The 72,089-nt window shown below is 27.9% G+C and overlaps 2 protein-coding genes across 2 annotated transcripts; both read right to left on the reverse strand.

Moving 5' to 3' along the window:
* Window positions 1-9,673: 9,673 nt before the first annotated feature.
* Window positions 9,674-42,932, reverse strand: LOC100205954 (NADH dehydrogenase [ubiquinone] flavoprotein 1, mitochondrial). The gene is made up of 17 exons (XM_065796399.1): window positions 42,704-42,932; window positions 31,928-31,989; window positions 30,517-30,540; window positions 28,692-28,760; window positions 28,509-28,605; window positions 26,740-26,975; window positions 26,537-26,656; window positions 24,117-24,242; window positions 20,485-20,550; window positions 20,056-20,158; window positions 19,771-19,834; window positions 19,343-19,433; window positions 18,178-18,240; window positions 17,314-17,368; window positions 15,170-15,210; window positions 15,010-15,078; window positions 9,674-9,831 (listed from the first exon to the last, which is right to left on the reverse strand). The coding sequence occupies exons 1-17, from the start codon at window positions 42,738-42,740 to the stop codon at window positions 9,742-9,744; spliced, it is 1,413 nt and encodes a 470-aa protein (XP_065652471.1). The 5' UTR covers window positions 42,741-42,932; the 3' UTR covers window positions 9,674-9,741.
* Window positions 42,933-60,744: 17,812 nt separating this feature from the next.
* LOC136079085 (uncharacterized) lies at window positions 60,745-65,615 on the reverse strand. The gene is made up of 2 exons (XM_065794807.1): window positions 65,537-65,615; window positions 60,745-65,434 (listed from the first exon to the last, which is right to left on the reverse strand). The coding sequence occupies exon 2, from the start codon at window positions 62,311-62,313 to the stop codon at window positions 61,669-61,671; it is 645 nt and encodes a 214-aa protein (XP_065650879.1). The 5' UTR covers window positions 62,314-65,434; window positions 65,537-65,615; the 3' UTR covers window positions 60,745-61,668.
* Window positions 65,616-72,089: the final 6,474 nt, after the last annotated feature.

The raw sequence follows: 72,089 nt of genomic DNA on the forward strand, positions 1-72,089 counted from the left end.
TAAAATCCATACTGCAGGCTATGCGAAAGAAGCACTCTATACAAAAATAAAGTTATGTTTAAATTTAATATCCGGAAGATCTGCCGCAAATCTATAAATCTTCTGCAGGTCATTCCAGTTGGAGCTGGTCAAGCTGCAGATAATAACTGCGTCAGTGATTTCAAAAATAATTGTGAATTCTGCAAGTCAATTGAGTATAGAAGAGGGTTTTGGTTTTGTCCAGAGAATCTTATTTGTCTTCTTGCTCTGGATCTGAGTCTGGTTTATACTTCTTCATCTCCACTTGGATATGGTATGTAGGCATGGTATGTAGACATGGTATTAGTAATGATTGTAGGAGTGGTAAAGCTTGTTATCCTTTCTCATGACATCATTCTTATAATCTAGTAATTCAACTTTGAAAGCCTGAATATAAAAAAATCTTTAAAAATCATTAAAAAAATAAATTGAAATATCAATTTTTTTTTCTGCACCCTTAATGTTCAAAAAAATACTGAAAGTATTTTTTGTAAATGCAATGCACTTTAGTGAAGCTGCACCGAGCAGTGAACGCGTTATGCATAATAAGTTAAAAAGTTTATCAGAGTGAGATAAAGGTACAAAAAGACAGATGTCCAATGGAAAACAAAGAGCCTCAAAGTAGAAAAATACTAAAAATTGATCTAAGTAAAATGTAGTAAAAATAATCAACAACAATAAACAATAGTTGAGAAAAGTTTAAATCATTAATTGTTGAAATTGTTAATTTTTTAAATCATTAAATGTAATGTGTAGACAGTATCAGTGATGGAGTATAATTATTCGTTTTATAAGTGGTTACCATGTGGTCTGTATTATTTTGAAAAAATAATACAGACCACATGGTAACCACTTATAAAACGACTTTGAAAAAGGAATGTTTATATATTCCAAACTTAAAGACAAACCAAAGCAATTTAAATATTTATGTGGTCTATCTATCAAGCAATTTGAACTCCTATAAAATTGTGTAGCACCATACTGTCACTTAATTGAGTATCCAGATTGTAAAGGTACAGGAATCAGATTCCTTGATAAGAAAACCAAGTTGTTTTCATTTTTAACATTGTGCAGATATGCACTTCATCTTGGTGTTATTGGATTTATGGTGGGTGTTGCTAAAAGCACAAAATGTATCGTGTTTTTACTGGGTGGGTTGTATTTATAGACGCAATATTTTCAGAGATTAATTTAAAGGTTAAAGCACTTATACTTCAGCACTTAAAATCACTTATTATCACTTACAAGCATTCCCTGATGATGCCTTCTGTTTTTAAAAAAACTTTTCATGATAAAACCGATATTGCTGTGGATGCTACTGAATTTAAATTTCAACAACCAATTATGACCTAAACACTTTAATGTTTTTAAGTTATAACTGTACAACAGGGAAAGTTTTAATTTGAATCTTGCTTTTTGGAGACATATATCCTGGTTCTATCACAGATAATAAATTAATAGAACAATCTCATATTTTAGAACTAGTTGAGATGAAAGAACATGAAATTATGGCAGATAGATGGTTTTCATTTCAAGATTTATGCGCTTCAAAAGGAACATATCTGTTCATCTCAGAAATTAAGTTCCCACAAGCTGACTAAGCTGGTAATTTTGATATAGCTTCTACCCGTATTTATGTAGAGAGATTCATAGGACGCATGCGTGATTGGTCAATTCTTAATGCTGTATGACCGTTACAAAGAATGGACTTATTTTCTTTAACATAGAAAATGTTGTGTCAAGTTGTAAACCTCACAATGCGCCCTATTGGACCAAAAGAAGAATCTTGTAATAAATTATATTTTGTGAATATATATAAGCATATACTTATTTTTTTTAATGATAAAATATTTTTAAATATTTAAACCAGTTTTAATGGAGAAATTGGTGTTTCAACAAGTTCTCTAATGTGCGATCTAAGTGGTTTTAAATCTTTAAAATTTGGAAAATTTCCCATAATATTATTTCCAAGAGAAGTGACCAAAGAATGTTCTTGATGGTGCCATTTTTTCTTATTGGATTTTAATGCAAAATGCTATCTGATATTTCCTTAATAACTGACATTAGTAGATAATTAATTTGAATAATAAAGTAATTTGAGTTCGCTGTTTCTAGCTGATAAGATTGTAAAATGCAGTAATTAGATTTTGTACATAATAGTTCAAGCTTAGTCTGTACATAATATTGAGGTTGGCTTTTGACAATTAGAAAAAATATATGTGCAGAAGTTTGTATATTGTTGTACTTAAAAGACAATTAAAACCATTGTACTGCTCTGAGTTGTCTCTTTGATTTTACTTTACCTGTTACTCAGTTACTGCAATTAAAAACTATTGATGTTTTAGACAGTTTGGACCTTATTACAGCTCTTAAAAATAAATTTGTTTCCATCAGAAATGATATAGACATTTTTCTAAAAAAGTTGATGCTACGAAGCATCATGTTGGCTTTCAAGTAAAGTTGACATTTTGGTTTTGAATCCAAGAACCTGATGTCACTTCACAATACTTCAAAAGAGCTGTTACTATCTCTCTAACACATCTACATCAACAAGATTTAAACCAGAAACTGTAGCTGCATATAAACGGTTAGCATTTATTTCATTTATTATGATTTCTTTAAAATGTTCTGTAATTTTTATATAGATGATTTCCCTAATATCTGTGCGTTGAATGGGGAATTAGTTCTTTGGGAAAAATATTGGGAAAAGATTCTCTGGGACCATTCCTAACATTATATCCTTAACTCTTAAATCAAAATTATTTCCTGGATTTCGAAAATATTAAGATAGCTTTAAGGACACTAGCAACACTTCCTGTTACTTCATGTCAGTGTGAATGGAATTTTTCTGCTATGTACCGGTTAAAAGACTATACAGGATTAACAATTTCAGAAAATTGACTAAACGGTTTGACATTAATATACTTCCATTTAGAAATTGTTCCTTGTATTGGTAATGTTATTAACAGATTTTCTATAAAAAATCAACTACTTGATTAGGTGTGAAAATCCCCTGGAAAGGCCAAGATATCAATGGTGTCCATAACAGGACAGGTTATATATAACCCCATACTTTTGTTTGGGATTAGCTGGTATGATATACCAGCTAATCCCAAAATATCTTATTATATAATATGATTAGTGGTCATAGTTCAGGCAAATACTGACCTTCTCTTTCTGATATTGACAATCTCTTTCTATCATTTTCTAATTTAGTGACAAAATAAAAAAAAACATAAAGAATTTTAAATAAATTTTCTCTCAATCAACCTAATAATATTCTTATGTCTTTATGCCATTTAAACCAGTTTTTACTGTAATTGTTTTCAAAAACCATTACCTTTCTTTTCATTTGATCAAAACTTATGTTCTTTCTTGTTGCTAAGGTTTAACTTGGTTTAACATTTTTTGAAAGTCTTGTAATATAAAAATGTATATAACCATTTGTATGACTATGTATATAAATCTATTTGTATATGTGTCTTTCTCTTTCTGTTCTTGATTTTTCTTTTTCTGATTGTCCATGTCTGAATCAAAATGTTCCTAAACATGCTGATGAGCCCTGATATTGGGCGAAACAATCATTTGTTGTTTTATATATTTATAATTGTAATGAGTTAAGCCAAAATGGTAAAGAATCTACAGCTCTTATATATGTATATATATATATATATATATATATATATATATATATATATATATATATATATATATATAAAGTTTCTAAATAAGATATGAGCTGCAAAAGAAAATCCCTTTAAACTGCAAAAGAAAGAAAATCCTCAAGCCCAAGGAAAGGAAGATTTTCAAGGATACATAAGAGAAGGGCTATCGAAGTGATTATTCTCCCCCCCCCCCTTCCAAATAGATTTTTTTTTGTTGCTGAGATATTGAGCGCATTGTTTAAAAAAGTAAGTTTGGGAGGCTGTTTCAAAGTAGCATGAAATTTGGATAAAATTATGTAGTACAAATTCTATTTTTTGGGCTTGCCTTCTTAAAAAAATCATCACACTTGTAAATGGTTCAAATCCGCCCTTGCCCCCCCCCCCTCCTTTTTTTATCTGCCTTGTGGGCGTAGTTGCGTCATTTACATGGCGTAAGGTGCTTTTTTTTTTGACGGGGTAAATTAAAAAACCTGCGTCCGCCCCTGAATGCTACAAATCAAAATGAAGGAGGTATTGCCGCAATGCAATTTCGAGGTAAAAGTAAAACTATAAAACTTGATATTATTTTAAAAACAACATAATTTGAAGTTTACATAAATTAAATATTTGCATACACTTTCGTTCACATTTTCTTGTAATAAAAGTGCTACGACTTTCTCTCGCCATTAAATCGGGTGTAATGGCTGTTGTGAGTTTTGTGTAAACACGCACGAATCAGCATTAATAAGTTGATCAATATATAATATGATGAAATTTAGTTTAACTTCTTTATCAACTTCCATCTTCTTTTCTGTTTCCAGCTCTTCCAACAATCAGTCCCGATTGTCCATAAAGAACTTATCTCTCTTTCTATCAGACATGATCTAACGACGATTATTCAGCCAACTTTGGCAACCTACTGCCCCTATCCGATGCCCTCTAGAAACATTGTATTTAACTGGAAACCCTTTGAAATCTGTTCAACTCATTCTATGTTGTAAGCTTGGAAAATACAATCCGTAATACTATTTTTCTTCGTGATAAAAGACACCAGAGAAAAGAAAAAATACGTATAACACACTTTTTTTTCTCAAATTTCAAAAGCTTTTGTGTATAACATTGATATTAGGGTCTATGAAGAATTTATTTTCGACATATAATATACTGTTTTTTTTTTCATTTTTTGGGGGTAATTTAAATGAACAAAACAAATTTGACCCTTTTACAGCACAGTTTTCCAAATGAAAACGTTTTCTAATTTATTTAGATGACGCACGGTGCCTCAGAGAAACCTTAAAAAGTGGCCAAAAATATATTTAATTAAAAGTAATTTTTTAACTTAAAAATTTTAAAATCTATCTCTTAAAATATAAGGGTTATTGGTTTGATAAAAAATTTATTTTAAAAGTTAAGCACTTTGTACTTATTTAACTCTTTTTTCGGCTATAAAAACACTTTTTAAATTAGAAGCGAGTTTTGCGGACATTTTGACGAATTTTTAACATAAATAATTAGACCAATTAAAAGCCTTAAAATAAATGCAAAATTATTTAGTATTATTATTTTAGTTATTATTATAGTTAGCAACTATACATATTAAAATATTACTGAACAGTAGACCTCAAAAAGTTAATGTGTATTTTATAAATTTTTAGTTTATTTTGTATTTTAAAGGTGAAAAATCTTCTCTTAGTCTTCTGCAAGTTTCATTACAATTTTTTTTTTATATTGTAACATATATTTTTATCGACAACCACAACCAAGTCCCTGTGGTAGCCTTGTGGTGCGACGGATTTTTATATATTTTTTAAATCCATGAGCAAATAGCCAGCACTTTATATTATAAACCACGAATTTTTAATGTTGTTTTACACATGCGTAATTAGATATCGTAAAAGTGCGTGGTGGATATTTATATAAACTGGAGACATGTAAATATTATTTGTTTTTGAAATATATAATAATGTTTGTTGTAAAAAAAAAACAAAAAAAACAAAGTAAACAAAAGTGTTCGTTGTCTATAAATTTTTATGTGCAAGATGTAACTTCTGTTATATAACACCATGGCCTACTGTAATTATAAATTCTTTATACCATACAAATTATTATACCATATTTGAAGATCTGAATTAATTGTTTATATGAAATACCTTTCGTGTTGTGGTTTGTTCTCCTCTAAAGCTAAATGCCACAAAATATTTTTTTTTTCCTGAAAACTAATGTCTTGTTCATTTTGAAAATTGTGTTCTCGAAGCGTTTGGCGAAGTACGAAAAGCCCTTCTAATATCAATTTTTATTTTAAGACCTCCTTATTTTGGTATTTTAAAATGATTTTCTAACCTCTAATGCCTTTAATTGATATTTGGCACGGTAATTTTTTTAACTGAGTTTTATTAAAGTTTAGCGTACTAAATATTGAAGTTATAGTAAACTTAATCAAATAATTTTTTTTTTAATTACAATTGTTTCTCCTAACTAATTGTTTCTAATTTATTTTCTCCTTCCTAATTGTTTCTCCTAGCTAATTGTTTCTAATTTATTTTCTCCTTCCTAATTGTTTCTCCTAACTAATTGTTTCTAATATATTTTCTCCTTCCTAATTGTTTCTCTTAACTAATTGTTTCTAATTTACTTTCTCCTTCCTAATTGTTTCTCCTAACTAGCCTTATTTTGATTTTTCTTTATAAAAAGGCGGATTCTCAAAGAAAGACATTTCTAGATCTTCCTTTTTTTCGAAATTTTTTGGATTCGAAATCCTCATAAAAACCTTTGCAAAACTGAACACCTTTTATTTTAAACACATGTAAATCCGTCAAACAACTACTGTTAAATTCCCTGTCTGAAATAAGAAAACATTTCCTAATTTTTCTGAAAACAACCTTCGCAAAAACTTAATTTTTGCAGTCATTTATTTTTGTTTTTAACTAAATATAAAGTTTTCTTAAAATTCAACATAATAAATAGTGAGTTGATTAAAAGTTTTACAAAAAAAAACATTTTTTTAAAAATTATATATATTTTTTTAATTATAATTTTTCTCATTTAATTAGTCATGCTTTTGGAATTTTTACGTTAAAATCAAGGCGGACCTCCAAGACATCATTAAATTTTTTTTTTGCAGATTCGCAATCCCCATAAAATTCTTCATTAAACTAACTTTCTCCCCGTTTTTAAAATTTAAGAAAAAAAAAATCACACATCCTATCTAAATATCATACAGCTAGTTGCATGCCTGTTTGAGTGGTCAAATTTAATTTTTAACCTCAAAAAGGAATTCCCTGACCCAGAAAAACCCTAAAAACATGTATGTTGTTGTTTTTTTTATAGATAAGTTTTGGTCGTTTTCTGACCTCTTTGAGACACTTTGCGACACAAAAATTAAAAACTACCTACAAAATGATGTAGTTGTCTCGCTTTCAACACGAGTCGTCTTGCTCTCAACACAACGAGAAAATAAAAAAGCATTTTTTATTTAAAGAAACTAAATTCTCTTTACTACATTAAACTCTACTTTTTAAATACGTAAAAACTCTTTGCATTCATAAGTACAAATAACTCTTCTCTTCCATAAATTATATTTTTACATAAATTATCTTCCATAAATTATATGAGCATGTTCATATAAATTTAACACAATACAGCACATGGGCTGAAAAGTCCCGGGCCTAACACATAGATAGCGCGAGTTTTATTGCAGTCACCACTTTTTCAGTTAATACTAACCTTCAAAAGACAGCTGTTAAAATTTCATTATATTCCATTCATTAGCAAACTAATGAATGAGAGTTATTTTGCTAATTGTAACTTTACTTTTTTTATTTTCAGAACAATGGATCAAAAACAATTTCGTGTTTTAATTTTACACTGCTTCTTGATGGGAAAAAACACCGTTCAAACGAAGCAATGGCTCGAAAAGTGTTATGGTGACTCCGCTCCATCAAAAACAACAATAAAACGTTGGTTTGCTGACTTCAAACATGGTCGTAGAGACACCGATGATGCAGAACGCAGTGGACATCCAAATGAGGCGGTAACACCAGAAAACATCAAAAAAATCCACAAAATTGTTTTGAATGATCGAAAAGTGAAGTTGCGTGAGTTAGCTGACATCGTAAATATATCAAAAGAACGTGTTGGCTTTATATTGCATGAGCATTTGACTATGAGAAAGCTCTGTTCAAAGTAGGTGCCGCGTTTGCTCACTGTTGACCAAAAACAAGAACGTGTTGATGATTCTGAGCAGTGTTTGGCTATGTTCAAACGCAACAAACCGGAATTTTTGCGTCGATATATGACAATGGATGAAACATGGATCCATCACTTCACTCCGTAATCAAAACTATCGTCATCTGAGTGGACAGCAACTGGTGAACCTCGTTCAAAGCGCCCGAAAGTACAACAATCGGCTGGAAAGGTTATGGCTTCGGTATTTTGGGATGTGCGTGGTGTAATATTCATCGATTATCTAATATTTAATTAATATTCATCGATTATCTTGAAAAAGGAAATACCATCAACAGTGAATATTATATAACGTTATTGGAGCGTTTGAAGGCCAAAATTGCAAAAAAACGACCGCATATGGCAAAGAAAAAATTTTTGTTTCATCAAGACAACGCACCGTGTCACAAGTCAATCAAAACAATGGCAAAACTACATGAATGGAACTTCGAATTTCTCCCACATCCACCGTATTCGCCAGATTTGGCTCCCAGCGACTACTGGCTGTTAGCAGTCCTGAAAAAAATGCTGTTAGCAGTCCTGAAAAAAATGCTGTTAGCAGTCCTGAAAAAAATGCTCGGCGGTAAGATATTTCGCACGAATGAAGAGGTTATCGCTGAAACTGAGGCCTATTTTGAAGCAAAAGATAAATCGCTCTACAAAAGTGGCATTGAAATGTTAGAGCGGCGCTGGAATGATCGCGTTGCTTTTGATGGAGATTACGTTGATGAATGAAGCTAATTTTGAAAAAAAAAAAAAAACCGTGTTTTTTTTTTTAGGCCCGGGACTTTTCAGGCCATGTGTTATTTTAATATATGATGTCTATGGAATAATATATGCCGTTAAAAAGTTAAAATATTCTAAAGTTGCCTTACTGGCCTCATATTTCTTTTTAATATGACCAACTCTTTTCATTTTGAACAATACTTATACAATAAGATAAAATGTTACCACTTTCGTGGTAAAATTAATATATTGAGCCTAAAAATTACAGTTAGAAAAAAAAAAAAAAATAGATATATATTAGTTTTAGAGTGCTGAGGGTCTATAGATTACATTTATGAAAAGAAAATACTCCAATGTATATCTAATAATTTTCTTATGTCTTTCAAATGTGTGAAATTGGTATTACCGGTAACTTATGAAAGTAAGCGGATCAATGAATTACCTGAAGTAATTCATCCACCTGCTCAATCAGCAGGCTGAAGAAAGTGAATGTAGTAGCACAAGGTTTTTTACATGGAAGTTTTAATAAAATTGCTAAGCGACGCAAATATACGACTGATTTAATACAAAAAAAGAGAGTTGAGGTAAATCTGATTCCAAATTAGCTAAAATGCGTAGTAATGTAGTATCGTCAGCCCAAAAGAGCCAAGGTTTGAATAAGAATTAGTTAGCTTGATTGCGAAGAAAAACAGTATTATTATTTCAGAAAAGCCATGCCAAAGCTAACAAAGCATTATATGGATGTAAACTTTGTTGAGGTGAGAAAAATGTAAAGGATAATATAGAAACAAAAAAGGCATAAAAATGATTTAAAAATGTTATATGATGGTTAAATTGCAGCAAGTAGACTAAAAGAGTCTAAAAAGGGTTCAACAGAAAAGAACTTCATTAAAAGTAAAACATTTAAATTGGTAACAACAACTGGTGTAAGAAAAAAAATATTGCTCTGTACGAGCGGCAACTTTAAAGTTAATTTAAAGTCACAAATTTATTAAATTCTAAAATTCTACTAAAAAAATAGCAATAGAGACAAAAAAAATAAAATAATAAAAAAAACAAATAAAAATTTGTATTAAAACATATTGTAAATTAATAACATCTATATATAGTTACATTGGGCGATAAATAGAATTCACATGGACATGTTTGCTTGTTTATTAAAATTGCTTTGATATTGAGCAAACCTTTCTTCTAACAATGGACGAAAATGACGTATCAAACCCTTAAAGAAAAAAGTTATTTATTCAAAAATAAAGAAATTAAAAGTACAAAAAAAGACAACCTGGTTAAAATGTCAGGTTACTTTTTAAAATAGCGTTAATAAAACATAACAATATATTTAATAAAACAAAATTTTTTGCAAGAAGCATTTAAAAGCCTTGATGTCTTCAAAATTTGAAATTTTTTAATTCTATTTAATTTTGTAAATTACCCTACTGAAAAAATAAGATTACCTGCTAGCTAATCTTATTTTTTCAGTAGGGTAATTTACGAGTAATATGGGCATCTAGGTAATATGAGCATACCAAAAGATTTCTAAGGCGTGAGTAGTGAAGTTCAAGTTGTTTTGTATTTTTTTAGCGGCTCTCGTCTAATTAAAACGCTATTTAATTTTTTGTGTTGTTAAAATATTATTGCACATAAAAGAATCTGCGGCGCGAAATTTTGATGTTGAAAAATAGATATTTATTTTTTCATAAAGAAAAATATATTAACTAGAAATCCGTTCCGTTTTTGTTAGGGCAACAATGCATAGAAACATTTATTTTTGACTTCATTTAAGATATCATTTTTGTGTAATATGAGCATGCTCAAATTACCCAGTGTTTTTTATAGCGTTGTTACCGACTTCGACTGAATCGACTAAAAGTCGACTAGTTAAAAGTCGAAATTAGTCAACTTTGAAAAATCGAAGTCGATAAAACCTTTGATTTTATCGACTACGAACTTCCTACTAATCGACTAAAAATCAATTTAGTTGAGTAAAAATCTTTAAATAATTATATCTTTTCATTCGATTTACCTTTTCAATTTTTAATTTTTGTTTGTTCATTTAATAACAATAATGTGTACTATTATAACTATGACCTAGTTTTTTGATTACTCTTTTAAAGTTTTATCTTAAGGTTATTCATAGCATGTTAACATTATTTATACCTAATTAAACTTTCGATTATGTATTTCATTAATTTTTTTCTTTTGTTTATTCGATGCTTGTGATTTTCATAAATACTTTCATACGTACACTTTTCATACGCTTTAAGCTGGCCGAGGGGCCGAGCTAGGATTAAAAGTTGTGAAGCAACCTCTAAATGTCATCTATACAATCACATAGTAAATATGATTGTAATTACTTTTTGATATATAGCAAGTCAATAGTGTGTGTGTGTGTGTGCGTGTGTGTGTGTGTGTGTGTGTATATATATATATATATATATATATATTTTTGAGCCTACACTTCGAGATTATTTCATTCCTTGTGTTAAGTAGGTTTTCTCCTTTATACAGCAAAATTTGAAACTTCTCGATCAAACAGAGGTTGCAAACTTTTGATGCTGAGCTGTATGGTTGTATGGTTTTGATGCTGAGTTGTATGGTTTGCATTGTTTAACAATCTTCCATTTGACAAAAGGTGTAAAGTTTGTTCCTTTTAATTTTTCTTTGCATTCCAGATTGTTTGAATAAATGGTGGCCTGATAAACAATGTTATTAGAAAGACAATGGTTGTTTATTAGACATTTAGATTTGTCAATGCAATTGCTTATCTTTTCATTATTTTTTCCTCCTTATGTAAAGTGTTTTTATTGTGAGAGTTGATAATGGATTTTATGTTTGGCATGCAGGAATAACTAATTTTGATTGTGTTTCTATTAAATATTTTACGAAGTCTGTGGTTAACTGGAAAGTAGAAGTCGACGAGGTTCCAAAAACATTTAGCTATTTTTGTTACAACATTTGCACTGAAAGGAGGATTATACCAAATTATCTAGCATTTATAATTGCCGTTTTTTGATTTTATACTTGGATGGTATGCAAGTTCGCAATTGTACTCAGATTTTTTAAGAGCTTCTTGATAAGGAGGAATACTATCTTTAAAATCGATTCACTTGACGATGCTACTGATAATCTTAATTCAATAGTCTTAGGAATACTTTTTATTACACTCGGTGGATGATTAGAACTAGTATGTATATAATTCAGTATAACATCTGGTTTGCGGTATGGCTGAAAAGAGCCATCGTTAAGGTTTAGCGTTAAATCGAAAACTATTTTCAAATTATTTTCAAAAAAAAAATGTTTATTTATCCTCTCCATTTCCTGACCACTTTTGTTCCTAAATATAGTTAATCCATCATCGTGATATATACCGAAACTACTTTTATCATAAAACTGCGAGATTTGATGAAAAATATAAATCCCAACTAATTCACAAATCTCCGCGCTATCAAAGACCTACATAGTAGTAAGTGACCAGGGCCCCGGCTAAAAACAGAGGTTTTTGCAAACCAGGCCCCGGCTAAACAAACACAATTTGCAGGGGTTACTAGCCGGGGCTGGATTTTTGTTGTTGTTGTTGCTGTTTTTTTTTAATTTTGTTCAAGTTAAAATTTGTTATGAAAGTTTAAGGAAATATAAGAAAAAGTCACAAAAATAATATATACAAATATAATATAATTCATAAATATTTACAATGACAAATAAGAAAGAACAAAGTAGATCAGATGGATATATGGTGTCTTTAAAAGATAGGAAAAGAAGCAATGACCTTAGAGAGAGTATGAGAGTAGTAATTATATTTATAGTGTGTATCAGAGAAGATGATAATGATCCCAATGATTAAGATGCTGATGATGATCATTGTCATCATCATCATCATAATCATCTTAAACATCATCATCAACTGTATGCTTGATGATGATGATGATGATGATAATGATGATGATAATGATGATGATAATGATGATGATATTATGATGATGATATTATGATGATGATGAGTATGATGATGATGTAGAAATGATGATGTAGAGATGATGATGATGATGATGATGGTGATGATGATGAGATGATATATATACCTTTATATAAAATATATCATGAATTTTAAATAACAATAATATATTTATAAGGAATATCAATAGTAATGCAGCCCCGGTCACAAACCCGGCCCCGGCTATGTTTTATCAAACCCGGCCGCGGCCCTGGTCAAATATCAACCCCGGTTGCTTACTACTACATAGTGACATCGAATAATCCTTTCTTTTTCTTAATCCAAGCAGTTCCACTTCTAAATAATAATGATTTTCTTGCATGGTGTATGAAACTCTTTTGTTCACTATTTATTGTTAGATGTTGTTCTACAAAAGCTATTTCATTTTTTAGTAGGTTTCATTAATCGATGGATAAAAATTATTTATATCAAAGACTAAGAACTTACACAATTGCTTTTCTTTTATGGTTTGAAACCAATGTATAGCATATATATATATATATATATATATATATATATATATATATATATATATATATATATATATATATATATATATATAAAAAGCCCCAAAATTTTCGCCCCCCCTGCCCCAAACGTGAGAGCAACAAGTTGATGAAGTATTTTTTGTACTATTCTTAACTAGACTTAATCATCGATAAATTTTAGATTTCATTTTGAAATATTTTAGCGTTCAAAAATTATGACCATATAAAGTTGAAACCCCCCTCAATTTGAGGGGGTTGCAAATTTTATACGGTAATAATTTTTAAACGCTAATAGATAATACTATGAAACTTAAAATTTATTGATGAATATAAATCATTGGGTTCTGGTAACAGATTGTCCCTAAATCATTGGGTTCTGGTAACAGATTGTCCCGTTAACAGTGCAGCCCCTCTCTCTCATATTGTTTTGCTCCATAATTATTTAAACAATATGATATTAAAAGATAGAAAATGAATATGAATTACTTTATTATTTTTAATAAAATTTAAAAATAAATTATTTCCATATTTCGACAAAATCGACTTTAAGTCGATTTCAAAAATGTTTTACGCGAAAAATTTTTTTTTTTGAAACAATACTACTTCGTTTAAAATTTTTTTATTGAAACAATACTACTTTGTTTTACGCCAAAAAAAAAAAATTCTTTTTTTTTTTGCATAAAACAAAGTAGTAGTTTCAATAAAAAGAATTTGATCTTTTTATGAAAAGTTTTGTAAATAATAAACCATTATATTCCACAAATTAGTTCTAATTGTCAAGTTGGTATTTTTTTACATAATGTTAATTGTTTGAGCTAATTTAAAGTGCTCATAGTGTCAAGTGGTCTGAATAAAAAAGTAGAGAAAGTGCTCATATAGGACTTTCGCTACATTTTTTTTTTCATTTTATTTGGGCATCATAATTTTTTTTTAAATTGTGGTGCCCAAATATTTGAGTAGCGATCCCTAAAAATTATTTATTTGCAAAATTTTTTGGATCCAATTTGCATAATTATTTTTAAAAATTTTTCAATTTTTGGTTAAGGTGCTCATAATACTCTACCTAGTGCTCAAAATATCTACCTTAACTAGTAAAAGTGACAAATCATGGTAAAAAAACACGTTTAAAAATTAGGATAAAATAATAGCAAAATTGGTACAAAATCTTTTGCTGAGATTTGAGTTAAAAACTTTCATCAGGGTTTCATCAGGTTTCATCAACCCTAACATAAAAACTGTTCTTATCATGGTACAATCTTTTTCCCCTGAGATTTGAGTTAAAAACTTTTCTAAATCTATATATATTAAGATTAATAAGTAAATCAAAATCATCATACAACTGCAAAATACAACCTTGCGTTTATTCAAAATTTATTTACTAAAGGTAAAAAATACGAAAAAAAAAATTGTGACATGCTGTTGTACCAATTAAAAAATTCTGTCACGCTTTCAATAATTAAGTGAGGAGTGTTTAAATTATTTTAAACAAAATTTTATTAAAACAAATAAAAATGTAAATTATTAAAATGTAAATTATTTTATTAAAAGAAATTTTAAATTTAAATGTATTTAAATACGTACTTTTTTTTAGTCATAGATGTTTTTCGAACTTATCGCAAACTTAAAATTTTTTTTATTGCTTTCGAATTTATCGCAAACTTATAAATTTTTTTATTGCTTTCGAATTTATCGCAAACTTAAAAATTTTTTTTTGCTTTTATTCTAGATATTTTAGAATTAAAATTACAAACCAAAAAGTTACAACTGCACAAGTACAACCAGTGTTAAAAAATAAAACTTCTAAATTCAACCTGCCTCATTTTACCTCAACTATCGTAATTTAACAATAACCAATAATAAATATCTTATTGGTATATTATATTAAGGTAAGAAATAACTGTTACTATATATTTAAAATTACCTGCACAGGCCATGCTGCACCATCTCCCAAAGCACAAATAGTATGCCCTTCTATCTGCTTACTAATTTCCTGTAAACATTTTATAACAAAATGAAGCACATTAGAAAAATTAAGTGCATTTGAAAAGCAACAAATATAAGAATAGGTCTTCATAACATACCCATAGCATATCGATTTCTGCAGATTTGGCTTTACCATCAACTATATAATAAAAAATTATATATAAATCACAACTCATAGCTAAAACTTCAGCAAACTAGATATGGCACAATTAGAATTTCCGAAATAAAGGAAAAGTCTAATACCAGTATTAGCATGAAACATCTTAATTGCATTTTTTTAAAATGAATTAAGTTAATTATTTTAACTTACTTCATTTAAAAAATTTTTTTTTAAATTAAACTCAATATTTTTTTCAATTAAAATTGAATATTCAATTTTCCAAAGAATTAATAAAAATATTAATGCAACCCTAATATTTCAAAACTCATCCAGCTTTGAAGATAAGTGGAAAAATTACCAGCAACAGAAAGCACTCTTTTGCTGGATTTTGACGTAAGTTGAATTTTTTTTTGAGTCGCGCCAATCTTATTTAAATTCAAAGTTTGAACTTTACTTGCTTGCTTAACTATCTTTGTTATGGATTGCAACTATGTCATTGCACATTGCATTATGGATTGCAACTATGTAATTGCACATTCCACATTACTAATAGCATCTTCAGCAACTTTATTATCTGATGAATTGACATGAAAAATATTCAAAAACTCTTATACTAATGCAAAATTCTGTTCAATTATATTTTTGGCATGTCGTTGCTGACTTTGATGGATATTAGAAGCCATCATGATTTTTTGACATTTGAATTTGACTTGTGTAAATATCTCATTAAGAACATTTGTTAAGTAGCTTTTTTAAACAAAAAGATGTGAACATCTTTTTAGCTGTAAAAACATCACCAGAACAGCCAGAACAATATATGTTGAAAATTATTTTCCACATAAATTCTTTTTGTAAAAATTTACGTTTACACATCTTTTAATGTTAATACTGATTCATTCATCAACTAATATGTTGAATTTTTTACAACATTTTTTTAAAACAGAAATTTTGACAAACAGCTCTAACTTTTTGATATCATAAAGTTTTGTAACTTTTCAGGAAACTTCTCTTTTGTTTTGCTTCGCTAGCCAAACCATATTATTTTGCTTTGCTAGCCAAACCATATTATTTTGTAAAATACTTCCAGACTGCAGAGATTTTAGCATGTTGATTTTTTGGTACTTGATTGTTACAGCTTATATTTTACTGAAATAAAATAAAAATTAGATTTGATATAAGTATTTCTAATTTTCATTTACCGACTACCAAATAAAAAGTGCTTATTTATATTAGGAGCATCATCATCTTATATGAATAAGATCATCCAGGTCATATTTTAAAAATTTCGAAAATTGTTTGGGTAGAATATCTGGAAAAAATCCAGAATATATTTTCCCTTTAACTAGCTGAGTTGTTTCCAATTTTTTTCCAAAAAACGCTTAGGATATCCAGAAAAACTTGATGTTGAGAAAAATATCCAGAGTTCCGGAAATATTCGGAAAGATAATTCCTGAGCAAGAGATAAACTTTTTTTCTTCAAATCGCCAAAAGTAATGCAACGCTTTTTGTTACAAATGTGTAGAATTTGCTTAATTTTCTTAAACATTTATAACAAAAATCTAGAAAAAACTAGAGCAATTAATATCAAAAACTGTAAAAAAAAGAAACAAATTTTTATATTTTTTGAATATTATTAGTGGATAAATTTAATTTCATAATGGTTTTTAGTATAGATATTAAAAACTGAAGAAACTCTAGACATAACTACTTGCTATTAACTATAATTGACAAAAAGAACTCATGATTTGTATGAATCTCTATTAACATGATTTGCAGAATGAGAATTATTTTTGCAAAATTGTAAATATATCAGTGATTGAATAATATATCACTAAAATAAAATAACATCATTTGACAAAACACAAATGAAATAGACAAAAATAAAAATGCATTTAAAATAAATAATAAAAAAGTAAGAAACATTTAAATAACAATATCATATAAATTATATAAATAATAAATAATTATAGATATTATAAATTACTATGTAATAAATAATCAAATACTTAAAGTAGAAATTCATTAATTAAACTTAGGTAAATCCAAATTTTTGTTTTTGAAAATCAGATGAACTTTTATTTTTCATTATTCAAAAATCAGAAACTGCAATATAAAAGCTATATAAAATTTAAAAAAAGTTACCAAATCTTTTCATTATGTTATTCATCCAGCCAACACCCTCTCGACATGGTGTACACTGTAAAAAATGATGGTGTACATGTTAAAAATGATGATGTCAATCTTAATAAAATTAATAAAATCTAAATTCAAAAACTCTTGTTTATAGTTTTAGTAGATCACAATTAGAAACAAAGATGTTTTAAACTATTAAAGCTTATTTCTGACCATTTTTTAGTCCCCAGTACCATGAAAATAGCAAATAAAATAACAAATGAAAATAGCAAATAAAATAGAATGTAAATAGAATAGTAAAAAAAAAGAAAAAAAAAGAATATAAAATTCAAAATAAAAAATAGCATTATAAATGATTTACATACAAGTACAAAAATAAAAAGCCAAAATCAATATCATATCATGACATAATATCCATCAAAGTATTTCTTAGCAATTTTTTTGCTTTAATTTTTAAAGTGTGCGCATAAATTTTTAGCAAAAGAAAAAAAAAAAGTTTAGAAAATAAATATGAAATGTATTAATGCTTGATTAAGTGCACACAAATCCTCATTGATGATGTTTTATGGTGATATATGTGGTACTGCACACAGATACACAAAGGCTATACAATAATCAGATTGCAACAAGAGCCATCTAATTTTGATCAAAATTTACTGTTATTTTAATTTGCAAAAAGAACAAAAAAAATTATTCTTTATTTATCTTCTTTTTCATTATTATTAGAAACAGGCTGTCCACACACAAAAATTATTTTTATTAGAAGCAGGCTGTACACACAAAAAAACATTAATAGGTCATGGTGGCAAATATTTGATAGAATTTTTTGAAAAATATCATCAATGACATGCATTAAAAAAATAATTTACAAACCTGACCACAGCTTTCATGCTTGTAGAATTCGATAAGTCTAGCAATACACCTGACAACATCACTCTAGAATGAAAAATAGTTTTTTATTACTTTAACAAGTACTATTATAAATATATTACTTGTTATTATAAATATATTACTTGTTATTAGTGATGTACCAATTAATCAGCATCAGCTAAATCAACAAATTTTTGAACAATCGGAATCGGTATCGGCTTTTTTTAATTAATTTACCAATTTTCCAACCGATGGCATTTTAATATTTTTATCCTGCATTATGATAATAATTAAATAATAAATAAACAATACTTTATGCATTACTTAGAATTTTTTTGAGAAATTGTTTATATTGACTTTGTTTACAGGCAAACTTGTTTATTCTTAAGATGATGTTTATAAGCTTTAATTTAAAACCTGAATGTATTTATACTTTTATTAGCATGTTGTTTTTAGAATATGTTTATTTTCTGTTGTTCTATTGTTATACCTAAAAGTAACCTATTTAAACATTGATATTTATATGTATTCAAGTATAGCCTTCTATATTTCTATATGATTATTGTTTAGATATCTAAATTACTAATAAATCAATAAAACTACAGAACTAAAGTAAACTGCTATCTTAACACCATTTTCTTTTTGAAATTGAAATAAAAAGCATTTCTCTAAAATTGTATTTATTTTTTGAAAGTTTTCTTTTCATAGTAAAAAAAAACAAACTATTTTTAAAAATAATGGTTTGGTTCTGATTTGGGTCCAAGTATTTGTTAACCAGTTCTGATTCCATGAAAAAGTTTACATGATTTAAAGTTGTATGGTCTTATATTTTCATAATTTTATTAATTAGAAAATTCATCGGTATCAGTATCGGTGAGAAGTTTCGAGTTCAACCCCTACCACGCTCCTGGTAGTACAGCACTCAAGTTGGTTCTCCGTGAAACACCTTTGTGTATGAAGGTTCGTGTTTTGGAGTTAAAGAGTTAGGAGAGGGTTGTAACCACAACTTAAAAAGTTGGAAAAAAAAAGTCCTTACTGTGGCCTAAGGGAGATAAATAACAAAAAAAAAAAAGTCCTAACTGTGGCCTTAGGGAGGTGAATAAAAAAAAAAAAAAGAAAAAAAAAAAAAAAAGTGACAAAACAAAATAAAATTTTTTAAAAATCAAACCTGCTTATTCATAACAATTATGGCAGCTGTTCCAAGACCAGTTTGAGCTCGAATCAGATCATCAAAATCCATCAGAACATCTTCACAAACTCTAATAAAAAAAATCAACTATTGAACAGTATAGTAAAAAATTAAGTTAACTGCTAAATGTTAACAAATTAATAAATAAAACTAAAAAAACAACAAACAGAATTAATAAACAGGGCAGCATTTTAACATTAATGAATGGAGCTTAATGGAAGTTGAAAATTCTTCAAAAGTTTAATTTAAAAAGAATAAATTCATTTTTAACTTGTTATAATGCATTTATAATGCAAACTTTAACATTTCTACACTTATAAAAACTTTGTTAATTTTTTTGACTAATGCACCATTAAGGTAACAGAGAGAGCTAACAACTGCAAATCAACAATGAAATTTAAACAAACTTTTTCGGTATAAGTGGAGTTGATGAACCACCAGGTATAATACATAACAAGTTGTCCCAACCACCTAACAGTACAAAAAATTAAAAGAATATCAATGCTAGTAAATATATTTCAAGTTAAAATTATTTAAATTATCTTTATACAGAGTTTTTTTAGTTAGAAAAATTTTTAAATGATACTATTTGAAACTTACTAACAAGAAAATTAGGTAATTAAAAGTATTTAGATATTTAAAAGTATTTAAGTATTTGAAAGTCTACAAACAATCATTTTAAAACCATGCACCGAGAACTCCACCAGCATGTCTTTCAATGAGTTCTTTTAATGGAATAGACATTTCCTCTTCAACTGTACAAGGATGGTTTACATGTCCAGATATGTTAAACAGCTGAAAACAAATAATTTTGTAATAAAAAATGATTTATTCAAAAAAACTTCTTTTTTTTTGCATTATTTATTAACTTTATTATTAGTCTGATGGTCAATACAATAGGTATAGTGACAATCAGTACGGTAGATATAATGACACTCAGTACAATAGTTACAGTGACAATCGATACAACAGTTACTCAAACAATACAAGGGAAAAAACAATAGTTACTAAATGGTTATTTTTATACTCAAAACATAACAAATTAACATTATAAGCTAAACCATTTTTAATTTTATAAAAATTAATATTAAAACTTTATCTTAAACAAAGTAATAAGCAACCTTTTGTCCTGAATTACGAGGTCTTCCCATACTAGCAAACCAGCTGCCACCACGACGACAAATTTCCTGAATAGATAAATTATTAAAATAATAAACCAATAACTAATAAAGTAAATCAAAGTCATACTTGTATTTATAAATCTTTTTTTAAATCTTTTAAAAAAAAAAAAAATTTAAATTAATTTTATATTAAGCAAAGTTAAAAATATTCATTTTTTATATACCAAATAGTTAAAATAAATAAGAAAACAGTAACAAAAACAAAACATCTTTATCTTTTTGTAAAATGGCTACTTTAAAACTTCATAATGTATCTAGAACAATTAATACTTTACATGTTCTATAGACTTTGATAATTTTTTTGGGCATACTGTTGACCAATTTTTGGCATGTTGATAATATAACATACCATGACAATTTTACAAACTCTAACAAATCCTCTTAAATCCAAGGATTTTGTTTTGCTACCTCATTTCTGTAGCCTGCCCGGGATGCACTTGCAGTCACACGCCTTGTTTGTCCACGCTTTTTTTTTTTTTTTTTTAAATTATTCACCTTCTTAAGGTCAAGAAGGCCGCTGCAGTCAAGGAGGCTACTTTTTGTGGTTACAACCCTCTCGCAATTCTATATCTCCGAAACACGAACCTCGACAAACAGGGCCGCCGCAAGGAGAAACAAGTTGACATGGTTGTACCAGGGACACGGTGGAGATCATACTCAGAACTTCTCGCTTATGAGGCGAGCGCTCTACCACTACACCACTACTGCATTTACTACCACTACCGCCTAAAGTAATTTGCAGCCAAAAGAAAGCTATAAGAAACTAAAAAGAATAAAACAGCAATATTCGAAGAACCGAATATTCGAAGAAAAGAACCAAAGACTATAAGAATAGAAAATCTAAATAAAATAAGCTAACAAAACGGAATATTAAAAAAGCAAATTGTTGTCAAAAAATAATATGCCTAAATATTTTACTGTTTTTTTCTTTCTTATTTTTAGGGCATTTGTTATTTTCCACTACCAAAATTGATAAGTCGAGGAAAAAAGTAGATAAGAATATAACGAAAACAAAATTATTTTTTGATATACAATTTTTTTGCGACTTTTTTCAGTCAGTAAGGAAATACTTTATAATTTGCGCTAGAAACATGGAAAATTTTTAACTTTGTTTTTCAAATGTTTTTGCTAAACTTTACTGTTTTTATCAATGCACAGGAAAGTGAGAAAGCTAATTGCTATTTATTTGTAAAAAAAAAATTTTTTCAACAAGTTTTTCATGTAAAAAAAAAAAAAAGTTATTAATACTAATATTTAAATATAAAATATTTGGTTGTTTTCAAATACCCCCATTGAAATAGTCTGCACTTTTGTAGGATTATTCAAATTGTGCATTTAAATCCGACAGTTTATTTCCTGATGAACTATTGTTATTGACGATGCTCCAAAAGCTTGTGGGCTAAAGCATTATTAATTTACTGAACTTATTTAATGAAATTTTTAAGAGCCTATTTGAAACTTTTTTTTAAATACATTTTTTTAAAAAAGAGCAATTGTTATGTTCATTATCTCTAGTAATTCGTATTAACATTGAAAATTGGGCAAGAAACAATTTCATACATACATCAAATGCGGTAAATTTTATAAAAGATTTTAACATTTATAAAAGAAACCATGTTATTCTTTTATTTAACTTATTCAATCATTACAAAATATTAATCAAATATATATTTTACAAATAAATAACAATATATTTTCTTATTTTCCTATTATATAAGTATTAGAAAAAAATTTCAAATATAGCAAAAACATTTTTAAAAGCAAAAAGACTTACAAAATGAATAAACGTAAGAAAAAAAACTAACAAAAAATTAATAAAAATTACAAAAAGTAAATTTAAAATAAAAAAAAAATTTTTTTTATTAATTTTTTATAATTATTAAATTTTCTAGTTTATAAATTAAAAGATTATTTTAGTATATAAGTTTAGCTTTTTGCTGTGAATTATTGAAACGCTTTATAAGTTAAAAGATGCGAACTGTCGTGGTCAATTTGTCTAAAAAAATTACTTTAAACATCGATGAACAAGGTGTGCAACCGCATGCGCTTCCCAGGAAGGCTTGGTAATTATCTATAAATTTTCCATTGGATTTAAATCTGGCTTCTGTTATTTTGAAACCATCTCTTTGAAATAGAAGATATATATATTCTAAACTATTTGCAAAGAACTTTTAGTTTAATTTATTACTTGTACCACATCATCCCAGAGAAATAGATTAATCCATTGCTAGACATTCAAATCACCCCACCCCTTTTAAAAACTATGGAGATTGCTTTCACCCAATCAGTCTTCTTACTAGTTCTTTGACTTTTTAATTAACAAACTCTTTTCCATCATATGGTGTATCTTCTCCATCATATGGTATAGCTGTAAAAGTTTTCAAAATTATTGGACAATTTTTTAAATTGCAATATTTAAGTAGTCTTTGATGACCTTGATCAACTCCTTCATTACCAGTAACCTCTAGTGTGCTAAAAGGTTATACTAAAATAATCTTTCAAATAATTTTATTTTTACAGTTATTTGGTGACTGCATAACTATATAATTGATTCCTGACAAGAAGCTACCACTTTTTGATGGCTTAGAACAGGCAGCTGATCTTGAAGATGACAGGTAAGAGCTTGCAGTGACTTTTTTTAAAACAATTTTATTGTTCTTCATCTGCCTTCTTTACTTTCTGTTAACTTCTATCAAAAATGTTGCTTGCATCCTTGCTTTCTGTTCTGTGCTCATAACTAAAATAGTGATTGTAGCAGCTTTGCTTAAAGTGTTTTTTTTTTTTTTTTTTAAAAAAAAAAAAAAAAAAAAGAAGTTATTTCCTTATTAAAAAAATAATTTTTAACAAAATAAAACAAAATTATAATAATAAAAATAAAACATAAATAAAACATCAATATAAAAAAATGTAACAAAAAAATCTGTTTATTTAAAAAAAAAAAATTTAGAAACAAACTTAAAAATTTTTTTTGCATAGTAATATATTAATATGTAAAATTAATATATATGTAAATTTTTCAAATTCATTCAAATGCAAACTTTTAATATAAAATGGAATTAAACAACTTTCAAAGAAAATGGAATTAAACAACTTTCAAAGAAAATGGAATTAAACAACTTTCAAAGAAAATGGAATTAAACAACTTTCAAAGAAAATGGAATTAAACAACTTTCAAAGAAAATGGAATTAAACAACTTTCAAATAAATGGAATTAAACAACTTTCAAAGAAAATGGAATTAAACAACTTTCAAAGAAAATGGAATTAAACAACTTTCAAAGAAAATGGAATTAAACAACTTTCAAAGAAAATGACTTAAAAAAATCAGTCCAGAAAGAAACACAAATAGATGGCTCTGTTTTTTTATTAGCAAAAAAAAGTTAAAAAAAAACAGATGTGACGATGATAATGATGATGATTAATGATGATGAGATTGATGATATATGAAAATATTATTTCTATTTGAAATTATAATTACAAATAGAAATTCATCTATATAGTAAAATTATATTTTTATCTATTTGATAAACGTATATAAAATATTTAAAATTAAAACACAATAATTAAACATACAGGAGCAACAGCAACTGTTTCCACATTCGCAACAGTGGTAGGACAACCAAAAACTCCAATATCGGCTGGAAAAGGTGGCTTCAGACGTGGTTTGCCTTGTTTCCCTTCTAGACTCTCAATAAGTGCCTGCAAAATTGATTAAAAAAATTAAAACATTAAAAAAACTTTGAACTATTACCAAAAAAAAATCTTTAATATCAACTAATACTTGCAGTTTATTATTACTAAAATATCAACATATCATTAATACAACTTTACAGCTTTAACATACTTTTCACTACTAAAGTTAACATATTTCTCTCTACTACAGTTAAAACTTTAACACACTTCTGATATCAATTGAGTCTAAATTATATGCAAGTAAGAATATATATTCGAGAAATAGCATGTTTTAATAAAATGTTTTCCAAATTGAACCATATAAAAACTAAATGTCAACATCCTTTCTCATTATTTATAAACTATAAAACAAATAAGCAAAATATCTTTTTTTATAACATATCTTTTTAAAGTTAAGTTTACCATGACTTTTTCTACACTTGTGTGGTTTGGGTAGGTTTCTATAGTGCTATATTACATATTTTGCAGTAACAATTTTCTTACTAAAATAGTTGCTATCGCACAAGCTAATGAGCCAAACCTACTTGAATATTGCAAGTTTAATGGCATGAAATATATTAAATAGAAGTTTCATCTTATAAAACTGCTTATTATAGAAAAACTTTTGGATTATATTTATTGCATTATTTTTATTACATACTTTGCTTAAACTAAAAATTTTTTACTTTAGATAGAGTTTTTACTTTAACCATTTTTTTACACTTACTTCATACTTATTTTTTTACTCTCTATTGAACATTTTATTCTAAAAAATAATCTAGGCTTTTATAAATTGACAAGTGTAGAAATTGTGTTGAATTTATGTTGCATGCACTATATTGTTTTGAAATTTAAAAAAATACTTAATAACATAGTTAAAAACAAAATCAACATTTGTTTCTAATACCTTTTATTTCTTACAAAAAGTAAAAATACAATTACAAGTAAATAAGTTTACAAACTTAACCATTTAATATTTGTTTAGCATTTAATCCTTTATGATAATCACAATCATGTGGTAGTAGATTAGTGAAGAACACTCACAATTTAGAGATTTGTGGTTCAAATCCATTCTACACATCTGGAAGTACTGTGTTTAGCCTGTTTCTCTAGGCAGCGTCCTTGTTCAATAAGATTTGTGTTTCGGAGTTTAAAATTGAAAGAAAGAGTTACAAATAAATTACATGATTAGCCTCCTTGGTTGTAGTGGCCCTTTGGAGCCTTGGAATTTAAAAAAAAAAAAAAAAGAAAATTATTTTTCATTCTAATAATAATATATATCAATGCTGAAAGAGAAGTAATGCACCCCTGTAAAACTTAAATTATCGTAGCCATTGCTATAAATAAAACCATATCGTTGAAACCTTTGGATGAGGAGAATAATTACAAAATAATAAATGAGCATTTAAATGTAAATGTTGCTAATAATAATACCATTGTGAATGCTGTTAGAAATTTATATGGACAAAAAAACAGCTTTAAACAAGTTCAATGATATTGCATTTGTACTTGCAGTTTTGTACTTGCAGTTTTGTACTTGCAGTTTTAAAGGCATTCCCCAATTTTGCCACTCTATTTGTAAAGAAATTAAACCTTACTGGATAATTTGTGACTAGTTCAATATTTAATTTATGCTTTTACCTATGTGTATAAATCCTAGATTTATCAATTACTGGAAATGTAAAATTTAATAATTGAATTTTTTCATACCCATGAACAATTTTATACATATCAATTAAGTTGCTGTGCTGTTCTCGTAAATTGGTTAAATTTATATATATAGGACATTCTTTGTATGATAAATTTTTTAACTCTGAAGGGATTCTCATTAATTTGTGTTGCATTTTTTCCAGCCTTCTTTTTAGATACGAATACCATACTACATTTGCATATTCTAAATGTGGCCATATAGTTTCAATCATTGTGTAACTTTGAATCATTGTTGATCTATTATGTTTAGAATTTATTAGCAATATTTTGCTAATAAATTCTAAACATAATAAATCAACAAATAAAATAATTTGATTTTAAAAAACTGGCTCATCGAGTGCATAAGTTTTCTTTTCTTCATTCTCAAAACACAAGTAACTATTGAAATGTTCTATAGTAGATTCTATGAACAACTTTTTTTTTAATTTTTTAACCTTTTTTTTTTTTTCAAAATAATTTTCCTTTTCTATTTTTTTCTATTCTATTCTAACTTCTTGTGAATGAACCAAATGAAGACTAGTTAAAATAAAGGTTAAAAGAACAAAAACAAAAAAAAAGATAAAAATAAATTGCATACAGGTAAATTTAAAAAATGTTAAAACAATAATTACAGTTTCTTCTCCACAAATATAAGCACCAGCACCTCTGTGCATAAACACATCAAAATCATATCCTGTCCCACATGCATTTTTCCCAATTAAACCCGCTTTGTAAGCTTCTTGGATTGCAACCTAATTAAATAATTAATAAGTTTTGATTTAATAATATAAATATAAATTTTTAAAAAAATATCTAAAATCTAAATAATAGAAACCTGCATATTTGATGCCTCGTTATAAAACTCCCCTCGAATATATATGTATGCAGCACGAGCTCCCATTGCTCGACCAGCTATTAAACACCCTTCAACTAGTTTATGTGGATCATGACGCATAATTTCTCGATCTTTGCATGTTCCTGGTTCACCCTCATCAGCATTAACAACAAGATATTTAGGTCTACCATCAGATGGTTTGTTCATAAAACTCCATTTTAGTCCAGATGGAAAACCTTGAACAAATGAATAAATCCAAAAGCAAGAAAAACCATATATTATAAATAATACATAACAATAATCTATGGTCTACATTATCAGCCTATAGTGTACATTATATACATTATTAGTTTATAATGTATATTCTCAGTCCATAATGGATATTTTACTTGATTAATGATTATGTATATATATATATATATATATATATATATGTACATTATATACATTATTAGTTAATAATGTATATTCTCAGTCCATAATGGATATTTTACTTGATTAATGATTATGTATATATATATATATATATATACATATATATATATATATATATATATATATTTAAATTTTGCGATCATTTCAAACTATGTGATAGGTATAAAATTGGAAATTAAAAACGGTTTCATTATTTTCTCTACCATCAGGTACCATGGTGCATTTATAGTGGTTATTATATTGTATCATAACATTACATGAAAGCCAAAGAAGACCTTCTAAAACTTGATCAGAAAGTGATTGACAACTTTTTGAAAAAAATAGATGTAAAAATTTCAGATTTCATTCATAGTTAAGCTCATGCTTAACTAGCCAATATCATTTTATAAAATTCTCATAGGTCAGTAAAAGATTCTTGCTGTGTATTAAAAATTGGACTCATTTTCTTTTTTCTGGTTTTAGACCTTGTAGTTGATTGTAAGTCATCATAAAATTATATAAATATGCCCTTGGAATTAGGGTCGGCATTGGGCAATGCCGACCTTACAGCCAACTTTAATTTGTTTGAGGTCGTCAAAATATCTCCAACCTCGTTTCTAAGTTTTAAGGTAACCTCTTTGTGTCAAGATTTGCCAAACTGATTCCAACCTCTAATAGTTTGAGGTCATTTGATCTCAATTTTCCTAATTACGAAGGTTGTGTGTGTGTATATATATATATATCTTATACTGCTGATTTAGGTGAGCAATGTGATGTTATTCTGAAATAGCCTGCTGCCGGGGGTTTCACATACATAACATCAACTGACAAATAGCCGGACTCGCAGGGGAGTGCTGCTACCTCGACTGAGGGTTTGGCTGCATCGACTTTGGTTTATATATATATATATATGTATATATATATATATATATATACATATATATATATATATATATATATATATATATATATATATATATATATATATATATATATATATATATACTTGTAGAGAAAATAATGTACTCCATTTTAAACATATTATTCCAATACTAATGACATATTTGTACATGCTTGCAGCAAAAGTAATAAAATGAAATTTAAATTGATTTTTTAAAGGGAGAGAAGGGGTTCATCAAGTTCATTCAAGTTCATTTTCATTAAAAGTATAATTTTAGTGTCTTTAAATAAAAAATTTTGGGGAAATTTAAAAACTCTAAAAAGTTTGATTTTTTGTAAACTTAGCTAAAAGGTATAAAAAAAATTGTAAAAAATCATAAAAAGCAAAAATAACAAAGACTTTGTAAAGTATAAATATTAACAACTTTAGTTCCTTATAATTTTTAAAAACGTACCAGCGCCTCCTCTTCCACGAAGACCAGATGTCTTTATTTCATTTAAAATCCAGTCATGACCTTTGAGAATAATTTCTTTGGTTTTGTACCAATCCCCCTTAAATATTAAATATCTCTAAGATACTGATAATCTTTAAGATAAGAAAAGAAAAAAAAAGAGAGAAAAAAAAACATAAAACCAACCCTAGCTTGAGCTCCTTTCAATTTCCAATCATGTCGTCCATACAAGTTTGTAAAAATTCTATCATCATCCTTGAATTACAAATTATGTGATAAAAAAAGGTCATGGATCATATATTAGGCATTTAAATCAATAAATAAAAATATGAATTTAAAGATGAATTAAATAAAACTCAGAAGGTATTTAAAATGAAAAGATAAAATAGAACAGGCGATAAGTAATTATCCGGAACGAGTTTAAAGTATCTGTACAGCTCAATAAAAATAAAAACAATAACATTTTAAAAAAGTTTAAAAGCATATTTAACGCTTTCTTTTTATTTTACAAAATCATCTTTTATCGTTCCTTTTCGATGTACACAATCTAATCGAGGTTTCACCCGTCTAACAAGCTCTTGTAGGCATTCCATATCAAATTCAGTTAAAACTTTTTTTATTAACCTTTGAGAATCAAGTTGATTAGTATTTGAAGCACACCAGTTATTGGTGTACACTTTCTTTTTCAATTGAGACCAGAAGTCTTTAATAGGTTTACACTCTGGGAGAATTGCAGGTTTTTTTTGCTTGGGTATCACTGGAACATTATTTTTAACTAAACAAGCTATCACCCTTTTGCATAATATGCACAAGCTAAATCTGGCCAAAATATGTAATTGTGATCAGAATAGTACTGCTTCAAAAATGGTATCAATTTTACCAAAAATGGTATCAATCTATCTATGCTAAACATTCTTACTTAAATACATACTAGTTAAAAGTAAAGTCGCTTCTCTAACCAATGATTTATAAAATCCTCTACACTAAAATGCTATCCAGGTTAGTTATTTAGCTTCAAACTTAGGAGTTTTTTAATATTATATTGATGGAGGAGCATGAAACATACGGTTGTCTACAATTGAATTTTTCAGCTAACGCTGTAATAAACCACCTTTATTGTTTGTTGATTATCTTAATCAATTTAAACCTTGTTTATCAAATATAACAGCCTGTTTGTCTGCTCCTGGTTGTTGATTTGCATCAAATCCATCTTCATAATGCTTGATTATATCATAAATGGTTGATTTGCTTGCTCCTTCAGCTACAAAATGATAAACTGTGTACTTCTTTCCTTCATTTATATTATTTTCATAAAACTTTTACATGTTTTCATAAGAGCTCTTTTCCAGACATAATGTTTCAGACTTCTTAAAGTAATTTTGAAATACTAGTATGAATTTTGTAATTTTTTTTTTATCAATAAAAACTTTATATCTTTGTAACTTTGCAATAAAAGATAAAGAATCGAGAGTTTTTTTTTTTTTAGGGGGGCACGATAAAGTTACTAGTTGCTCTTGTGTTAAACTTATTGGTAATTGAATGAAAGAAGTTTTTTGTAAACCGTGAAGGAACTAATCCTGTTTTGTATTTTAGGATAAATAGTATATTAGCATAGATATTAATTTGATAAATGTTTTGCACTTTCATTTCTTAAAATAGAGGTTTAGCATGTGTAAGTTTGTATGTTTTTGGTAATAATTAAAACTTTTAAAATAATTTAGAAATATAAATATGATTTTTGTAACGTGTAAATATATATGTATATAAATGTATCAGTAAAATCTAGTTTATCAATAAAAACCACATGCAATCATCCATGTGCAAAAAATGACCTAATTATTTCAAAACAAAGTCATTCCGAATAATTACTCATCACTCATTAAGTAAAATAAAAGTGAAAAAAGTATTCTTAAATTAATATGTTGGAGAATGATTGATATCTTGGAGATGAATTGATTTGTTAAAGATAATATATAGTGAATAAAATTTAAAAACAATCAGAAATACTTACAGACAATGGACCAAACTTGGTTTTCTATAAGTAGTTTAAAAATTACAAGTTAAATTTTTTATACTAATTTATGTTTACAATTCTTTTTTTTTGAAATATAAGCAGGGGTGCAACCTCATGGTCGTATGACAGCACTGGATGACTAGTTTTCTCAAAAAAGCGACTTAAATTTTGAAAAAAACTTAAAATGTTTTAAAGTGCGACTATACTGTTTTAAAATGCTGTTATTGGGTTTTGAATATATCAAATATTTAAAATTAAATTTAAACGTTACAGTCACATTTTAAATCAACGTTTTTTGAAAACAACATTTGAGAATTACATTTTTTTCAATTTTAAATGCTAATGTATAACTTTTTAAGCGTATTAGTCGCATTTTGAATAAAATGAGTCATTAATAATGTAGTTTTCCATTAAAATAAATTTTTATTTAATCGTTGCCGAACAAAATTAACGTAATAAAAAACATTATTAATCATTCAGATGGAAATTGTTTTCTAAAAAAAGTAGTCCTAGTAAATTAATTTATTTTAAAAATATGTTTTAAACATTCAACTAATTTAAGTAATAATATTATAACTAATAAGCAACAAAAGACGACTTCCATTAAAATATTTCAGTATGATCTTTAAAAATTGTATTTAAAGTTATGATATCTCTTTGTAACTAAATGTAATAAAAATTACTAAAACTTTTTAACATCTTTTAACATTTGATTTTTAACATTTTGTAACATGTATTAAAATTTTTTATTTAATTATTTATCTTTTTCATTTAGGTGCCCCAAGAAGTCCTTACGGTCTTATCACAGAGCACCGTGGATGAGCATTTAATTGGAAGTTCACGCCTCCTTCCTAACCAATGTTGCAAAACTTGCCCAGAGGTGGGGTTTGAACCACAGATCCTTTGTTTCTGAAGCAAGTGCGCTACCAATGCGCCATGGCTGCTCACCACTTTAGCGCTCTCCAAGGTATGTTTTCTAGGACATTTGATTATACTATTTCCTAATTGTCAATTTCTCTTTTTTTTATTTTTATTTATTTTTAATTAAGCAGATTTTATTACTCATATTGTAGTAACCAGTCAATTTAGTTTTTCTTTCTTCAGTTTTTTCACCCAAAAAAAAATATCCGAAAAATTAAAAATACTGGATGACTGATTATTAAAGCGACAACCCAAGTAAGACATATATAATACTTCAGTTGCCCAAAGGGCAACCTGGAAAAAACCAGAGGTTCCATCCCTGATAATATTCTAACACTTACAAAAAAATAATGAAAATAAAAATAAAAAACTTCAAATAATAGCATTTTCATTTTCAAGATTGAAATCTGTATAACTGCAAACATTTCTATCCTTCCTTTTGAGTATTTGGCTAGACAGAGAAAAAAAATTTATTCTCATTACAAACCTGTTTTGGTGCTTCTGTTGATTGCAGTCTATTATGAGTAAAACAGACTCTTCCAACATTCCCTGTAAACAAATTTAACAAAAACTTGTTATTTCTGTCACTAATATCTATTTACATGCACACAAATACACACACATATATTGTTTAGTATAGTGTTATATTAAAATAATACAATAAAACAAAACTCATGTACAAATTCTCATGTTCATAGAAAAGTGCTCAATACTATTGAAACTTAAATTGTAAATATTTTTAAATTATATTGAAACTAGTTATTGTTATATATAACTTTTAAAAGCGATTTATAATTAAAAATGAAAAAGAGAAAAGAAAAACTGAAAAAGAAAAATATTATGAAACTTAAAGAACCATGCCCAATGGCAATCATCAGCCATCTGATAATTGATATGATGGGTAATGATTGCAGCATGGCCTACTATATTACACGGTTGTACATGTAACATTTTAGAGGCTCATTCTAAGAGGCCTATTAACCCAAAAAATGACAGAGCAGTATGAAAAAAATTTGAATATATATATATCCGGCCTTGTATGGAATACTGTTGCCATATCTGGGGCGGATCTTCTAACAATGCCCTTTCTCTTTTAGACAAGGTGCAAAAACGCATTGTAAACATAGTTGGACCTGCTCTTGCAGCCAACCTCCAACCCTTATCACAACTTTGTAATGTTGCTTCTCTTTTTCTTTTCTACAAATACTATAATAGACACTGCTCTAAAGAGCTAGCGTCTCTTGTGCCATCTACTAAAATTCATTCTCATGTTACTCGTCATTCAATTAAGTCTCATCCTTTTTCTGTGACTGTTCATAAGTGCTCCAAAAACGCTTATTCCTCTAGTTTAAAATATATATATATATTTTAAAAATCTTATTATATATATATATATATATATATATATATATATATATATATATATATATATATATATATATATATATATATATATATATATATATATATATATAAATGTTTAGCAAATTTTTTTAACAAGTATGAGTAAAAGTTGTATATATAACAAAAGACTATTTAAGCTAAGATGAGTAACATATATTTATTAAAATTTATTTATTTATTAAAAGTTAAATTTTAACAAATGTTAAAATTTTAACTTTTATTTTATTTATTTATTTTTATTTCGTCATTAAAAAAAGAATACAATGCCATTTTATATAAATAAAATCTACATGACCGGGATTAAAAGAAAACAATATTTGCCTTATCACTACACCCCAAAACTAATAATCTAATAACTAATATAATAAATAATAAATAAAGAATATAATAACTAACTAAATACATATAAATGAATAATAACTAACTAAATATACAACTAAATACGAATATAATAACTAATAAACGTTTAGTTTTTTCTCTAACACAGAAACACAGCCTTTCATATAATATCTTCAGCTGTGTATGACATTTACAAAACTATAAAAAAACTCTTTATATTGAACTATAAAAAGTTTAAAAAGGAAGTAATTAAGGTTTATATAAAAAAAACTATAATTACTATATAGTATAACTTATATTATTAGTAAACTATATAGTAATATTATATTAGTAAACTATATAGTAATATTATATTAGTAAACTATATAGTATAACTTGATTCTTATTGGTAAGGAAAAAAAATATTTGTTAAAATTTAACTAATAAATACTCATCTTAGTTTGAATAGTTTTTCTTTTGTTACCTGGAAGTTTTACTCATAATATATATATATATATATATATATATATATATATATATATATATATATATATATATATATATATATATATATATATATATATATATATATATATATATGTATATATATATATATATGTATATATATATATATATATATATATATATATATATATATATATATATATATATATATATATATTTATATATAAAATAATGAAGTCTAAAAAATAAATATTAGATGTTTAGAATGGTTACATCAGTGTTCAACTCTGAATATTTGAAAAGACTGTACTAAAAAGTAGCAGATTGTTAAAGCAAAAAGATGTTACTGAAAAGTAGCAGATTGTTAAAGCAAAGAGATGTTAGTGAAAAGTATATGGGTAAAAGAACCCTCAATATAGCCTTTGTTAATTCATTCCAACCAATAACTTACAAAAGATATATAGACGATACCCATGCTCGCTTTGATTTGAATGGACAATAAGAACTGTTTCTTAAAACTTTAAATGAACAAAACTCCTCCATAAAATATACTGTTGAACTTGAAAACAAAAGAAAACAACTTAACTTTTTAGATGTATCTATTACAAATACAATGAACGAATTTTATGAATTTCAAGTATACCGTAAGGATGCGATAACCAATGTTCAAATAAAACCAAACTCTAACACCAACCCAAGCATAATCACTGGCGTCTTTAAAGGATTTCTATGTAGAGCAGAACAAATCTGCTCTCAAAACATTTCACAAGAAATTGATTTCCTCATAGATCCATTTTTTGAAAACGGCTATAACAAAAGAAATCTTATTAAAATAAAAATTAAAATAAAACAAAAATGGTAGAGTTCAGGAGCCACAGAACATTCTAGAACACACTGCGGTACTTTTGATTGGCTGAATCCTAAGACCTTGGCAGTCATTCCAGAATACAGGATAAGAAAAGTTAGAGAATCCCTGGAGATAAATAAAGCAAGAGTTCGACAAAAAAATAGGTATTGGGCAAACTGTTCTAAATAGAGCTGACGAGGATAATGTGAAAATAAAAACTTGAAGACCAATTTTGAAAAAAATTTAACTGACGTCACTATTATATTATTTGATTGGTTTTTATATTTTACGCTTTTTAATGTCTTCTTTTTTAAACGGTTGGTTTTATGTTATTTTGTAACGTTTTTTTCATTACCTGAGGACACTGATCCCAATAGGTCAGCAAAATATTGTTAATATATTATTATATCAAAATATATTTAAAAAATAGTTATACACTGCCTTTTTTATTAAAATCAACTTTATATATATATATATATATATATATATATATATATATATATATATATATATATATATATATATATATATATATATATATATATATATATATACAACCCTCGGAATTAGGAAAATTGAGGTCGGCAATAATTTGCCGACCTCAATCTTTTAGAGATCGGCATCAGGTCGGGAAAAAATTATTTGATACAAAGGTCTAACCGTAAAACATAGAAACGAGGTCGGCAATTTTTTGCCGACCTCAAACACTTTCAGGTCGGCAGTTAGGTCGGCATTGCCGAATGCCGACCCTAATTCCGAGGGTTGTATATATATATATATATATATATATATATATATATATATATATATATATATATATATATATATATATATATATATATTAGAAAATTTGTACTGACAAAGTACTGACAAAGCTGAATATTATGCTCAACAAGTGCATATAGCTGTAAAACTGGATAAAACAGTTCTTTAGAAGATATAATAGTTGCTTCTTTTCTTTTTCTGTAAAAAAAAATAAGCAATTGCTAAAATATTGGGTTCATTTTGTAAACTATTGTTATTGGATGTCTTCACCATCATTCGAGGTATAAAATGCATGTTAAATTGGAGTTTAAACCCTATTCCTGAAATTTTCTAAAGCAAAAAGGGCTATAACTCTTAACATATCTAAAGCTTTCAACAAAGTTTGGTATACTGGTCTTCTCCATAAGCTTATTTCATATGGTGTATCTGGAAAAGTTTTTGAGATTATTAAATCGTTTCTTTCTAACCGCTTTATTAAAGTCATCCTCAAAAGCCAACACTCTTCTTTATTTCCAGTAACTTCTGGGTTTATCTCAAGGTTTTATCCTTAGTCCTGTTTTGTTTCTTATCTACATAAATGATCTTCCCAACAACCTTAAATCTAAAGTAGCTCTTTTTGCTGAGATTTTGATTTAGAAATAAGCGTATAAAGCATAGTTTTCTCAATATTGACAGATGAGTGGCGGGTGATTTTTAGTAAGCTCACTAGAACATTCTGAAATTATTTTAACATGTCAGACTTTAATTAAGGAGAATGTAAATTTTTGGGAGGAAGATTTAAAGAAAAAATATAAAAACGCAATTAATAATGAATTAATAATAACATTAGACTTAAACTCAAATGACTTAACTGAATTAACTCTTTCACCTGAAACAGTAGAAGTTGCAACAACAATTTAAAAAAATTCTGACAACAATATTATTCTAACTTATTGACATGATTTTCACTAAATATTTAAAATATACTCTTATTTTTTTAAATTATGGTTACTACAACTATTATCATTAGCTTCTTGTTTGTTATTTTTTATTATTATCATCAAAGTATGATTTTTAAATGTTTACTTTGTTTATGTTCTATGTGTGTATGCTTATTATTAATCATATTATATTAAAATATTCTGTCTAAGTGACACCATCCTTATTAATCACTTAGTTATTATTATTAAATACTTATAATTAATTTACTCATATTATTTTATATTATTATTATTATTATTATTATATATATATATATATATATATATATATATAATATATATATATATATATATATATATATATATATATATATATGTATATGTATATGTATATGTATATGTATATGTATATGTATATGTATATGTATATGTATATGTATATGTATATGTATATGTATATGTATATATATATATATATATATATATATATATATATATATATATATATATATATATATATATATATATATATATATATTATTAAGCAACTACTTTTACTTACTACAATCAAGTTATAAATTTTTTTATTATTATTATATTTATTATTAATATAATATTATTGTATGACTTAAAAAAGGAAAATAAATATCTTGTTGTTGTTGCCGGTTATATATAGAAAAAAAATTGAAAAAAAGAAACAAATTCATTGATTGAAGTCTATGCCTGCAACAGATGCAACATCTCTCTTCCAACTGTACTTTGTTTTTTTTCATTCAATGTTTTCATTAGTTCATTGAAATTCTATAAACTTATATTTAAAAACACACTTTTAAAAAAATATCATTTTATGTAACATAACCTATTGTTATAGTAGCATTTCATAAAACAATTTCGCTTTGTATTATATTTTCTGTTTACATTTTTATAACATTTAATAAAAATTGTTTTGATATTAAAAAAAATCTAACGATAAACTTTTTGGACAGTATGAGCCCTCTGAATTAAGAAAAATGAGGTCAGCAATTTATTGCCATCTTTGAGAGTTAGCTAAACTTACCAAAACAAATCATTTATAGAGATTTAAAAAAAAATCTATTTGTTTTTTGGCTTTTTGTAAACTACGTGGAAATACATGTCAAATTTTAGGTTATTTTAATTTAAGGAACATGGTGAATGGCAGCCCAGCAAAAGAACTGTGATGGAAGTTGATTACAGTTTTAAAAAGATATTATAGCCTTCTAGACTATCCAATTAATTGAGCTTTTCTACTATTCAAGTATCAAATACATATATATATATATATATATATATATATATATATATATATATATATATATATATATATATATATATATATATATATATATATATATATATATATATAAATATATAATGTATTATAATGTATTAACAAAAATGAAGAAAAATTCAATAGTTCAATAAAAGAGTTTAATAATTAGTTTTGAATGGTTTTGTTCTTTAAATATTTTTTTCCTTCTAAAAACCATATAACGGGTGGGGCATAAAGAATGAGACAAATTTTGCCAATTAACTTTGTAATGTTGCAAATAAATTATTCCAAGTTTTATATATATTATTATACATCATGAAACCCTGTTTAAAATTTTATAGCTTTTGAAATTTTGCCTTTAGAATTTGTTAAAATAATGACACTAAACCTAATCCTGAACCTTGAAACCTTGCTAGAGCAAGGTTTAAAATCTCAAAAAATCTACAGTTTATTACAAACAGAAACATCTAGGGCAACAGTGCACAGATGGGTCAATTTTATACTTAAATCTGGAATCTCAGCCAAAACCTCGCCTGGTAGGCCAAGGAGCATTCGAACAAAGCAATTCATCGCAAAAGTGAGGCAAAATCTTGTATCTAACAAGAAAAAAATGTCAGTTAGAAAAATTGCCAGAGAAGCAAGTTGTTCATCTCGAACTGTTTGTAGAATAGTTAACGAGGACTTAAAATTGAAAGAGTAAAAAAAAAATCGTGTTCCTGCATTAACTGCAGCTCACATCGATAAAAGAAAGTTTTTTTCTCATTGGATAAGAAATCGGTTCACTAAACTGATTTACCGAAAAATCCTATTTTCAGATGAGAAGATATTCAATCAAGATGGGCAATACAATCATCAAAACGACAGAATTTATGCTGAATCAAGACAAGCTGCTAACGAAGGCATTGGCCTTCATCCAGTACATAAATTTACTTTTAAAGTCATGGTGTGGTGTGGACTCACTTTTAATGGACCAACCAAATTAGTAGTTAAGCCAGACAATATGAGCTCTAATTATGATTTTTACATAAAAAATGTCCTACCAATCGTTAAACAAGAAGGAATTCGACTAATCAGAGATAATTTTATCTACAAGCAAACAAACTATCAAAAACCTTGAGCTCATGGGCATTGAAAACATTCCACCTAAAATCTGGCTGCCGAACTCGCCAGACCTTAATCCCTTAGATTATTTTTTTTGGAATGAAGTGGAGGATTGTTTGAAACCGAAATCTTTTAGTAACAAGATTGAGCTTATTAAAAAAATAAAAGAAGTTGTTAAAGAAATACCCTTGAAAAATATCCAAGATTCGATCGATAGTTTCAGGTCTCGAGTTTTTGTTATTGAACAAAATCAAGGTGGCTTAATTTTAAATAAACAATTTTAATATTAAAGAGTTTTATTTCTTTATTAAATCAATATATAAAATGAACAGATAACTTTTTTAGTATCTACTTAAAAATTGATATGAAATTTGTCTCTTTACGCCCCACCCGTTATTTGACAAGTTTTTTTTTTAGTTAAACATAGTTATCAATTTGACAATGATTTTGTTTATTATGTGGATCTGAAATAGAATTTATTGTGTTTTTGAGTTCTTTTCACAGTTCTCTTTGCATGTGACAACATATGATGCTATTTCTATTAAATCATTGGCGTCAAGTGCATATAGGGAAATATCATTCTTAATACAAATATGCTTATCTATAAACATTTGTGAATGTATTTGCTCCATAATTCTAAAAGCAAATGAAATTACTGTACTTTGAAAGGAATATTTAAAACGATCATTAGAACTTGGTACATTTTTACTTTGTAGATAAGTTATCAGAGTCATTAAAATTGGAAATGGAATTAAATTTCAATTCGATTATTACATTTGATTAGAATAAAAAATCCTCAAATCATTACATTCAAGGAGTTTACATTCAGTTTTTTTTTTTTTTTTAACTTGAATTTTTGTTTCCATTATTTAAGTTATATTTTGTTGCAGAACAGAAAGCTTTGTATTCAACTTTTAAAATATTCTTATAGCACCTCTTAAATTGGTAATAATTTGATCAAAGTCAGCATTCAATATCACGACATATTCATTTACTTTGGGAAAATCAAAATTTTAAGTACTGATCTTCTGTGGAACCTTCTCCTGCTTCTTTCTCCATATCATCATCAATTAAAACTTTGCTACAATCAAAGTTTGAAGATTTAAAAAATTTTTTGATGATATGGAAGAAGAAATAGAACACAAAAGTACACAAAATAAAAACCTTCAAAAAATAATTTATAGTTTCTCCACATAGAGGCTGTATAAAAATGTTTAGATTTTTTTAATTGTATTTTCATTATTTTTATTTTTTTTAATTTTATTTTTAATATTTACATATACTATATATAGTATATATATTTTTATTATTTACATTATATTTTGCTGCAAAGCTTAACATATCTTTTCATATTATTCATTTTAGTTATTTGAGTATTTTGAAAAAAAATAATTTAATATTAAAACATGCAAATATAATAAAGTATCAAGTATTCAAATATATGTAGGCCTTGTGATTAAGAGGGAGCGATCGCTCCGCGCACGTGAAACATGCCTGTAGATGACCTTCCGGACGCGACAAATAGCGCTCGCTTGTTTCGTTACGAGAGTAAAAAACCGTGCTCGTCTGAAGAACATGCGAGGGAGAAAATTATAAGTTGATTTTATAGAAAATATTTTAAGTATATTTTTTTTGCTGAAGTCAAAATATGTTTAAACAGTAGTAGTTTGCATATTGTTAAATATTGCTATGCATAATTTATGCACAACGTACTTCAAATTTAATTTATGGGATATAAGTTCAAATTAAAAATGATTTTTTTATTTTATTTGAAAGCCAAATCTTTGTGTCTTTTTTTTAAAAATTCCAGTTGAACTTTATCATATTATCCACTTAATCGTACCCTAGTTAAAATGAACCACTTGTATAGTTTTTCGGGGTCCATTTGACAAAAAACTTTACTTAATTAGAACTTTTACTTTGAATTTGCATAAAAGTCTATGTAATAAAATATCAAAACTTACAAAACTTCAATGAAAATTTCAAACTTAAATTTAAGTTAAAATTAAGATATTTAATTTTTAACATTTATGTTAAAAAACTAAATATATCGCTTAATGTTTATAAATATCTAGCGTAATATTTATAAATATCTTATAAATAATATCTAGCGTAAAAAGTTTATCTAATTAAAACTTCACTTGCAGCTACAATTTCGTACAGGCTCGATCACATTCTATTAATTGTGACTATTATATTAAAAATTCAAAAACATCAAAATGTTGGAATATCAAATGTTTTTTGTCAAATATAAGTTAATAAACTAAATACTGGTATCTTCGAATCAATTAAGCTGATATTAAAGTCTATTTATTAAAAAAGTTAAAACTAAACACAACTTAAAATAAAATAAAAAGTTTCAATAAACGAAATATTTAGCAATTAAATTTTTATATAAATTTGAATTGAAACTTTTGGAAGCCTGCTCACAAACAACAAAAGAAAAAATGTTATGTCACTAGTTTCACAATGCATTTCTCAAAATATACGTCAGTATATAAGTTATTTATATACTATATTTGTATAAGTATATATATACTTACACTAATATATATTATATTAATATAAGTTTATTATATATTTAAGTATATAATCAAGTATAGAAAATAATATTCACTTGATAATAAGTAAATGGCGCATTCAGTTTAAATTAAAAAGCAGTTTTCTATTTTGTACAAACAATGGATGAAAAGTTATGAAGTCATTACTGCTAACAGATAGAATGGAATGTTTATCTTTTTCAAAACGTTTCGTCCCAATAAGAATAGAAAATTTAATTAAAAAATTAAAACTTGATTGAATTTCGAAAAAGTTTTAATCAACAACAAAAAAGTATTAATCAACAAGATTTTCTAAAAACGTACAATACTTTTGCTTTTTAATTTTCACACATCTTTTATAAATAAAAGAAATATTATTAATCTTTTTTTTTTTTTTTAAAGTATTATTTAATTTTAAATTAAATTAAAAACATTTCTGTTGTTTAGAATGTCCGCAATCAAGCATGTAAATTCAACTCCAAAAAGGAAACAAAGTTATGTAGTCACATTTTAGTAAAATGGCAATAATTCATTGTTTTTATTTAATATTAAAGCTGCAGTAACATATTTTTTCCGGTAGATAGACAAATGCATAAACTAAAAAAGCAAAGCTTTTTTGTCTTTCCCAGACATAACATAAAAAAATTTAAACAAAAAATTGTCCACCCTTTTCCTTGTATGCACTGGTACACCTTTGAGTGACCCCTCTTCATACCTGCGTATGTAATTTATGGATGGCCCCATGGCAACCAATTTCCAACTCCCAAAAACTTGATGCCGATGGGTGGTAAAACAGCCACAAAACTTTAGTGGAACAATACAGATTTTTTTTTCAATAATTTTACTTCTAACAAGGCTGCACGCAACCACTATTAAAGTTAGAAGTTACTAGAAGAGAAAAGATGAAGTTTATAGAGCAATATAATGATTGACAGACAACTTAAAAGATTGCAAATTATATGAATAAGGAAAGCAAGATGAAGAAAGCAAATTTAAGGCTATCTCTCTATACATTTTTAAAGCCTTTGATAAAGTTTAGCATTCTGGTCTACTACATAAGCTCTCTTCTTACGATGTATTAGGTCGCATCTTTAAGGTTATTGAATCCTTCCTTACTAATCAAAATATAAAAGTTGTTCTTGATGGGCAGCATTCTTCTTCATATCCTTTAACTTCAGGGGTTCCTCAAGGTTGTATCCTTGGCCCTATACTTTTCCTAATTTACATATATCAGTCATGTTGGAGAAACCTCCAGACATTTGACAACAAGGATAAATGAACATCTAACAAGCGACAAACAACCTAATATTTATAAAGATTTAAATTCATCCATAAATTGTAAGAATAATTGTAAAATAGAAACAATAACATATTGGGGGCATTTGAATGGGTCTTGCTCAGAAAATACAAGATTTTATGCTTATGAAACTCATTCGACTTAAAAAATTTATAATAATTTTTTGTTGTGGATAGAAAGTAACACAAACTATCTATTTTAAATTAATAAAATAAAACTAGAAATATTAGAAATAAATATTTTTTTAAGTAAATATGTATAAATATCTGCATATAAAAATATGAAAACCATATATTACACAACAATGTGACTTACATGCATTAGAACTCCTCGAAACGATGCGAAGAGCCATATAATCTTGTTTAATTAAGTAAAAGAAAACTATAAAAACCAAACCAAAAAACTATGATTGTTTATTGAAATAAATATGTAAAAGTTTATGAGAACTTATCTACTAAATTCCACTAAAAAATAACGATCCAAAACAACAGCCGGTTTAAATATCAAAACTTTTTCCGCAAAACGAACTTAAGTTAAGAAACTTAAAGTTAAGTTAAAAAACTTAATAGTTATGTTAAAAAAAAGCTTTTAATGTTAAACGTTACAAAACTTAATATCAAGATTAAGATTATAAACTTTATATAATTTAAATTACAAAATTTTTAAATAACCTAGAGTCAAATTTAGAAATCCATTTTACCCTATCAGGTAAGCATTTATTTGGGTTAAAGAAAGTGTATCAAAAGATTGTATTTATGTACTGAAATACTGTATGAAGTACATATATTTACTGTATTATGCAATAACTCTTTAATACAGTACATATATGTACTTCATATATTACTTCAATATTGTACTTCATATATTTCTTCAATATTTACTAATGTTGTATTCCGTTTTTTATAATAGCAAATGAGCAGGCCCTTTGGTCTTGGGAATATTCTGTCCCTCCAGCGAATTAACGGATGTGGCCTCTTTAAACTCCCCCCCCCCCCCCTTTAATCTTTGAAAAAGAAAAAAAAAAAGAAAAACCTGTAATAATAATAAGTATAACTATATAAATATAACTATATAACTTTATAATAATTGTGGACAACGTCTATCTCCAGGGACGATTAAAGAAACTTTTCTCAATTTCTTCGTTGTTGCATACTGCCGAATTACCCAATACGCTAAACATAAATGTTTCGGTGTAAACAATGTAGCAGACAAATTTTGTTATTTTTTTAATAAATTACTTTACAATTTACAAGTTACTTTGTTACTTTTTTTGTTGTTGTTCTTGCCTTTCCAAATCATCTGGTCACGCAGCGGCTGCCTATGCTAGACATGGGTAAAGTTGGTCCTGCAAATGAGTACGCTTTTCAAATAGAGTTATACAACTATTAAATAATTTGACTGTTGACTAAATTGACTAATATATTTTCTAAAATCGACTAAAATCGACTACTACATTTTTGAAATCGATTAAGTCGACTAAAAGTCAATTTAGTCGAAATATGGGAATCTTTTTTTTTTGAAATAAATTGTAATAAAAATACTAAATTTATATTTACTCTCTATTTTTTAACATTATATATAATGTTAAAAAATAGAGAGTAAATATAAATTTAGTATTTTTAATATCATTAATAATGATATATATATCATTTAAATATTAATGGAGCAAAGCAATATGAGAGAAGGGCCTCTCTGACAACAGGACAACATATTCCCAGACCCCAACGATTTAGGGACTGCCTTAAGTACTTGCTATATATCTAATCAGACGCGGATGCAGTATTTTTTAATGTTTAAAGAAACTCCAAAGAGCCTGGGAACAAAAAAGCTCTAAAATTTTAGCTACACTTGCCCTAAACGTGAGAGTAACAAGTTGATAAAAAATTTTTTTTTACTATTCTCAACTAAATCTATGTTCATTGATAAGTGTTAAAAATCACACAATAATCTCTTAACGCTCAAAAACAATGACCATAAAAAGTTTGGACCTCATCCTTAATTTCAGGGGTTGTAAATTTTATAAGGCCAAAATCGTTGGACGCTAAGAAATTATTGTGTGAGTTTTAAAATTTATAGATGAATATAAACTTTATTGAGAATAGTAAAAAAAAATATTTTATCAACTTGTTGCTCTCACGTTTGGTTTAGGTGTAGCTAAAATTTTAGGGCTTTTTTGTACCGAGGCTCCAATCATAGCAATTTTTTCATATAAATATTTGGAGTTTCTTCCAATGTCTAGAAGTTAGCTATTTCAAACATCAAAAAATACTGCATCCATCCCTGCAAAGTCTTAACAATCATATAAACAATGGAATTGTATAGATGACATTTAGATTTTGAAGCTTATCAGCCTAATTTTTCTTCAGGACCCCGAGCCGGCTTGGAGCGGGCCAGTATGAAAATATTTATGATAATAAAAAGCATCGAGTAAACAAAAGACAAAAAAATATTCAATGCACACATGACCGAAAGTTTTATTAGATATGATTTTTCTATTTTTTTTGTAGTTATTAAGGTGCTTCCAGAAGTCCTTACGGTCTTATCACAGAACACCCCGGAAGAGCATAAATAATACTAACATGCTATGAATTAGATAAAACTTTTAGAGAGTAAACAAAAAACTAAGTAATTTTTATAATGGTACATGCTTTTGTTATTAAATGAACAAACAAAAATTAATGATTAAGAAATTAAATCGAATGAAAAGATATAAGAATTTAAAATTTTTACTTGATTAAATCTATTTTTAGTTGATTAGTAGGAAGACTATAGTCGATTAAACAGACTATTCAATTTTTCAAAGTCGACTAATTTCGACTTTTAGTCAATTTAGTCAAAGCCGATAACAACACTATTTTCAAACGAATGTAATTTGCATTTCAAATAAATGGGGGTATAAAAGTAACTGGTAAAATGCCATGAGGCTCGGCACGAAAGGCAGTGAGCTTTGAAATATAACCTTACATTTTTTACAAATTAAGCATTGTTTGTACGCACATAAGAACGATAAATTTTAATTATTATTTTTACTATTTCATCTAAAAATCCAGTTAAATTATATTTTTTTAAATATAAATTAAATTTATCTTATAGACCCTGTAATTAAAAATATCTAAACAAATGGGGTTGCGCGGGGCTAACCCAAACAAAAACATTATTTTAAGCTTTGTAATTATTTTTTCTCTTTAGCTTTTGCAAAAACTTTTTTTTTATACATTGTATGTGTCAAGTAAATTTTTCAAACATTTTTAAACAAAGACATGTTGCATATGCTGTCAATGTGTGCAAAAAATGTTTGTTAACATCGTTTTTATTTAAATCCATATTTTGATGGATCTAACGGATATAGATCTCAGATCTATATCCGTTAGATCCATCAAAATATGGATTTAAATAAAAAAGAATTTTTTCTGTTTAATTTTAGCCTCAGTAAATTTGGAAAAATAGCCTTACCGACCGATGTATGGCGAGATTCTCGGAAAAAATAGCGCAAAATGTCTCTTCAAATTTGCCTTATTGGTTTGAAAAAACTGACATCTAAAGGTTGTAAAATAAAGTCGCTTTCAGCTAAAATTAAAGGGTAAAACAATAAACTAGTTTATTATTTTACCCTTTAAGTTTATGCTAAAAAAGTCTTACTAGCAGACATCTTGATAAACCGATTTTCAAAGATATATGCTTCCATCCACTCTGTCTCAGGTACAAATGTTGAGAAGATTTTTGCTTTTATAAACTACAAAAGGTGGCATAAGAAAACTAGTAACTTTTCACTTGTTATTACTGAGAACATAGTTTTGCCACAAGAAGTATTTAAGTTGGAAGTGAAATGTACGCCGCGTCTATAAAATCATTTTTTATTTTCTTCACTGGTAGAAAATCCAGTCTTATCTAGATTATAACATTTTTTTTTTTTTTTTTTTTATAATATATATTTGCCGTATATTAAAATTTACAATGAAATAAATCGTGTTAATAAATAAGAGAGCTGGAGCAAGCAGAAAACATAAACTGTCTTACCATCGAGCCCCATTTACATTGAAAAAAAATCGTCAGCTTATATATAAAAAAAGAAAAGTAGCAAAGTACATAATAAGCATTTTACACGTTAGTTACAATATAAATGTAAGTGTTGGAATATAATGCAATATATCAAAAATTAACAAAAAATTAACAAAAGTTAAATATAAATAAAACAGCAACAAAAGAGAAGTAGTGTCAATAACTATTTTTTAGATAATTTATATTATTTATTTTAAAAGAGATATTTTAAATCAAGGTCATTTTGCAATAAGAGACTCTTAGATTCTTTCCTGAATTGTTCCAAAGAGATGTTTTGAATATTATTTTTTTTTGTAATAAATTTTAAAAAATGTTTCCACAGAAACGGTCCACGATATTGAATTTGGTAAGAATCTAGTTTTAAATTAATTTTTGGTACAATGAAGTTGTTAATTGAAAATTTAGTAGGATACTTGTGCGAGATTTCACTAAAGTAAGACTGAAACACAATAGGAGAAAGCCCACGTTTTATTTTAAACATGAATTGTAGAACCTGGTGTATATTAAGTTTATAGATACTTAGGGCACCAAGTTTCCTTAAAAGAGGTTCGCAATGAAAAGTTCTGTGTGCACCAAATACAATCCTGCATGCGTGTTTTTGCTTACTATAAAGTTTTTTTAATTTACTATAATTAGTACTACCCCATACAATATTACAGTACGAGATAAAACTATGAATAAATGAAAAGTATATTTTTTTTAAGGAAGCAGTGTTATGATATGGTTTAGTTTTATATAATATGGAAATAATTATTGAGATTTTATTTTCTATGTATTTTATATGTGGTTTATATGACAAATTTTCATCTAGTATTACTCCTAAAAAATTAACGATTGGTTCCCTTTTAACAAATGTTTTATTGATTATAAGATTAGGTAATTTTAGAGGAACATCATCACCTTTGCTAGGTTTGGAGAATAAGATAAATTTAGTTTTTTCTACATTTAACGAAAGCCTATTACTTGTAAACCACTCGTTTATTTTTAATAGTTCTTCATTAAATATATTAAAGAGAACTATTATGTTTTTGTCGGAATAAAAAAGATTGCAGTCGTCTGCAAACAATATAACATTTAAGATATTTGATGCTAAGTACAAATCATTTATATACAATAAAAATAATAATGGTCCTAAGATTGAACCTTGGGGCACATCACAAGTTATGTGTTTTTCTTTTTCAGTTTTTTTATAAATAATACATTGTGACCTGTTTGCTAGATAATCTTCAAACCAAAGTAAGTTTTTATTTCTTACTCCATAGAGTTCCAGTTTTTTTATAAGTATCTTATGGTTAACAGTGTCAAAGGCTTTTGACAGATCAATAAAAACTCCTAAGGTAAAATAGTCATTATTGAATGCATTTTTTACATGATTAATCAGTTCAATTACCGCTTGGTTAGTTGAATTATCTTTTTTAAACCCAAATTGTTTACTGTACAGCAAACTGTTTGACATCAAATAGTTATAAAGTCTGTTATACATAATTCTTTCCATTAATTTTGAGAAGCAAGGTAAGACGGAAATTGGTCTGTAGTTGGAAATATTAGTTTCGTCACCAGATTTAAAAATTGGAGTGATTACGGCAACTTTAAATTTTTTTGGCACAACACCTAGTTTTAATGAAAGGTTAAAAATATGAAATAATGACGGTTCAATGATATCGTAAACTGATTTAACAACATTTACACTAATTTTGTCAATGCCGGCACTTTTATTACTTTTAAGACTATTAAAAGCATTTCTTAACTCGCTTAGATTTAAATTAGATTCTTCCATAATAGTATTACACGGTTTGATATAAGATTCAAACTCTATGGTACTTGGTGGAATTTTACTCGCCAAGTTTGGCCCTACTTCAAGAAAAAATGAGTTAAGTTTTTCAGCTATTTTTTTTTTATCGTAAGTCATTTCCCCGTCAATTAAAAGCTTTTGGGGGAGATTATTTGTTATACATTTATTTTTACCAATTACTTGTTTAATTATATTCCACGTTTTTTTAGTGTCGCCGTTGGTTTTTTCTAGCAACTTTGCATAATAAATTTTTTTAGAATGTTTTTTTGTTTTTTCAAATAAGTTTTTATATTTTTTGTAGTTTATTTCATTTTTATATGTTTTATGCCTTAAATATTTAACATATAGTTTTTGTTTTTTTTTAGACGATTTTATTAGACCCTTGGTCATCCAAGGATTTAGAAGAGACTTGCATTTTATAACTATTTTTTTAACAGGAAATGCTATGTCATACTGTTTACAGAATTGTGTTAAAAATAGTTCATATGCATTATTGACTTCATGGATTGTAAAATAAGATTCAAATCGAGATTTTCAGATAAAAGAGTTCGAAAATACAATAAGGAGTTTTCATTGATCTGTCGCATTAAAATTGTAGAGTTCGAGGGAGGATTAGTTTGAGTAATGTTATCAGTAATTAAGAATATTGGATAGTGATCTGTTAAATCAGTTTTGATTATGCCCGAACCTAAACGACAATTTTTAAAATTGTTAGTAACTATATTATCAAGTAATGAAGATGTAGTCTTAGTTATTCTCGTTGACTTATTTATTGTTGGTAATAGATTATATTGGGTTAAAGTATCTAAAAAATATTGAACATTTTTATTTGAAGCATAATTAAGCAAGTTTAAGTTAAAATCACCAGCCAAGTAAACATGTTTCCGTGTTAAGCTAATTTTGGTTAAAAAATTGCTTAAATAAGTTTTAAATTTTTTTAAACTACCAGATGGTTGTCTATAAATAGAATTGATTACAATGTTTTTGGTGGTTTTGTTTATGATTTCTATGCACAGCGACTCACAATCTGTTTCATTAACATTAAGATCATTACGTAAAATAAAGTTTATTGATTTGTGAACAAAAATGCTAACACCACCACCAGCGTAGTTAAAACGCGGTTGGTGAACTGATACGTAATTACTTAATTCAAGATTTGAATTTTTTCCATTGGTTTTAAGCCAAGTTTCCGTAATACAAATTATTTGAAATTCGTGGTGTAGTTGATGCAATAAGAGTCTAAGATTTTCAAAATTTTTGTTAATACTTCGAATGTTTAGATGTAATATAGAAAAGTTTTTTTTGTTCTGACAGAGATATTGAGTAGATTCAAAAATTGAATAATACTCGCTTTCTAAATTTTTTCCATTAAAATAGTTATTATCACTAGCATTCTCATCACTAAAATTAAATGAAAGATTGACCTCCATTTTTATAAGTAAAATTTAAAATAATTAATAAAGCAAAGTAACATATAGAAAGTAAAACAAAATATAAATAAATAAGTAAATATAAATGTTACGAAAATAATATTTTACTTTTTATTCGCAGCCCAACATTGGTCAGGATTATTATGAATTATATATTTATGGATTATTATCATACTTGTCATAAAGTCTTTCAACGGTTTCAAATAAATTTATTACGTTTTTCACAGAAAGAGATTTAGAAATTGTTCCAAATTGAAATTGTTAAAACTTTTGGAGTTCTTTGAGATATTCAAGAAACCCATCGTTTTCTAAAGCCTGATAAGAAGTCATCAAATGCCAGTTATAATCCCATGAAATACTCAATAATACCTTCACAGCTATTCGAAAATTAGGTGACAGTTGTTTTTCTGTCTTTTCGATTTAGTGGACAACCAAAATCGGATGCGTATTCTAATAAGGATACAATGTATTCCTCTTTGCTAAAAGATAAGGCTGCTAGATTTCCTTTACTAAAGTTTGACTTTCCAGATACGTTGTCATAGCACTTGCATGAATTTCTGCTACGTCTAGCTCAATATCGTCTGAGCAACTGTAGCGCAGTGGTAGCGCACTTGCCTCAGAAACAAAAGATCCGTTTAACCCCACCTTTGGGGAAGTTTAGTGATATCGGTTAGGAAGGATGCGCGAACTTCCAAAGAAATGCTCATCAGCGGTGCTCGGTAATAAGACCGAAAGAAATTTTTGGGGCACATAAATAAAATAAAATAAAAATAATAAAAAAATAAGTGTATAAGCATTTTTCTTTTTTTTTAATAACGAACCATTTTGAAAACTGAAGAAATTCAGAAAAAAGTTATAAAATGCATATTTAAACACAATCAAACACCGTGAATCATAGAATAAGAGTGGTGGAGTAAAAGTTAAAAGGTAAAATAAAAAAACCAAGTAAAACAATGTTTATCTAAAAAACTTAATTTAAGAAAATAATAGGTTGACTTGTCTTCTAAACAAAACAAACAAAACTAAAAAGGTATTTAAGCAGAAACCACAATCATTATGTTATAACGTGAATTAGGTTTAATTAACTTAATTAAACTAATTACTTATAACTTTTCATATAACTTATTAAATAAATGTTAAAGTATAGGTTTACCAACTAACTCCAGCAATGTTCGGATTTGCCCTGAAAATGTTTGGCTTAGCCCCATTTTTTCAATCTCAAAATTCAGGTGGAATAGTTTCAAGTAACAAAAAAATGGAATACTCCAACAAATTCTGCGTAGAATTGTGATATTAAAAGCTCTCTTTGCAAAAAAATACATAATAAATAAATGATAAATATCATATATTGTCGTAGATAAATATCATATATTATCAAATATCATATATATGAGTCGACGATTATACTTTATATGGAACATGATTATACTTTATATTGAAGTTTAATCAGAATTTTAATCATACATTGGCATAAGTAGGGATGGCTCTTTTACTTACTTTTTTTTTACTTACGCGAGTAATTTTTATCAAAAAGTAAATTACATAAGTAATTTTAAACGTTTAATGTAAATTTACACTTCCGTATAAGTAGTTGATTTTTTTTGAAACGACTTTTACTTTTTAATGTAAGCTTTTTTACTTTCAAAAATAAAAGAAAATTAGATCAAAAAGTAGTTTACTTTTACATGTAAAAGTAAATCACATAAAAAGCATTTAAAAGTTAATTACTTTTGAGAATTACATTGCATAATATAAAAGTTCCTCAAGCTGTAATATACATTTACCTATTAAGGTAACTAATTAAAAAAAATTATATTAAAAAGTAACCTGCGTATGAAAGTAAATAAAATATAAGTAATATGGCTACCAAATGTAAATTGAGTTGACAAATAAAATATTATTTTTTAAGTAGGAATTTTTTATATTAAAAGTAATAACAAATCTTTATTAAAAATAATATGCTACCAAATGTAAATTGAATTGACAAATAAAATATTATTTCTTAAGTAGGAATTTTTTATATTAAAAGTAATAACAAATCTTTATTAAAAATAAATTATATAAAATAAAGTTTAAATTACTTAAGCTTACATTTTATATAATTTGTAAAGTAAATTAAAAGTAATTTATATAAAGTAAGTAAATAAATTTAATTATATTTTACAATAACTTTGACAGGATCTGGTACAAAAGTAATGCAAAAATGTAAAACTTTTAGGCACTAACAATAAGTTTGCCGCAACATTTGATTTGCGCGGTTTTAGGTATTTCTTCCCTGTAAAGTTTGAAAATATCAGCAATAGATTTTCGCCCATGATTAAAACCCTCTCTAGTTTCGGTCCATGATAGTTTTAGCTATAATAACCATTCTCTGAATCAAACTGTCTCAAAAATATTCACTCTCTGGCAAACCATTCGAAAGTTCTGGAATTTAGACAAAGCTGAAACAAGGCAGTTAGCAGAAGACGCATATACCCATGGGAGACTCAGAAAGGGCAGTTTATTTGGAAACGAAATAGTTGGCATAATAGTTAGTTCTTTTTAACAAGTTTTTTGCGTAAATGTCTTTATTATTTAAAAACTAAGGAGAGAAAGTTTAAACCTGTCCTGAATTATGGGGGCTATAACACCATGCCCTGAGGACATTATAAGCAAAACTTGCGATCCCACAAGCAACTGAACCTAGAGCCGCAAGGTTTAGGAGCCATAAGATATATTTAAAGAGTTTTTTTGATTTTTTTTTGGATAAGTTATTGTTCCAGAGAAACAGAAATTGGGCACCTTGGCCACGTTTGTTTACTGACCAAAAATACTTTGCTACGCCACTATGTATATACGTATATATAATATACGTAGATTAAGAAATAATCTTAATTTACGCACCCAGTAATTGGAGCCTGGAAAAAAAAAAACCTAAAACATTTAACAACCCTACCCCAAATGCGAGGGCAACAAATTAGTAACTTTTTTAATTTTTTTAATTTTAATTTTTTATTTTTTTACACTTACAGGTTTTAAAATTCAAAATTCAAAGGTTATGATTATACAAAGTTTACACCCAAACCGAATAAGGTGGTTGTTTCAATATTTTCCTAAACATTCTAATGTGATATAGACAAAAACATTTTTAAGTTTGGCACTTAAGTATGTTTTATTTACCAAAAGTAAATAAAACATACTTAATTCTCAAAATTTAAGCAAGTAGACATCATTATATTATTGGGTACCATAAAGTCTTTATATGAGTTTAACATGGTTTTTAACAACACATTAAAAGACCTCGTTTGTACGTAGCTATTAATAATACTATTAGTTAAAAATTATTTACGACATTATTACAAATTATTGTGTGGGCAACACTATTTTGTTGCTAGCAACACTGTATTTTGCGTGTTTTGACAAGTAAAACCGTAAAATTGTGTTCAGTTACCATTTGTAGAGTGCCGAAACTTGTTGTGTGTGTGTTAAGGATCTTTCTTCAAACGTTATTTTTAACCAACTGTTTTTCAAAATTTTAATTTTTTAAGTGTTTTATTAAGTGAAAGACTTCTTTGAAAGTAGTTTTTTCAAAAATATACATTATTTCAACTTTTTTAAGTTTATTTTACATATTTTTGTAGTGTGTTTATTTGTCTTTTAAATTTTTTAAAGTTTCTGACAAAAAAAATAGATGTAAATGTTTGTAAAAAAAGTGAAATAATGTCACTTTTAAACGACACTAACTATTCTCAACGAGAAATTTTAAGAAGAATTGGCGTTTCTAGGCAGACTGTGCAAAGAATAGCATCAAAAATAAAAAATGGCGAAAACCCTATATACACACTCCGTAAAAACTGTTAAGGAAAACGCCTTACAACGCCAAGGTCTGAGAGAATTATCAGGAATATTTGCTTGGAGAATAGAAAGAAACCCAGAAAAATAATCACAACATTGATTAAAGATGCTGGAATTAATATTAGTGATCGCACAGTCAGGAGACGCTTAGATAAGTTAGGCTTTAAGTGTTACCGTCCTGCGAAAAAATTAAAATTAACGCCTGCCATGAAGGATAAAAGACTGAAATGGGCTATAAAACACCGCAATATGACAACAGATGATTGGAGAAAGGTATTTATTTCTTAAACATGTCATTTTCTGCTTTATTTCTCGATTTTCTTTAAATTAATGAAACTAACATTTTTTGAAACATTTGTTTTCAGGTGCGCTTTTCTAATGAATCCACGTTTCAGATCTTGGACGACAAAGCCTCATTTGTGCGACAAAAGGTGGGTGAAAAATTTAATCCAGACTGCATTATCGAGACAGTAAAACATCCATTGTCAATTATGGTGTGGTCCGTTATATGTGATAAGAGTACGGGAAAGCTTTACATAGTCCAAGGGACAATGAGGCAGGGCCAATACAAAGAAGTTTTGGAGCAAAAGCTCATTCCTCAAGTCTCGGAATTGTTTCCAGATGGCGAATTTATGCAAGATTCTGCCCCATGCCATACGGCAAAATCCATTAAAAAGTTTCTTGGAGAGAAAAAAATTCCACTGCTGAATTGGCCAGGAAATTCCCCGGATCTTAATCCTATAGAAAACCTGTGGGAGCTATTAAAACAGGAGGCTTCTTCAAAAGAACTGGTGACAAATAAAACCCAGCTTATTGAAAAACAAATTGAAGGTTGGCATCGAAATCCTCACATAAAAGAATTGGCACAGAAATGCATTGACAGCATGCCACGGAGAGTAGAACTGTTATAGCAGCAAAGGGTGGATTTACAAAATATTGAAAACATTACAATTTTTATATATATAAAAAAAAAAATTCGTTTGTTTTTATATTTATATTTGATAATAAACAACTATTCTTTAAATTTTTAATTATTTTTTACCGTAAACCTTTATTTTTTTTTACATTATGGATAAAACTTTACAAAAATATGTAGAAAACTCAATGGCCCTATTTCAATGGCCACCCACTGTATATTAATTTCAATAAGTCACTTATAAAAATTTAATTTTCTTCGTTATTTGTTCAACAAATTTTAAGTCCGCGTCATTTTATTACTTATTCACGAAAAAAGAGTTTCTTTCGCTCCGAACTTTTGAATGAGGAACAGAATTTGATTGTCAGACGAATTTATAACTTAATTAAAGATAGTATTTTAAATCCCCTAAATAATTGGGGATGTTGCTCAAAATTTATATGGTCATAGTTTTTAAACACTAAGAGAATATTGCATGACATTAGAAACTTGTTAATGAACTTAAATTTAGTTAAAAATGTTAAAAAAATGTGCCTATATATAAATGTTATAAACTCATCGCTCTCACACTAATGGCATGAAATGCAATTAGTATGAGAACGATGAAAATAGCGATAAATTAGGAAGTTAACATTTTAGGGGTTTATTGTTAACAGATTCCAATTATTGCAATACTTTTGAAAAGCTTTACATAAACATGAATATATAAATGTTTGGAGTTTGCTCCATGTCGTTACATAAAGTTAAATTTTCAAACACAAACAAAAAACTTGCTACGGGCCTGATTTTAAATATGTGATTGGAACGTGGTTGTTTATATATTTTAAATATGTGATTGGAATATTTGGTTGTTTAAATATTTTTTGCACTTTTGTCAACTTTTTTACTTTTAGTTTTTGAAAATTTAAAGTAAAAAGGTAACAAAAATTAAGTAAAACAAAAAGAACTTGAAGTTACTTCATCTCTATAATTTTAAATTTAAAAGTGTGCTTTTTAGAACCATCCTTCTAAATTCGCTATGTTAAATAAATTAAAATAAGTGTTTGTTGTGGTTATGAAAATTTATAAACTTTTTTTAAGTTAATTACTTTTACTTTTTAACTTTAATTTTTTTTTTTAAATCAATCTTGTTGTTATTTACACCAGTTGTTTAAAAGTATTTTTAAAAGACTGTCTGGTTTAATGTTCTTGCTTTGTTGTCTTGAATAGAACTAATTGAAATTAGTTCATTCCAGACAACAGTTTTATGAATTATTTTTATTTCAGTTAGAGTGGTTGTTACGACCAGAGTTGTCCCGAACGAGAGGTGAAGAGGGCATCCTGCTCCCCCCCCCCCCCAATATATATGCATCTAAGTTAGCACATTTAGCATTTCAGTTGGCAAGTTTTAAAGTATAGTTGACAAATGTCAAATATAAAGGACCTTTTTATGTGTGTCTCTCTAGTTGGTAAAAAACACATACAGCCCCCTCCTTCTCCCCCAATGAGAGACCACTTCGGGACGGTCCTGTCAACAGCCACGTTGAATAAGAAAAGCGAAAAGTAGCAGCATTGCTACAAATATTTCCGGCTCCTTTACGGTAAATTTTTATAAGGGCCACTAACCTATTTCCTCCCAACAAAAAAATTAATACTAAAACAAATAAATCAAAAAATTGCCTTTTCAAAGCTTTTTGCAAAAAAATCTTTCTTTCTAAAAACTTATAAACCCTAACTTTAAAGAAAAACAAAATGTTAGAGAAAAAAAAATAACTTTTTTGAAAACTGTTTTAGCAGTCGATGTCCTTGCGGATACCAAAAATGTTATATTGCGTCATATCACCAAAATACTTAATTGAAAAGGCAAATGCAAAGAAAAAAAAACTGGAGAAAAAGCGTGCTTTAACGAATAGTGACTTAGTCAAGGTTTACACATGCATGAATTACCCATAGCTTAGAAATTATCCCCTTCCCTTTCCCCTCGGTCTTCAGCCAGTGTTACATTATGTCCACTAACTTATTTTTGCTCTACAAAAAAAAAGAAATAAAAAATCAATGATTATTTAGCAGCCCCTATTAGCACTCATGCGGCAGGAAGGCCGTCTCTACACTACTGGTGTACCCGCATGGTGACTATATTTGCCCCTAATTATAATAGAACTACCCTTTATGATATACGAGAAAAGAAATCCTTTTCCGATGCCTCATTATAAACACTGCCCACTTACATCAGAGTATTACCTGAAGTATTACTCTGATGTATGTGGCCTTTTTTTTATCGATCTTAAATGTTTTCTTCATTTTTTATTAATATCAGTTGATTTTCTTGACATACTTGATAGTCGCTTTTTATCTTTTCTGAAAGCTCCTTTTTCGAAATAAATACCTCCTGGAAAACCAAGCATTTTAAAAACATACCTTAAGGAAGTAAATCCATCATTATAATTTAAAATAGAAGAATAAACAGCTATTTCAAGAATTTTTCTTGCAGTAAAAGTATCTTTAGGGCATCGCTGCCATATGAAACCATTAAATGACTCATTGCAGTTTTGTACAGCTATTACAGAATTTCTCATACACAGTAGGTTATTTTTATTTTGTCTCATAGCCATTCCAACAAAGTTCTGCATTGTGTTATTAGATTTATTGGTTAATCTTCCTTTTCAAGATATATTTAGGCTGTCACTTAACAACCGCCTTTAAAATCTTTAATTTTTTGACGCAAACGAGAGCCTACTCTTTTCTGATAATGGCCAATAAATTCTAGCTTTTCGATAATACAATCACCACATGGTTTACTTTTAACAAAATTAAAAAATGAACTTGAGTCACCATCTCCAAGGTACTTAGTACTTTTTTTCAACATCTTTGCTTCCAACAAGGCTGCAAGCAGCCACTAATTAAAGTTGGAAGTTACTGAAAGAGAAAAGATGAAGATTGTAGAGCAAGATAACGATTGACGGACGACTTAAAGGATTGCAAAGTGTATGAATCAGGAAAGCATGATGAAGGAAGCGAATTCCAAAGAGCTCATATTCGAGGAAAAAAACTAGACGTATAAGCGTTTTTAGAGCACTTAGGAACAGTCACAGAAAAAGGATGAGACTTAATTGAATGACGAGTAACACAAGAATGAATTTTAGTAGATGGCACAAGAGACGCTAGCTCTTTGGAGCAGTGCCCATTATAGTATTTGTAGAAAAGAAAAAGAGAAGCAACATTACGACGATGTGATAATGGTTGGAGGTTGGCTGCAAAAGCAGGTCCAACTATGTTTACAAAGAGTTTTTGCACCTTGTCTAAAAGAGAAAGGGCATCGTTAGAAGATCCGCCCCAAATATAGCAACAGTACTCCATACAAGGCCGGATTTGAGATTTATAGAAATAGAGAATAGAATTCGGAGTAAGAAAGTGACTAGCTCGATAAAGAGATGCAGCCTTAGCAGATGCTAATTTTGCAACTGATTTTATATATGGTTTCCAAGAAAGATTTGAAGTAAGAGTTAATCCTAGAAGATGATGAGTATATGACTCATTGAGTACATCACCGTTCATAAATATAGAAAGATCTAAATTATTGCGATAACGATTGGCTAAAAAAAATTGAGTTTTATCTGAATTAAAGTTCACCAGCCACTGTGAGCCCCATACTGTGGCAGAAGTGAGATCCTTTTCAAGCTCAAATACCCCCTTCAAGCAATCAGAGAGTGTTGGTTTCTTATCACGAAAAGAACAAATGGTAGTATCACCAGCAAACAATGCCACCTTAGATGTGAGATCTATCTAAGATTATTATCTGAAAGATTGTCAATGTAAATTAAAAAGAGTATAGGGCCAAGGATAGAACCTTGAGAAACCCCTGAAGTTACAGAATAAGAAGAAGAGTGCTGTCCATCAAGGACAACTTTTATACTACGATTGGAAAGGAAGGATTCGATAATTTTAAAGATGTTGCCAGATTCACCTTAAGAAGAAAGGTTATGGAGAAGACCAGCATGCACACTTTATCAAAAGCTTTTGAAATGTCAAGAGCAATGGCCTTAACCTCTCCACCTTTATCTAATGCACGATAAAACCAATCAGTTATTACTGTTAGCAAATCAGCTGTAGAACGAGAAGATCGAAATCCATATTGATGATCACAAAGTAAGTTATTAGATTCAAGATGAGAGATTAAGTGTTAGTTAAAGATTTAAAAACCTTGCTTATGATAGGAAGAAGACTAATGGGACAGTAGTTAGACGAATCAGATCGCTCTCCAGAATTTTTGAAGATAGGGATAACGGATGCCGCTTTCCAACAGGCAGGAAAACAAGACTCTGATAAGCACTTGTTAAATAGTTTTAAGAGTATAGACGACAGCTTTGGAGAACACTTCTGCAAGACAATAACTGGTATGTTGTCCGGGCCACAAGCTGTAGAAGAGTCTAGGCAGGAAATCACTTTAGATACAGAAGCTGGAGTGATACGAATAGCAAGCAATGGATCAACCTGTTTGTTGGCAATATCAGGTAGAACGCAACTAGTGGAATCAAGAGATAATATTGATGAAAAGTTTTTAGCAAACAATTCAGCTTTGTCTTTAGGTGAGGTGACAAAGTCTGAACCATATAAGAGAGGTGGAATTAAAGACTTGCCCTTATTATTGATACTATTAAAGATTCTCCAGGTCACGAGAGCCTAACTTTTGTGATGAAATACGAGATTTCATGACCTGAGAGTAGTGGTCTTTGGCATTCGACAAAACCTTTTTACAATGGTTTCTAGCAGTAATAAACAGACGTTTGTTTTCTGGAGAATTGTTTTGCTGATAAATATGGAAGTAACGGTTTCGAATGGTAATCGTAGCAGCACAGTGTGAGGAAAACTATGGAGGGGAGTGAGGCTTGACCTGGAATCGTCGAGAGGGAACAAAAGGTTCCATGCCAGTCTGAACCCACGAAGTTATGTAAGATTCGCATTTGTCGACAGGAAGACAAAAGATTTCTACCCAAGGGCCATTACAATAAAATCACGGAAAGAATCCCAGTCAGCTTTACCGTAGTTGTAAGAGATACAATAATAGTGGGATTCAGTGATAAACAAGAATATTATTTTTAAATATTAGTTTTAGAAAGATCAAACTGTGATCAGAAGCACCTAAGGATGAATGTGGAGAAACTGAGCACTGACTAGGATCAGAAACAAGACATAAGTCGAGTAGAGAAGGTAAATGATTCGGGTTGTCAGGAAAGTTGACTATTTGAGTTAGGGATTTTGAAAGGCAAAAGTTATGGGCTTTAAAGCCTGCAGAGTCACTGGCACTAAAGCCAAGCAAGAGTGGTGAGCATTAAAGTCACCGACAACAACTATATTAGCTGATGGATAAAGAGAGAGGGCTTGGTCAATATGATCAGAAATAACATCAAAAAGAGTGCAGTCTTGAGATAAAGGAGAGAGATATAAAACAAATAGAAAGGTAATAGAGTGAAGTGGTGCTAAACAAAAGCACATGAAAGAATAGACTGTGGATTCAAATCTAGTTTCACGAGAAATGGGTGAATTCTTACAAATGTAAATTCCCAGGCCTTTCATGAGACTATTGGAGCTTTTACGAATTAAAGGATGATAACCATCAACACTAAGATCACAAGATGAGACAGCTGAACTTAAATTAGTCAATAGGTCTCAGAGCAAGTAGGTCTGGTGAACTTTGCAAGAGATAAGACTCAACAGAAGAAAAGTTACTTCGAAGACCACGAATATTAATGAATGATAGGTTTAGAGAACTTGGTGATGATGATGGTTTTTTGTGTTTTATAGTTTTTTGTACTTTATTCATTTTAAAATTAGATTGAAGAACTTGACTCAAAACATAGATAGTACTCAGAACACTGTTTAATAGCCCAAGCAATTGTCTCATTACTACAAATAAACCCTAAGCCGTAACAAAGGGCTCCAAATGTGGCCTCCGCAATGCACACCAAAAGTACAAACAGGGACACCTCCATGCGCAACATGGCACTGTTAATACTTTGATATTTTTCAGCTGTTGATGGAATCAGCCTCTCTGAGAGCTACCACAGAGTTCGGGAAACCTGACTACCAGTCGACCTCAGAACCATAAAACTGAGTTTTAGAGCTGTAAAACTGTATTTCGAGCTGTAAAACTGTATTTAGAGCTGTAAAGCTGAGTTTAGAACTGAGTTTTAGAGCTGCAATAATGAACTAGTTAAATATTGATTATTAACTGTAACACATCAAACTTTATAAATTTATTAAATGGTATAATTACTCAATAAAAACAAGCTTAGACATAAGTACCCCTCCAACAATGGGCAAAATAACTTAAAAAGAAAATAAATTATTTGTAAAACTGTATCTATAAAATTGTATATTGATTCAAAGAAATTTTATCAATCAAAACTCAAGAAATACATAAAAAAGTATTAACAAAATTTGATAAAAAACTTGTTCACTTATTAATAACAAAATCAATATGTTTTGATTGCTTTTTTATTTCTTTATCCTGTTGCAGTCTTAATCTATTTTCCTTTGACTCAAGTTGCTTCAGTTTTTTTTAGTTTTGCAGTCTCAACCTTTTTCTCTTTCTTTTTTAGATCATTTAACTTGGCTTGCATAGCTTCAGGAGAAGTTAGAACAAAGTACTTTTGTTTAGTATTTTTATTGTTTTTTGACTTATTGACAACAAAAAGTTGGGTAAGAGAGAACATCATGATCATTGTCAATGGTACTTTTTAATGAACTTGTTTTAATAGATATTGGACTAGAACAATCAGCACTAGTATTTGGTATAGAGACAGAGTGAATATCAGTTTCTATTGATAAAGGAATTGTTTAAGCAGCTTCTATTAATGAGAGATCAAAAGAAACATTACTGATTGCATTCTGGTTTATACGAAAGCCTTTGTATGCTAAATACAAATTGTCAAAAATATCAAAACCATTTTGATAACAAAAATTAAAAGCATTCAAATGTTCTGGAGTTAAACAACTATTCCATAATATTAATGCTGTATCATTATCCAGTTGATCTAGATCTACATTCAGAATTTCTGATCTAGACAAGATACCTATAGTTTCAGTTGTATCAACGTCATTAATAAAAGTACAATTTGAATTGGGATCCACCTGTTTTTTAGAAGTTTTGTTTAGTGATATTCCAGATTGATAATTTATGGTATCAATTTTAAAGAAATCAAACCTTGATTTAAGCAAGTTCTCATTCCCTAATAACTGGTCAGAGTAAAGTGAATTGGGCAAGTAGGTCTCATGGAATTGCAGAAGGATTATAGGGAAATATACCACATGATTGAAAACCAGAAATAATGTTAGCAGCAGGTAATGCTTGATCCCAAGCTTTCTCGAACAATCCACAGAAGTTTGACTTATTGATTGTAAAAAAGTATGTATTCATTAAATCACTACAACAAGTATTGTAATAAGTCTTTATGGGACCAAATACAGTACGGTCTAATGACTGCAACCAGTGAGTGCAATGTGCTAGCATCTCAACAATTTCAATGTTGTTGTCAATAGCAACAGATAATAACTCAACTGAATTGCGAGAATCATGGACATCAACTATCAATACCTGTGGTCTGTTAGTTCCAATGTTTGGCAAAAATGTATTTGTAAACCAAAGATATGCTATTCCTTGTTTTGTCCATCCAGTCTCACTAACACTCCATTTTGAACCAACTGGTATATCACTTGTATTAAAAGCTTGAAGTGATTTTATTTTTTTACCTTTTGGTATTTGATGTGGTGGAATAGTTTTACCAGCTGAATTCACAGCAACAATTACAGTGATGGTTTCTCTTTTTCCTGAAGTGCGAGACTGAAGATGTTTGGCACCCGATGCTGCAACAATTTTGGGTGGTTTAAAGTCTAATTGAAGTCCAGTCTCACCCATATTCTAAATTGAAGTAAGCATAACATGAGTACCCAACTTATTAAAAACTTGTTGAAGTGCTAAAAAATATTTGGAAACTTTATGGATTGACATGCATTGATGTCGAACAGATGATGTTCCTTCAGGTTTTCTTAAAACCATAGTTTTATGTTGTTGTTTAAATAACCGCCAACATTTTTCTGATGGGGTATCATGTTTAAACTTTATCGTGTATTTCTTACTAAGCTGTGAGACATATTTCATAAATTGTCTTTTTCCAAATATATCAGAGACGTGGTGGCACCTGAAAAACAGGTACGAATTTCCAGAAAAGGGGCGCGGTTCTGTGCTTTTAACGAGAGACAAATAAGCAATCAAGGAAAATTATATTTATACTTAAAAAAGTTTTTCAAGGATACAAAATATTACGTAACTCATTTGTATCAGCATAGTTTTTTACTATGTCTGAATGGGTCAAGTTCCACATTTTCTCATGTTCTACTGACAAAAGAACACGTTCCCCAACATGCTCTGATATCAAACGATTTGCTAGACTAGTTTTGACATGTTCTCTTATGCTGAATTTGTTGGAATTGTACTAAATATCTTGTATAGAACTGCAACAGAATGGAATACAGCATTTAACATAGTCTTCAGCATAAAATTATAAATGGTAGGAAAGAAGTTTTGTTATCCTTCTCAGCAGCCTTTCTGTAGATCTCGACGAAATCAACCATTTCAGTAGTGAATTAAACGGATACCAATTTTAAATTTTTCAAGCACTGATTGAATTTTTTCTTATGAACTAAAGTTATGAAAATTATGAGTATTATCTTCACTCTTATTCTTCAATAAAAATGTCTATGCTTTCTAAGAATTTCAGCTGCAAAGAAAATATGTCAACAAGAATTTTGGTCAGCACTGTCTCTTGATACTTGAAGCTTTTTCAGTGATACATCGACATACATTAAACCAAACGAAAAATCAAGTGTTTCTCCTTGAAGAATTTTATTTACGGGAACCCAAGATAGTAAAAATTTCTTTGAAGAGACATAAAGTTGCAATTGTTTCATATGACGGGATAAAAGACCTTGTGCTTTACTTCGAATATTCATTTTAAATTCCATGTCATTTCAAATTTGTTCAAGGCAATTGATTACTACACGGTATGGTGTCAGCAGTCAGTCTGTAGCATTTTGTAAGGCACTGAAACGAACATTGTGGGTAGCAGCCAGTTCAATAGACTGATTCACATCCTCAAGAAGAGATTTGCACTTCTCAAAAATATTATTTCGTTTCTTTGAGTTTCCGTACAGAAAAGTCTTTAATTTCTGCACATTACCAGGCTTGTTTTCTGTTCCAAAAAAGTTAACAGAAACAACGGAAGGTTTTGCATAAACTTTCATAACCAGACTTGTTCCATGAGATCCACAATAAATATTTGTTGCCATGGGAGAACACTGCTTCAAATCTGTTGCAACTCCTTTGTTTATTCCTTGCATCTTGCTCGTACCATCAAAGGACATGCCTACACACTTTTAAATATCTATGTTAATTGATTTGATTTTATCTTTGATTTATTCACTTTTTCCTTCACCAGTAGCTCTCCAGTTTCAACCATTGAAATCAGATGTTCCTTTACAACGGCCTCTTCTGCAGCAACCGTAACATAACGTAATACAGTAGAAGTTTGCTCACAAAGTGTAATATCATTGGTGTCATCAGCTGATGGTGAAAAGAATACTGAGTTATTTACCTCTTCTAAAATACCCTTCTTGACTATCTGTGTCATAGTATGAATTAGCTTGTTTTGTGTATAATTAGATAGAGGCATTATTCTGGCACCCCTTCCTGCAGATTGTTTTTGAGTACTGCGAGCATTTGAAATTTTTTTATTCATACTGACTTAGTAAATTTAACAACTTTAGAAATTTACCCGCGCCACATTGAAAGATTTAACTTTTCTCAGAATCAATGTAAATAAGTTGGCTTCCTCATTTCCACGTAAAAAAATACTCTCTGCGATCAAATACCGAATTGCATCAAAAACTCGTATTAGGTATTGATGCAGGTTCTCCGCCTTTTTACGTTTTTTGTCCAGATGTCTCATGGTTTCAATATTTAATATTTTATCAATTGTGGAGTCTGAAAATGCATGGACCATAGCTTCAGCAGCATTTCGATGGTTTATCTTGGTGCAATACTTTGTTATGATGTGACTTAAGTTTGACCAATTATCAAGCCTATCACGTAAAGGATTTGTCTCCCCTTTCTTGATCCAAACCATAAACAAACAATAGTATAGAGTAAGTTTGACCTTTTGATGACCTTTTCTGCACAATTTCAATGTCATTAATTTTAACCGATTCAGTGTAATACTTAGATAACCTGGAATTTTTTGTTGGCTGATTTGGCCCTAATACATTAAATTGCTTTTTATCAATTGTCTTTGCATTTTTTAGCTCTAGAAATTTAGCTGGATCCTTTTATTGACATTTACAACGTTGTCTAGTTGCTTATGAATTATCTTTTTTGCTAGAGTTAGGTCCACCGCTGAAGTTACAGGCACTTCATAGTTACCCATTTCGACAGGCACTTTCTCAGTTTCAGTAATGTTTTGGTTTCAGAATGTGCCTGAATATTGTAGTTTTGCTCCTTTATCTGCTGCAATTATGATATCTTGATTATTGTCTGTTTCTTGTACAGACGATTGGTCACTAAAATCTGTTATTGGCTCTGTTTCAATAATAGGCTTACTTGTGATATTCATAATGGATGTTGATGTTAATTCTAAATTCTCTGTTGCTGTAAATGATGTCCCGCTTTTCTCTGTATTTGTGGCCCTTGCACTGACGTGAGACCTGCTGTTAACTTTAATTGTTTTGGATCATTGCCAGCTGCTTTTAATTCAAAAAAATGTTTAAATCGTTTTTAAACATTTTTTTCAGCACCAGATTTGTATTTTCATGTTGATTCTTTCTTTTTTTGTTTCTTCATTTGGCCCGAAACCTTCGCTCGTTGTTCAGCTGATTCAATTGCTCTAGCTCGAAATTTCCGTTCTCTTTCTCGAGCAAGACAAGCTAATCGATCATTTTTAGTTTCCAGCTTTCTTTTTATATATTTAGCTTTCTTCTTTATATTTCTACGTTGATATGATATATATTTTTTTTACTTATTTACTTTAAAAGTTTTAATTATTATTTTTAATTATTATTTATAAGTTAAGTATTAAAGCATTACTTACTTTTTTACAGTATAAAAACTATCAGCTCAGGTCAACAACGTTTTTTGTTATTATTATTCAACATCGATTTTATTTAACTACGCTAAAAAAAGTTTGTTTTTTGTTTGTTTAAATTACTTCTCTCAACGATTTCTTTTATTTACGATTTCTTTTATTTATTTATTTTATAAACTAAGGTTTAGCGTATTTCTTCTATTACAACCGCTGACCTAGTATTTGTTTTGCGCGGACACCAAATAAACAAATAAACATACGTGAAAGCAAGTTAAATAAAATTTTGTAAAAAATGTTCTGATAGAAACTTATAGAACTAAAATAAATTTTTTCTGTTTGAGGATTGGGGGCCCAGTTTCCTGAGCCAGATTAAGGGCCCAGTACAAGTCCTCGTACCCACGTACTGGGCCACCACGTCCCTGATATATATATATAATAATAATAATAATAATAATAACAATAATAATAATAATAATAATAATAATAAAAGATTATATCATTAAAGAATAGAGCATTATTACCTTAAGTAAGCCTAATACTTAGGTTACAATACTTTGCTTCTTTTTTAGTCTGAGTTTTTCAGAGATATTTTTATTATTATTATTTTGTTTTGCAACAAGACTGTTGCAAAACAAAACTTCTACCTTACAAATGAAAGAAATAATTATTTGAATACCTAAGTGAGTAAATTAAAGAAATTTTTAAATTTTATTTTACAATAAAAAAATAAAAAAAACAAAGTAATGGCTACAATATGGTACATTATGCGGCCAATAATTGGGCGATGTGAATGGTGCTATACAAAGCCTTTTAAAATTCTAAAACTTATTATTTGTAGCTTAACAAAGTGTTTAAAAGATAAATATATGACTTAAATTTTAAAATAAACCTACTTAAGTAACTGAACCTAAAAAAATGCCTCATAAAAATTATTTTAAATATGTTTAAAAAATCCAAAACCGGCTATTTACCTCCCCAAAAAAACGATATCTTCACCATAATATAAGTATTCTATTTATAAACTATAGCTAAAAATATATATTGCATATTATTTATAGTACAAATAGCTGAAGAAAAAATCCAAATATTTGATCAACCGGTTTAAAAAATCTTTAAAAACAGCTTTAAAAGCGGCTATTAATAGGACGTGGCCACCAATAGGTCAGTTTGCCCTACTTTTACACGTAAAAGTAATTTGCTGTTATGATTAGTTTTATTTTACTTTGTAAAGTAAGTGCTATGTTTTTTAAATATCATATTTACGTAAGTTTACTTCGTAAATAACTTTTTTTACATATAAAAAGTAAATAACATTTCGATGTAAATTTTTTGCATAATTATAACCAAAATTACTTTTCAAAGTAATTTTGGTTATAATTATGCAAAAAATTTCTTTACACGACTTACCATTAAAAGTAAGTTACATTTACAAGTAAAAGTAAAAATGCAAATAACTTTTACTTGTAAAAGTAAATTACTTTTTCAAGTAACTGTTACTCATTTTAAAAACTTAACTTAAGTAATTAAGTTTTACACGTTATATAATTCATGTAAAAAAAAAACGAATTACTTTTAAATGTAAGTAAATTATGTATTTTTATATGAGTTATGTAAAGTAATTTACGCTATAAAGTAATTTGCGTTTTTACATCAAAGTAATTAAAAGTGTCTTCCCTAGGCATAAGTGCGAATTGGCATAAGTGCTCCGAATAAATTTACAAACATTGGCATTAGTGCAAACTGGATAAAAGCGAAATAAAAATTTGCACTTATGCCAATATTTGCAATTTTATTTGGCGCACTTATGACAATTTGCACTAATGTCAGTTTTTGTAACTGGTTCGCACTTAGGCCAATTCGAATGTTTGTAAATTTATTTCGCGCACTTATGCCAATTCGCACTTATGCCGGTTCGCACTTTTGCCAGTTTTTGTAACTGCGTCGCACTTATATCAGTTCGCACTTATGCCAATTCGTACTTATGAAATTCGCGCTTATTAAGTCTTCCCCTTTAGAAATATAATGTTTTGTCTCTTAATAATTTCCTAATGTTTTTACCATATTTTTCCTTTTGATTTATAGACAGAAGAACCATTTAACTTTATTGCCACTTTTTATTCTTCTTGTACCTTTTTTAAAAACGTGTCTGTGTCCAAAATAACTCCTGTGATGGGGTTACTTTGGACAAACGAAGCATGTTTATTAAAAACTAGACCAAATCACGAATTAGAGTTACATTAAGTGTTTTATTTGTCAATAATATCTAGGTTTGCCAGATGTCCGGCTTATACGGAGGAGAATACAGCGCTTAATCTGTAAAAATAAACTTTTTTATTGTTCTTCTTCGTAAAAGCTGGACATGTGGTAGCCCTAATTTAACCTCAAAATAATTTGAATTGATAGTAATTAACTTGAATACAGTTGCGTCAGTAATATTTATTTCTACTTTTAACTATCATAAAAGATAGTTAAAAGTAGAAGTAAATATTACTGACGCAACTGTATATGTTTTCATATACAAAATATTAAATAACTACAAAATAAGTTTATTACTATATATAAGAATGTAAAGTATATATAACGATATAAAGTATATATAACGATATAAAGTATATATAACGATATAAAGTATATATAACGATATAAAGTATATATAACGATATAAAAATGTAAGAATATATATAAGAATTTTTGCAACCAAAAAATTTAACCAATATGCACTATTAGTTGTTCAATTTGTCGGAATCGACTGTCTTTTTGAAATCTGTTTACTAGCACACTAATTTGATTTTTGACAAAGTTTCTTCTTGTTTTGCTTTGTTGCCACGATTTTTGTTTGTTTCAGTTTTTGGTTGTCGTTTGGCTTGTTAAGTTTCTTGTGTTGTAAAGTATCAGCTTTATTAGTAGTAGTATAATTTTTAATATCTACATGACACACCTTTTTCTTCAACATTAAGTATGGAACGTTAAGGTCTACAATTTGGCACTACATCTTTGCCAAATCTCATAGACTCAAGCACACTGTTTACAAAAATAGATAAGGTTTTTTTTACATTTATTAAAGAATCGAGTTTTTCAGGAAGTGGTGCATCAGGTATGCGAAAAAGAACTGCATTTCTGTCCAGTGGCATTATTCCATATTCTTTAAACCCAGAGCAAATTATTTAGTTAAACAGTACAAAGTTATATATAAATCGTATATAATAAAACTAATATATATAATAAATATATATAATAAAACTAATATATATAATAAATATATATAATAAAACTAATACATATAATAAATCATATATAATAAAACTAATTAAACAGTATAAAGGCAAGCATTTTTATAATGTTTTGTGAATCAGCAGTGGGGAACATTCTGCATCCTTATGTGGTTTACAAATCTCAAAAATTATGGAATCGCTGAACAGAGGGTGTGTTAAGAGGTGTAAGATACAACAGAACAAAATCTATTTGGTTTGACGCAGAGCTTCCCAAAAATTCAGCTCATATATTCCAGCCACTAGACGTTGTATTTTACAGATCATTAAAACTGAAGTAAAGATCAACAATAGATGAATGAAAAAAAAGTTCTAAGAAGTCCACTATAATTACTAAAAACAGATTTCTTTCATTGGTAAAAAAGGCTATGTTTAGAAGTATGTGGTTAAGATGAAAATAAAATTTTTTCTCAAAATTTAGTTTCTGGATATTTTGTTCCACGCTTGAACAAACATTCAACAACACCAGGATCATCTATCACATTTGTTTCATCAAAGTTTAAAATGTCACCATTTTTGTTTTTTAATGAATGTTGCAAATTATTAATTATTTATCATTTGAAGCTCTAGATACTTTCGCACAAACTGCAAAATTACATATATACTGCAACATTGAAAATAACATAAAAAGTATAACAAGTTTCATAAAATACTTTGATAGGAAGCATTAAAAAATAATACTTTGATAGGAAGCATAGATTTGACTGTTAGGCTTTTTTTTGTTCTTAGTACCATTTTCTTTTTAAAATTGAAAATAATTTCAATTTTAAAAAGAAGAAGAGTAAGAGAAATAATTATGCACAAATATTTACAAAATCCTAATAGTAGCTACAATTCGATAGCAAAATCGTTGCAAATACATCTATACACCGTTAGTCGTGTATTTCAACGTTTTTCTCAAACAAAATTGATCAAACGCAAATCTAGTGGTGGAGGAAAAGAAAGGTTTTAAAGATAGAAAACTGGTTAACAGTTTTAAGAATACCCCAAGCCTTTCACTAAGGGAAAGCGCAAAAATATATGGATTTTCTCATAGTTTTGTTGCAAAAGTTAGAAACAAACATGCTTTTCATTATAGCACAAAAAGTGCCTAACCGTTCTGAAACTCAACAAAAAAGTGCAAGAACCCGCGGCAGAAAGTTGTATGACAATTTTATTTCTAAAAATCTCTGTTCTATTGAAGACGATGAAACTTATATCAAGTACGATCATCAACAAATTCCTGCTGCTGTTTATTATATTGCCAAATATAGAGGAAAAGCAGATAAGAAATTTAAATATACAAAACATCACAAGTTTGCTAAAAAAGCTTTGATTTGGCAAGCTATTTGCAGTTGTGGCAAAAAATCAGAACCTTATATTTCTCAGTCCACACTTTCTAGTCAAATATATTAAAGAATGTTTACAAAAACGCCTTTTACCTCTCATAAAATCATACAATAACAGACCTGTGTTCTGGCCTGATTTAGCTTTAATTCATTATTGTAAACTAGCTATAGAATGGTATAAAAAGAATAATGTGAAATTTGTGCCTAAAACAGAAAATCCTCCAAACTGCCCAGAATTAAAAGTTATCGAAAAGTACTGGGCTATTATTAAAAGAAAAATGTAAAAAACAAAAAAGCTTTGCAGAAACATTATTAAAATAAATGATATTTTAATATCATTTTTAAATGATATTTTAATATCATTTTTAAATAATATTTTAATATCCTTTTTAAATGATATTAAAATATCATTTAAAAAAGCAACAAATAGTTTTGATTCTTATTCTGTGCGCAAGGTTATGGGTACCACTAAAGCAAAAGTTCGAAATTTTATTAGATTACCACAGGAATAATTAAATTTTTTTTAGTGTTTGATCTTCTTATATTATTGTACTAAAATTATTACTTGGTTCGAAATAAAAATTGAGGAGTACTTTTTTTTAGTTGTTTTTCTACTTTCACATTTGTTTCGTGTAAACGCTTTAGTAAAAAAAAAACTAAAAAATGTTTAATTTTTTTAACATGTAGAGCTTTTTTAATATCTTTTAAAATAATGGTTTGGCTCTAATTTGGGGTCCAATTATTTGTTTACCAGTACATTTTTTTTTCTTTCTTTGCAAGGCTATCGCAGATGGCGGTCGCGTCTTTTTAACCGTTAAAAAAAAAGGAAATAAAGAAAGAAAATCAAAAACTTATTTAATTATCAAATAAATTCAAATAAAGAATTCAAAAATATCAAAAGAAAAAAAGAATTAAAAAAAAAAAAAATTATAAAAAAAGAAACTTTTAACAAATAAACATTCAAAATCCACATTTAAAAAAGCAAATACAAGAAAATTCGAACATTGATTTTAAATTAACAAAAAAATAAAAATAAAAAATAAAAATAAAAAAAGAGATAAAAAAAAAAAAGAAAGAGATAAGTTGATAAGTTAATAAGAAGATAAGAAGAGAAGATCAGTTTATTAAAAGAGAAGATTTTTTATAGTTTTTATTTTTATTATAGTTGTATCTATTATTTTTTATCATATTTTAGATATTACACTTTTATTTTTTTTATATATTACTACAACTTATAATTAGATTACTTATTTTGATATATAATATTAAATATTTATTTCTATTATTGCTATTATATTTTTAATTTACATTTCTCTTAGCTTTGATTAGTTTTTTTTACTCATTTAATTTGATTTTGTAACTTTCTTCAATATTTTTGTTTTATTTATAGTTTACTGTTTGTTTCGCTGTTGCATTATTGTTTAACGACCATTATTATTATTATTTATTATAATACTGAATTGATTATAATACTGAATTGAAATACTGAAAAAAAAACTAATTTATTATAATACATTATTATTTATTATAATACTAATAATTTATTGTAATACTAATTATTATTATTTAAAATAATACTAATTATTATTATTTGAGGTTCGAAACGAACTCCGGACATTTTATCGCGTCATTGCGGAATTGTGTAAACTGTATTACAAGTGTCTTTCCTTTCACTGATGTACAAGATAATAAATTTAAATTGCTATTTTCTTCTGATAAAATTCTTAAAACTGATGATTTACCTCTGTCTACAAACCTTTTCCCGTCTTTTCATTTAAATAAAGCCTCTAATCAAATTAACAATTATGTTTCATCTCGTGTTTTAGATTCTGAGGAAGAAATTTCTTCTTCATTAGACATAATTTGTAAATATTTTGACACAAGCGAATAATATAGACTTAGTTTTAATAAAATAAGCGCTCTCTCATTTTTTCATATTAAACCACTGATCTCAAAATATAA

This window comes from Hydra vulgaris, chromosome 04 (genome assembly GCF_038396675.1).
Source record: "Hydra vulgaris chromosome 04, alternate assembly HydraT2T_AEP".
Taxonomy (NCBI): domain Eukaryota; kingdom Metazoa; phylum Cnidaria; class Hydrozoa; order Anthoathecata; family Hydridae; genus Hydra; species Hydra vulgaris.

Coding starts and splice junctions, on each gene's coding strand:
- LOC100205954 (XM_065796399.1), bottom strand. CDS start 42,740: ATGGCTCTTCGCATCGTTTCGAGGAGTTCTAATGCAT. Junction 18,241..19,342: donor TAATTGTTATGAATAAGCAG/GTTTGATTTTTA, acceptor TTTTCATTCTAG/AGTGATGTTGTCAGGTGTAT. Junction 15,079..15,169: donor CAGAAATCGATATGCTATGG/GTATGTTATGAA, acceptor AAATGTTTACAG/GAAATTAGTAAGCAGATAGA.
- LOC136079085 (XM_065794807.1), bottom strand. CDS start 62,313: ATGGGTGAGACTGGACTTCAATTAGACTTTAAACCACCCAAAATTGTT.